The sequence below is a fragment of the Anolis sagrei genome, chromosome 1 (genome assembly GCF_037176765.1).
Source record: "Anolis sagrei isolate rAnoSag1 chromosome 1, rAnoSag1.mat, whole genome shotgun sequence".
Classification (NCBI taxonomy): Eukaryota; Metazoa; Chordata; class Lepidosauria; order Squamata; family Dactyloidae; genus Anolis; species Anolis sagrei.
In genome coordinates this window covers 190,770,554-190,842,642 of record NC_090021.1, presented here as the reverse complement: position 1 = coordinate 190,842,642, position 72,089 = coordinate 190,770,554, and positions in this window count along the sequence as shown.

Here is a 72,089-nt window from a genome sequence, read left to right as displayed (position 1 = left end):
GAAATTCCACATGGATGGCCCCCCACAAGGGTCTGCCTCCAGGGACAAACCAAGAATCGTCAACTTGGAAGTCCCTGAACAAACTCAGAAGTGGAGTGAGCAGATCAAAAGACAACCTGGCAAAATGGCGCTATCTAGAAGAATCCTCCACTTTGTGCAACTGTGGAGCAGAACAGATATTTCCTCATATGTATGCTTGTCCACTATGACCTGCCTTATGAACAGAGGAAGAATTGTTTAAAGCTACAGACAATGCAATCGTTGATGCCTCTTTTTGGTCAAAAATTATTTAACCACTTTACTCATTCCCCTGGCCTTCATTACTTCTATAGGAACCCTGATCAGCCCTTTCAAACTATCCTGGCCCACATATAAGTGGGGTGTTTGCACAATGGTCTATGAAATTGGTTTGTTTTAATGCATATGATTTTGTTTAACAGGTTATGTTTATATTTTAATGGCTACTCTGTATGTTTCATGTTTGTCTGTTGGAAACCGCTCTGAGTCCCCTAGGGATATTATTATTATGTGTGTTCTCCCCATTATTTACAATTTTACACTTCTTTATACAATGCTTTTGACACGAAATAAATAAGTTTCACCGAACACATTGATAGAGGACCAAGAGACATTACAGTCTGGCCTTGGTTTGCCTCCAGGACAACTCACCCCCCCCCCCCCGCCCCCCAAGCTCCAATGGATACCTAAATCTATGGGTGCTCTTCCCATTAGAATAGTGAAATGTGGTGTTCCTTATATCAAATGACAAAATCAACATATTCTTCTCAGAATATATTTTAAACAATATTTTCAATCCATGGATCTGGAAGGCTGACTGTACAAACAAATATTTGACTGGTACCATTAAAACCGTGCACCAAATGACCTCTAGAAAATTTCTCCTTTATTTGTTAGCACATAATTAGGGAAGAGGTGATCACTGAATTTGGGTACAAAGGAGGAATGTTCACAGGTGGGACTAGGTTTGTGAAGGGGGTTTGAATAAATAATAGCGATGTCCCATGCTCATCACCCTTCTAGTTTTTCTTGTTTTTTTAATCAGAAACAGAAAGTAGCAGAAATGATTAAAAATGTTTTTAATTAATGAATGCAACTTGACTTTCATTCCTCAATTTATTTTATAGAGTATATTTTAGACATCTGAATTTATGGTAATTTGACATATTTAAGTAAGCCTCACTGGTAGCAGTGTCAATAAGAGCCCCTGGTGGTGCAATGGGTTAAAACCTTGTGCCAGCAGGACTGCTGACCGAAAGGTTGGAGGTTTGAATCCGGGGAACGGGGTGAGCTTCTGTCTGTCAGCTCCAGCTTCTCATGCGGGGACATGAGAGAAGCCTCCCACAAGGATGGTAAAATATCCGGCCGTCCCTCAATTCTCTCACACCAGAAGCGATTTGCAGGTTTTAAGTTGCTCCTGACATTAAAAAAAACCAGTGTCAACAATACAGATGTTTCCACCCACTACCCTCCAAATTGTTTTTCCTGCTGCCTGTTAGATTGAGCAGCAACAACTGTGTTGGCAAGCTAGCCATGATTTTGCATCTTCCACAGTGCCTTTCTTCTATGGCGTCACTGCAAAGAAATGGTGGCTGCCACAAAATGATGGAGAATATTTGGAGACCTTTCTTTGACAATTGTAAGAGGAAAGTGGAGGAGGAGAAAAATATTCCAGGGTTTTTTTTTCTTATACATATGTATTCTGGAAAAAAAAATCAGCTTGGCTCCTGGTACAAAACACCTGTTCCCAATTTCCATACAAATGAATGCTCTTGCGATTTCTTTCAGCGGAACAAGTATTGTTGAAATTGTGGAGTCTTTCCAGTGCTGAAAGACACAAATCTTTCTTTGCACTATACACACATGCTTCGCCTGTAAGAAATTGATTTTATTCATGTTTACACAATATGCACTGCTCTTTATTCTGCTGAAAAATGAAAACCATAAAAAGGGAGTAAGAAAACCATATGACAGCTTATGTCGATGAATAAAAATACATTCCATAATAGTCGTAATCTAGCCAAAGTTAAGGAATTTTAAGTTTCATAAATTCCAATGGAAGATAATTAAGCAGGTGCTTAGTTCTCTCACGTAAATCAATGCAACTTCACTGGTAATCAATATATTTAGTGCAAGTGCCTGGAATAATGCTGCAATATACGAGTTTTGAATGAGACCAGATTTTCTGAGATATTATAGCTTCTCCCTCAAAACGATGGGTGAACCTTATTTTACCAATTTCCATGTAATTTTATGTAGTAGTAAAGTCTGAAGGAGGTGTAGAATCTCAGCAGGCATCAAATTTAGCTCCAATGAAAACTTTCTCTGCTCCTGGAAACATCTGGTTCAATTAACCTTTTCCTGCCTGAACCTAAGTCTTATTTATTTATTTAAGATATTTCTATCCCGCCTTTCTAAAGCCCAAAGGTGACTCAAGGCGACTTAATAATTGGCAGCAATTCGATGTCATAAAAATCCACAACATACAATTAGAACATTTAAAACAGCATTACAAAATCAATATAAAATCAATACAATACAAAAACCATTAAAAACATATAATAACCTATGTCTTCCTGTATAAGCCGTTCCATGTTTCAAACTTACATAATTCTGTGTTTGTCTACTGCACTGCATTTCCAAAGGCTTGTTCATAGAGTCAGGTTTTTACTTTTTTTTTGGAAGGTCAGGAGGGAGGGGACCAATCTTATATCCCTAGGGAGGGAGTTCCACAGCCAAGGGGCCACCACTGAGAAGGCCCTGACTCTCGTCCCCGCCAGACGCGCCTACAAAGAAGGCAGGATCAAGAGCAGGGCCTCCCCAGACGATCTTAGATTCCTAGATGGTTCACAGGGAGAGTTACGTTTGGACAGGCAAGCTGGGCCGGAACCTTTTAAAGCCTGCACTTTGAATTGTGCCCAGTAGCAAATTGACAGCCAGTGGAATTGACGCAACAGAGGAGTTGTGTGCTCCTTGAGCGCTGCTCCAGTTAGCAACCTGGCTGCTGCCCACTGGACCATTCGAAGCTTCCAAACAGTCTTCAAAGGGTTGTTGTAGGTTTTGTTGTAGGTTGTTGTAGGTTGTAGGATTGTTGTAGTCTTCAAAGACATCCCCACGTAGAGTGCATTGCAGTAGTCTATACAGCATGTAACTACCATGGCCAAGAGAGTAAAGATAAAATTGACTTTAAAAGGGGTAAACGTGCAAATTCGTACAGAGCATTTGTTGTTTCCCCACTGTCAAATACAGATTGCAGTCTTCCTGGGGCAGAGACCTGGCTTTTTAAAAAACCTTATGGCATAACATGGTGCAGATGAATGGCATATGTTGACAAATTATACATTGAGTAGCACTTATCTGAAATATTTGGGACCAGAAGTGGGTTTTTTGGATGTTGGAATACCTGTATTTGCATATATACATACATAATAGGATATCTTGGAGATGGGGCCCACATCTAAACACAAAATACATGTATGCTTAATGCATTCCTTATATAATATTTGAATAATTTTGTGCATGAAACCATGTTTATGTATACTGAATGTAAACCATTTTGGATTTTGGAGTATTTTGGAATTCTGAATAAGGGATGCTCCGTTTGTAGTAGAATACAGTTAGAGGAATGCGTATTACAGCCAGTGTTCACATTACTAGGATTATGAACCTGCTCAAGATTTAACAGAATGATCCAATATGTTCAACTCAATTTCAAAATCACGGGATACATCTACAAAGTAGAATGAGTGTATTTTGACACCATTTTAACTGCCATGATTCAATGCTATGGAATTATGAGGTTGTAATTGGATGCGGCAGTAGCACTCTTTGGCAGAGAAGGCTGAAGCTCTTGTAGAAGTACAACTCCCATGGTTTCATTGCATTGAGCTATGGCAGTGTAGACGTCCCCTTGGATGGCTCAAAGTCCCACCTGACTGACATGGAAGCCAACAGCTGCCACTGTCTAGCAAATGATCCAATGTCCAGCACTTTCAGCATTGGCTTGTACACAATGTACCAACAATGTGCCTTAACTGTAGGACTCAGCCAGTTCTCAAAGCACAAGCTGACTGTGCAGAGCTCTCTTGGGATCTCTAGCATGTTGTTTTATCAATAGTACAGAACTCAGTGATCACTACAAAGTAATTCTTCCCAGAGCAGAAGATCTCATTTCAACTGGGTTTTTCATCAGAATGGTAAGCATTCCCTAAAGCTTCAAGCTGCATTTACTCAAGGTAAAAATAAAAGTTTCTCTTGATATTAAGTCTAGTTGTGTCCAACTCTGGGGGGTGGTGCTCATCTCCATTTCTAAGCTGAAGAGTCAGCGTTGTCTGTAGACACCTCCAAGGTCATCTGGTCAGCATGACTGCATGGAGCGCCACTACCTTCCTGCAGAAGTGGTACCTATTGACCTACTCACATTTGCATGTTTTCAAACTGCTAGATTGGCAGAAGCTGGGGCTAACAGCGGGAGCTCACCCCACTCCTCAGATTCAAACCATCAACGTTTCAGCAAGTTCAGCAGCTCAGCGGTTTAACCTGCTGCACCACCAGAGGGACTGCAGTTACTCATCAGAATTGTAAATACTAAACAAGCGTATCTCATCAGTGAGAGTCTATCACAGGCAATGTTGGATTAGTGTTCCTGTGTAGAGGCAGTAGTCATATTTCTCTGAGCACTGTACAATCATAAGGCAAAAAGATGATTGCCGGTGGACTCAGAATAAGTTTAGGGAGCATCTGGGATCAAAATGTGTGAGAAACCTTGGTTCCATCAGTAGGCTCTGCAGTTCTAGGCAGTGGTGAAATGTAAGCATTTTTGTCAGCTCTCCACATTTACTGGGATTTAGTGGCACAGGACTCCTATGAAAATGAAAAACCATGAATAAAAAGGTGTATTAAAAAAAACCAAGATGGCATCTCTCTAAGAATGTCTAGGTCCTCCAGCATGGCTCTATGGTCAACTTCTGCTGGTAGCTGTCCACAGAATTCCACTGGAGGACCTAGAGATTTCTAGAGAACTGTTCTCAGCACTGGAAGACCTAGATATTCCTAGAAATAACATGTTAATCTAATCTGTGTATAATCAGATCTGAATAGTCAAAGACACATATGGGTAGGCCAACTGTACATTGGGTTGGTGTAGGTTTTTTGGGCATCCTACTTGCCACAGATGCAGGCAAAACGTTAAGAGTGAATACTTCTAGAAAATGACCATACAGCCTGAAAAACCTACAACAACCCAGTGATTCTGGCCATGAAAGCCTTTGACAATACAACTGTACAATGCTTTTTCTTCACTATTTTTTAAATCATTTCTTAATTCATTCCCTATGTGTGCATGGACCTTTGAGTAGCCTGAATCCCATAGGATTTTATTAGGCAAGGAATATTCAGAGGTGGTTTTGCCAGTTCCTTCCTCTGAGGGGAGAGGAAATAGCATGTGAGAATTGTTTGCACCTACCTGTATGTCATGCTTGGCGTTTTTCTCCCTCCCTCTCCCCCCATTCTCTCACACAAACCCATGCCATTGATAGCTCCAGTATGGTGGTGACAAGCAATGTGCTCAGTGTTTCTTACACTCTCTTCCTCTGGCTTCATTACTGTAGGCACAGCTTTCCTGTGAGGCCCCACACATAGGGGAAGCCCGCACAAAAGCTCATTGTATTAATGGAAGTCCCAATATTCAGACACTCATGTATTTGCCAACCTGTGTTTATTTTAAAGCACAGAAATGCCACCCCCGCCCCACAAGAAAAGAGTCCTCACAAAATAATGTTAGCAAGTTGTTCCTTCAAGTGATCTTTCATTATGGAAATCTTTGCAAAAGAACTCTGTTAGGAGGAAGCCTACAATGATATGGACAATATTTTCAAGGATCCAGTCACATCGCACAAATATAGTACTATTATTCCATTTTAGGATTTGTAGTTTGGCTGGCATTAGAAAACTCCGGATGAGAATTCCAAATGCCCTTGTACAAACTGCAGATCCCAAGATTTTGTAGGATGAAATCATGGCATAGAACTACAATACAACCCCATCACTATGGAAGATGTGTTCCTGGACTTAACCTGGAAATGAGTACCTGTGGAAAATATTGAACCTTATTGAAATGGGAATTACCATAGACTGGCACTGGACCACATAGAAAAAATCCTAGACATGATATTTCTAAGAATCTTCTGGGCCCTCAAGTGACTCTGGCTCTATATCCCTGGATCTGATCCCAGATTATCTGCTTATCCCAGATTATATGTCAGTGGAGACTCAAATAATCCCATTCAAAGCAAATAATCTGGGATCAGATCCTGGGATATAGGTCAGTGTAGATCCAGCCTCTGGTGACTTCTGATGGAGGCCTTAGAATTCTAGAAAGAACATATTTTATTGATGTGGAGGTAAAATTGTGGGTACCAACCCTGCCGGTAAAGGAATAAAATTGTACAACGTCTGGTAGAACTGACATTTAAAGCTATACATTGTCCCCTGGTGGCGCAGTGGGTTAAACTGCTGAGCTGCTAAACTTGTTGACTGAAAGGTCTCAGGTTCGAATACGAGGAGCGGCGTGAGCTTCCACTGTCAGCCCCAGCTTCTGTCAACCTAGCAGTTCGAAAACATGCAAATGTGAGTAGATCAATAGGTACCGCTCCGGCAGGAAGGTAATGGCACTCCATGCAATCATGCAGGCCACATGACCTTGGAGGTATCTACGGACAACGCCAGCTCTTCGTCTTAGAAATGGAGATGAGCACCAACCACCAGAGTTGGACACAACTGGACTTAATGTCAGGGGAAAACCTTTACCTTTACTATTGTCCAAAAGATGGCAACAAGGACTGAATTCCTCAGGCAACCCCACCAGATGTTACAGTGATGGCTGTGCAACGTGTTCTAGTGAAACAGCTGACTGTTCCTTGATAAATCAATACAAAACACTCAGAAGGTTCTGAGGGTGTATTGTGCACATATCAGTAATCTATATGTAAGTATGTGAATGGCTACAATAAGTTCGCAGTCTGCTCTTATGTCAAGTTCTATGTCTTTCTTTAAAGCGTGGCAGTTGTTTCAGATACAAATTGCAGTCATAGTGTTGACTGCATTCATTCTACAATGTAGATCCACCCTTAGAGAGGAAGCTTGCATCAGGAGTTGATTGTGAATCCCTGCATGATACTGGGTTGGATAGGGTGGTACTTGGGGTCTTTTCCAGCTCTATGATTCAATCTGCCTCCCAAGAGTACCTCACTCTTTTGATGTGACTGCTACGGTTCTGTGGTTGAACACACTGATGCTTGCACTCCAGTTTTGTTCCAAAGTGTCCTTTCTCCACTCAATCAAACTTCTACCAGTTCAAAGAATGTACTCCTACCTTATGGATGCAATGCAGCACCCATTGGCTTTATTGAGAAACTCTCACACATGTATGCCTGGAATCCTTCATACAAATACCATTACCTATTGGAGTCTACTATGGACTTGTTCTTCCAAATTGCATAATCAGTTATGTTGGCTTTTGGAAGGCTATGAAGACATATCTGTTCCAACTGTTTTTTCTACTTCTTATTGTGATAAATTTATTGTCGAATAGCTTAAATCTGTTTTTGGCAACTTTTCTTTGCCATTTTGAATGATATTAGTGGAAAGGTCAATTAGTAGATATCCCTGATTTGTTAATTAATAAAGAAAATTAAAAAAATCCTGAATTGCCTGGGAACACAACAGTTCACATCCCATCGGTTTGATATCTTCTCTATATTATGAGAAGTGCAATTGGTGTTTCATGCATGATTTCTTACATTTGGAAACAAATGGTTAAACAACTTCCACCCGTGGAGCATTGGCATCCTGTTTGTGTGTCTTAGGATATCCTGTATAGAGTCTAGGTTGAAACATACTACTGTTATTTTTCTCCCTTCTAAGATTTTTAAATTTTTTTCCTATCTCATTAATGCACAGATATGGGTAAAGTTCATATTAAAAAGAAACAGCATGAAATTTTCAAAAATAATAAGAACAGCTCTTCCCAGTATGGAGGGGACCATATTGCTTTTTGTGTGTTAAAGATGAGGCTTTCAGGGGGGGAAAGGCAGTGCAAGAAAAGTCTAATTTTGTTTTAGAAACATGGTTTTAATACACCAAGATTCAGAGTTAAACTTTTAAGAGCCAAGAGTTTACCTGGATGAAGAGATCTCTCAGGTTCATGTTTCCGCCATCAGCACATATAGTAAAATGCAGGGCAGCTACAGAACCTATATCCACAGTTTCACTTATCCACAGCCTAGGGGGAAATGATCTGCTTGATCCTGCAGGGGATTCTAAAGCTGGATCTACACTGCCCTATATCCCAGGATCTGATCCTAGATCAATAATAATAATAATAATAATAATAATAATAATAATAATGGATTTTTGCGACATGGATTCTCCCGGCTTGGTTGGTTTTACTGGCACGTTAATCTATTAATTTATTGTTAAATTTTATTGATGATGTACAATGTTTTAAAATGATTTTATTGTAAGTTGTAGTTTTTACGGCATTCATGTGTTAGCATCCTCTGATGCTCATGTGAGGCCGCACTGAGTCTTCCTTGTGGGGAGAAGGGCGGGATATAAATATATGAAATAAATAAATAAATAAATAAAATTTTCTTCATACCCTGCCACCTCAAGGTGAAACACGTAAAATACAATAAGTGCACGGCCAATATCACAATAACAATATCAATAAATAAACCACATAAAATCCCACTAGATAAAAATATCAATAAAAAGCAACAGTAGCTGCAGATATAAATAAATTACAATAAGTATTAATCCATAAAGTGCTAAGTGAAATAATCACTAGTCCTCAAGTATAATCAGTAAGGATTCCTAAACAAGGTCACAGGCCTGTTTGAAGAACCAAGTCTTTAAATTGGTTTGAAACTCTTGGAGAGTGGGGGCTGCCTAATTTCCTGGGGGGCCACCACTGAGAAGGCCCTTTCTCTCATCCCCCACCAACTGCGCTTGAGACAGAGATGGGATTGAAAGAAGGACCTCCCTGGCAGATCTCAAAGTCCACACCAGTTCATAGAAGGAGATGCAGTCTCAAAGATAGGCTGGACATGAAGTATATAGGGCTTTATAGGTGATGACCTACTCTTTGAACTGAGTCTAGCATCATATGCTCCCTATAATTGGCCCCAGTTAGTAATCTGGCAGCCAATCTTTGCAATAATTGCAGTGTCCGGGCGATCTTCAAAGACAGCCCCACGTAGAGTGCATTACAGCAGTCTAATCTAGATGTAACTAAGGTGTGGACAACCATGGCCAAGTCAGGATTTTCGAGGTATGGTCGCAGCTGGTGCACCAGTTTTAACGGTGCAAAGGCCCACCCAGCCACCACCGACACCTGAGCTTCAAGCATCAGCGCTAAGCCCAGGAGGACACGCAGACTGCGAACCTGTGTCCTCAGGGGGAGTGTCATCAGGGGGAGATTATTTGCTTACCCCAGATTATCTGCAAGACTCATACAATCCTCTTCAAAGCAGATAATCTGGGAATGTACTAGTGTATGCATGAGTTTTACTGGATCAAAAAGAAACACCTTGGGCACCTTGTTTTGGATTAGATTATATGGCAGAATAAACACATATAATCCAGTTCAAAGCAGATAATGTGGATTATCTGCTTTGATAATCTGGATTATATGGCAGTGTAGAAGGGGCCTATGCCCCCTATATGTTAGATATAAAGTATGTGGTTTAATCTTGAATAAATTCTGTAGTGGGTACAGGTTACATGTACCCAATTGAGAACATTATTATCTCACAGTTTGCTTAGCTAACACCTATTGAAATGATTGCAGCTAATATTCCATCATTAGATAGTGAGGGGCCCTTCCACACAGCCATATAACCCAGAATATCAAGGCAGAAAATCCCACAATATCTGCTTTAAACTGGGTTAACTGAGTTTACACTGCCATATATTCCAGTTCAAAGCAGAAAATGTGGGATTTTTTTTCAGCAGTATGGAAGGAGCTGGAGTCAATACGACCTGGAAATAGCACCCCTTGATAGGGAAAACTTTCATTCAAAATAGCAGGGCTATATATAGCTAAATATATACTACAAGTGACACTAAGTCTGTTATAGCCTCTACAGAATAATTGTCTGCCTCCGCTTTAGTGGTCTTTCATTCCCTTTGTTAGGAACTGACAAAAACAGATATTTAACACCTGTTATTCTGGGACTGTGCCATTGAAATGTCCATTCCTGCCCTAAAAGAAAAGCCCTAAGGAAAGTTAAAGACTGAGTAGTATAGCTGTCTTAGGGCATTAATGTTTAGATTTCATACACTCAAACTATGTGGAATAATATTGACTACAGACGGCCCTCCATATCCATGGATTCTGCATCCACAAATTCAACCATCCATGGCTTGAAAATATTTTTTTAGCAAATTCCAAAAGGGAAACCTTGATTTTTCCCCCCATTTTATATAAGGGATGCCATTTTAATGTACAATTGTTTATAACGGGACTTGAGCATCCCTGGATTTTAGTATCCATGGGAGCCTTGGAAGCATACCCCAGTGGATACCAAGGACTCATTGTAATTTTATTTAACTGGCTGTGCTAAATGACTGTTTAATAGATGCTAAGACAGACATTGAACATAGGTCCAAAGTACTTGTTAGAACTGCAAAGTGTGCACATGTACGTGTGTGTGTGTGTGTGTGACATGCTTTTCTACCAGAAAACAAATGCAGTGCAAAAGACTGACGCAAATCATCCCAGCCTGGGCCAATTCAGTGGGATTAATTTAATAGGCTAAATGCCTTAGAGACGGAGTGCATTGAACTTCACAATCTAAACACATGCACAGAAGTCTTACTTCTTTATGAGATGAAATGGGGTGAGTGGGAGAGATGCCACACACATGGCATTTTTGGGCTTTCTTCACTATCTTTTCCTGGGGTAATTAAAAGAGGGTTGGGGAAAGAATTGGGAACGGGCCGTGGGTGCTGGGAAGGGCCAGCTCCAGTGTTTAAAATCTCTATCAGCCCCCAAATAGGCCCCCATTTTGATTTGTGGTGTTGTTGTTTATCTAACGTATCTGTCACTTGGAGGCACTGTTTAGAATCCAAGGGGCCTTAAAAGATCCATTTACAATCTCTGGGTCGGTTTGTTCCACCAGACAGGGCAGGCATCTGGCTGTCACTTATAATTGCATCCTGCACCAAGATTGTTGTTGTTGCTTTTTTGGAAATACCCTCCATTCTCTTTGAACATGATGCACAACACTTCCAAGCCATTACTGCGAGAGGGAGAAAGAGAGGCAGAGCCCACAGTTTGAGCCTAGTTTGAAGCAGAGATTTATGAGATATGGCAGTCCATAGGGTACTCATTTTACAAAAGGGTGTCTGTTTGAGGCAGCCTGGGTTTTTTAATGGTGCAACAGTTTCCTCTCTGCTCTTTGTGATATCGTCTTTGTTTTTTTTTTTTTTTTTTTAATTATTTTTATTGCATTTATTCAATTTAACATAAACATTAAGTAAACATACCTTTATCACTAAATTATTCCTATACTCTATAACTATTACAAATTCTTAACTAACTATAAGTCAATTCAGACTTTTCTCAATTTACAAAACAAAATAATAATAATTAGAATCTGACCAATCCTTATAATCAAGTCACTCATTCACTCTCCAAATACAATATGATAGTAACATATATGCAACTTGCACATTCTAGACATGTCCCATCATTCAATCTTATTTTGTTTTGGAAACATAATGATGAGCGCTCTTTGGATATTGACCATGGTCCACTCCTGTTATTTCTCTTTAATACTTTCCCCTCCCCCTCTTCCCCTTCCCCTTAGTTTGTGCCCCCTCCACCAGGACCAGCCAACTCATGTTGTTTCACAATTCCAGAATATCATTGTTTCTCTTGCTGGCTTATACCCCTTTCCCTCATTAAACACATACTCAATAAATTTTCCCCATATTTTCCAAAAATCTGTTTGTTTACATATACCCCTTTTAATTTTAATATTGCAAGTTAGCTTATCATTAATCGCTATATTCCAAATTTCCCTATACCATTCTTCTAATTGAATTTCTTTTTTTTCCTTCCAATTTTTTGCTATTAACAATTTAGCTGCTGTTATCAGATTAGAAACCAATTCCTTTTCTTCTTGTACGGGAATTATATTATCATGTATAAGTAATAAAGCTAATTTTGGTGTAATCTCAGTCTCTATTTTTATTATTGCTCTTATTTCTTTAAATATGCTTTTCCAAAATTTTTGTATAATATAACATGACCACCACATATGTAGATACGTCCCTATTTCCTGACAACCTCTCCAACACTGATTCGAATATTTTTTATCAATCTGATTTAATCTAATAGGGGTTAGATACCACCTCCATATCATTTTGTAATAATTTTCTTTAATTCTGATAGACATATTTTTTAGTATCCTCATATTCCATATGTTTGCCCATTCTTGATTATTCATTTTCCCCCCCAAGTCTGTTTCCCATACTTCCTTCAAATAATCTTGTTCCTGTTCATTCATTAATAACAGTTTATAGATCTGACTTACTGTGCCTTTTAATGTTATATTCTCTTCTTTAGTCTCCCTTTGAGTTATCATCTTTTCTATTTTTGTGTATTCCCTACCTCCATTATACTTTTTCCTTATATCACTTGACCATTTACCCAATTGTAAATACTTATACCAATCTAAGTCTCCTAATTCCTCTTTTATTCTTTCCATATTTACCATTTTCAGATCCCAGTCTTTTATTTTCATTAAACCTCTTCCATTAAGTTCTACTTCAAGTTCTTTTTTTAAATTTTCTGGGAAGTTTTCTGTCATTAAAACTGGCATGATAGGAGAAATACCTGGCATTAGGGTTTTTTTATATCTTCCCCAAATCTCTAAAATATTTTTTAGAAAGGGATTGCTTAAATTGTTATACCATTTCTTTTTACCCTTTTCTCTATTACCCCTATAAAAAATGTATTCTAATTTCAGTTCTAATTTTTTATCATCTTCTTCTAACCACTCCAAGTTTTTTTGTTTTGCTAAACTTTCCACTATATATCTAATTTGATTTGATTGATAATATAACTTGAGGTTTGGTAATCCAAGACCTCCCTCCTTCTGTGACTTATACCATAAACTTTTATTTATTCTAGCTTTTTTGTTCCCATTACAGTACAGATTTAACATGTTTTGCCAGATTTTTATTTCTTGATCTGAAATTTTTACAGGTAGCATTCTAAATAGAAAATTTAGTTTGGGTAATATCTTCATTTTAATTAATGCTATCCTACCGAACCATGATAATTTGAGCTTATTGTATTCCAGCAATTTCTTATCAATTTCCTTTCTTAATTTGGTTAGATTATTTATTTCTAAATTTTTTAAATCTTTAGTTATATTTATTCCTAAATATTTAATTGTTTCTTTGATTTTAATTTTAATGTTCCCTTCCTGTTTTATATTTTTTATCTCTTCTTCTCGATAATTAAATATCATCATTTCTGATTTGTTCCAATTAATTTGTAACCCTGTCATTAATCCAAATTCTGTTAAATGAGCCTCAATTTTCTCCCATTGTTTTATTGGATGTTCCATTGATAAAAGGGTGTCATCTGCAAACAAATTTATTTTATATTTCTGTTTTATTCCTATTCCTTTTATACTACTATCATCTCTAATTACATTAGCTAATAGTTCCATTACAATGGCAAATAGAATTGGGGAAAGAGGACATCCCTGTCGCGTGCCTCGTGTTATATCTATTTTCCCTGTTAATCCATCATTCACCATTACTTGGGCACAATTTTTGGAATATAATTTATCAATTAGGTTTCTAAATTTTTCTCCAAATCCAAATTTAGCTAATATTAATTTCATTGTCTGCCAGGATACACTATCAAATGCCTTATAAATATCCAGAGCTAATACTCCTGCCACTAAATTTCTTTTTTTAATACTATGAATTACGTTTAATACCCTACCCATTAAATTGGACATTTGCCTTCCTCCTATAAATCCACACTGATCTTCTTTGATATATTTATATATAAATTTATTCATCCTTTTAGCCAGTATGGCAGTTAATATTTTTGCGTCTTGGTTTATTAATGAGATAGGTCTGTACGATCCTGGGTCTGTAGGGTCTTTATTGGGTTTTAATATCAAAGTGATCAATGACTGTTCCCATGATGGTGGAATTTTTTCTCCTTTTATTATTTTATTATATAGATCTTTTAATTTAGGTATCAATAATGTTTTGAATTTTTTGTAATATTCTGGTCCCAACCCATCCAGCCCTGGAGTCTTTCCAGGTTTTAAATTGTCTATAATTTCCTCAATCTCTTTCTCTGATATTGCTTGTTCCATAATTAATTTATCTCTTTCTTGGATCTTTATTTTACAATGTTTATCTATATACTCTTCAACTTTCTTTCTAGGGGCTTCATTTGCTGTATATAACTCCTGATAGAATTCCTGAAAAATTAATATTTTATCCTCCATTCTCATGCACTGTTTTCCATCTTTATCTTTAATCACAGTTATCAATTTCTTTTGTTTCCTAATTTGTGCTGCATTAGCTAATAACTTAGAGTTTTTATTACTATACTCAAAATACTCTCTGTTTAAATAAATCAAATCTCTCTGTGCTTTTTCAATCCCTCTTTTTTCAAGTTCTTGCCTCTTTGCTATTAATTTTGTATAACTCATTCTATTTTGTTCTGTCATATATCTTCTCTCTAATTCCTTGATTTCTGCCTCTAGTTTTTTTTCTTCTACCTCCTGTTGTTTTTTTAAACTATTATATTCTTTAATAAAGAGTCCTCTGGCCACTGCCTTCATTGTATCCCATACTATTGCGTCAGAACATTGATTATTGTCGTTTATCTCCCAAATTTCCTCTAGTTCTTTTGCTATTTTTCCTGATATTTTGTTATCTTCTAGTACTCTATTATCAATTCTCCATCTTTTAGCTAGCCTATAATTTTTTTTAATTTGTATTATGATACTAATGGGTGCATGATCTGAAATTTTTATAATCTCTATTTCAGCATCTTGAGTTTTGGAAATTAAGTCCTTTGAAACAAAGAAATAATCTATTCTCGAATAATTTTTATGCACTGAGGAATGGAAAGTAAATCTTTTTTCATTACCCTTTATCGTTCTCCAAACATCTATCAATCCCTCTCTAGTTATTACTTTATTAAGTTCTGTTATATTCCTTTCCCCCTTTTCTTTTTTTGTGGGGTGAGATTTATCCAGTTTTCTATCCATAACTCCATTGAAGTCCCCTCCTAAAATTACATACCCCTTTTTAATTTCTTCTAACTCTTTAAAAATCAATTCATAAAATTCCTTCTGTTTTGTATTTGGTGCATAAATATTAACCAAAGTATAATCCTCCCCTCCCATAGACCCCTGAATCATCACATATCTTCCCATTTCATCTTTTTTTGTTTGTACCATGCTAAATCCACTACTATTCTTAATTATAATTGCTACTCCTTTTGCTTTCGAAGTGCCCATAGCTTTTTCATATATTATAGTCCCCTTTAATTTCAGTTGATTTAAACCTTCTTGTGATTGATGCGTTTCTTGCAAGAAAAATATGTCCCCCTTAGCTTTAAGAATCTGATTTGTAATCCTCCTCCTTTTTTGACATGATCCAAGCCCGCGACAGTTCCATGAAATCAGTTTAACTCGATCCAGCATTTGTTCTCATTTTTCTATTTTTTGGTTGGTCCTTGTTAAGAGAATCACCCCAATGTGCTAACCCCCTCCCCTCCCGCCCTTTCTCTCCCCTCCATCCCAAATATCCCTCCCCCTCCTTTCTTCCCCAAACTTCCCCTCTCCCACCGAGCCTTGGAACTTTTTGTCCAAGGTGTGGCTTAATCATAGCCTTTCGGTGGGGGGAGGGGTGGATCCACCCACTCCCGACCAGCAGCCAAACCATAACCTCCTAAGGATTCTATATTTAAATTTTATTCTTCTCTCCAATATATTTATTTTTGTTTCAAAAATATACCTTATTCAGTATAAAGGGTGAAAAAAAAATTATCTATCTCCATATCTATATCCATATCCCCATCCATATATGCATTCACACACATTCACATTTTTACATCTCAAATTCCCCTCCTTTTTATCACATTAATTCAATATATGTGTATATATACATACAAGCATACACACCCATATGCAAAAACATACACAGCTACTTTTATACATATTCCCAATTATCTTCCTTATCATTTTTACATCTCAAATTCCCCTCCTTTTTATCACATTAATTCAATTATCCCTTTATAATGCTTATTGTTATTATTACAATTTCTTCGTATTTATTAATTAGGATCACTGTCCATACAATACTTATTTCTTATTGTCTTGTTATTTCTTCTTTCTTCTTTTCTTCTTAACTTCATATTTCTTTACTTTGTCCTTTTAGTTCTCACTCTTCTTTCCCTCTGCATCTCCTGCTTCTCTTTCTTTCACGTTGCTCGGTTTTGCATCCAGAGCGCCTTGTGGTAATTCAAATAGTTCTTCCAATAGTCTCATTCCTTGATCCACCGATGTTATATTGTAGTTTTTCCCCGCGTGTCTGAATTTCAGATAAATAGGGTACCCCCATTTATACAATATACCCTTATTGCGGAGTAATGTGGTACAAGGGCGCATTGTCCTTCTCCAGCTCACTGTCTCTGGGCATAAGTCCTGAAAAATTTGGATTTTACTTTCTTGAATTGTTTGTGTGGTGGATTGCTTTCTGATGGCTTGCATGAATTGATCTTTATAGTAATAACTTGAAAATCTTATTATAATATCCCTGGGTTTGGATATTGTTTTCCTGGCTCCAACTCGATGAATGCGATCAAACTGTGAGTGCTGCCAATCCTCCTTCGTTATTTCCTGGATCCAATTTATTATTGTTTCTCTTAAATTTTTGAAAGTCTCTGTTTGAGTTTCTGTAAAATTCCTGATCCTAATATTCACTCTTCTATCTCTGTCTGCCATTGAGATAAAGTTCAAATCATGTCTGTGAGAGACAATTTGTAGCTGATGCAAATCTTTGGTGTTGGTTACCAACTTCTGTTCCACTATTTCCATCTTTGTCCCCAATGAGTTAGTCTTTCTTTCTAAAGAAGTTGTTTTTTCAGCCTGCTCTGCAACTTGTACTTCCAAATTCTTAATACTGGATGTGATCTTTAAGGTACTTTCCAAAATCATATTTTTTAATTCTTCAATTTGTGTCTTAAATTGTCCTGAAAGTTCTAAGTTTGTTGGTTCATGGGGTTCCTGAGGTTGTTTGGGAGTTGCTCCCTGCTTTTCCCCCAGTGGTCCTTTGTCATGCTTTGACGCCATTAGAGCTTCTCCTCCTTCTCCTTCTTGTCTCTCTGCCTCTGAAGCTGTTCGCATAGACAGTCTCTCTAAACTTCTATCCGAAGGTTTTTTGGACCTTAAGAAGTATTCTGTACCTTTTGCACCAATTAGTTTAGATTTACGGTCTTTATCTCTCCTGTGAGACATTAATTCATGAGTTATTTTCTTGCCGGGAGCGTCCTGAGCGGAGCGGTTTGAAAGTGAAAGTAACTATTTTTAGCTTTTTAACTCTCACTTTTTAATCAATTCATAATGCTCACTTGTGCTGCATTTCTTAGTCCATCTGAAGAAGTTGATTACTCACTGTGACCCTGTTGTATTTTGGAGTTTTAGCTCATTATATTTTCCTCCTTCAGGAGCTCGGGATTCTAGCTGCCGTTCATCAAGACGTGGCTCCGCCCCCCGTGATATCGTCTTTGAACGCCCCGAAAGAAACAGTGGATCAGAAAATTATTTGCATGGTGTTGCTACGTTTACTGTTTCCTGTTGTCTTTTTTTCTTAGCAAACGCACACTGCGGGATGAAAGGGCTTACGTTTTAAGACTTCCTTTTCTCTCCCATCGAACATGGAAAAGGGCTGTGATTTAAATTCAACAGACTCTGGACAGGATATGCCACCAATTAAAAACACGAAGCCTAATTTTGGTACCAAATAATGACAATAATCCCCTTTTTGTTATCTGGCTTAAACCGTTACTGACACCACATTAATTTCTTGCCCAGATTCCTTGATAAATCAACCAGGCCAAGTCTTGCTGTTTGGAGTATGAGGTGTGACAAATATTTTCCACAATCAAGGCAGTGAATCGCTTTCTGTAGTATGAGAAAACTTCCTTTTGCAACACAGAAATACAATTTGAGCTCCTGAAGCAGAATACCTTTGAAAAATATATCATGAATGTGTTTCACAAAGACATTCTCAAGTATAAGGATTTATCAAAGCACACAAAACATTACCAACAACACACAACATTACAGACATTATTGAAGCCTGTGGATTTTAATGAAAGCTCGTATTGCAGTCTCTCCCAGTAAAATGATTAGCATCTTAACTTTTGCAACTTTTGTTTAACTATTCATTTTATATCAGCCAGTAATTGAACACCATATTATAGTGAATGACTAAATTAAACTATATTATAGCGAATGATCAAAATATGGTAACAGTTTATTGTCAAAGGTAATATTGTTGAAGTGAATGACCAAAATATGGTAACAGTTATTTGCATGCAGTTGCTCAATAACAAAATTTATCTGCTTTTTAGAAGCATATTTTTGAATGTCGATGGTCAGATTGTGCTTTCTTGTTAATACTCATTAGGCTCAACATGATGGTCTAGTTTTGAAGCTCTCCACCTGAATTTTGACATTCACCAATTCTGAAACATTCATTTTAAAGCGCATGTGTTTACAAAATTGCTTTCTGTGGATAGACACAAATATTTACTCCACATCTTTGCTCATATTAGAGATTTCTTCCAATCAAATAACCTAGCTGTATTTCAGGTTTCATTTGGTCTTCCATACATAATTTTAAAAAGATTTTTCCAGACCTACATTGCACTTGTGTTCCAATACAGTTTATTCCCAAGGAAAGCAAATTAGATTTGAGCCCTACCTACGAAATGCATCTCTTAATCTGTTCCTTTGAAAGCAAACAGAATTTCAAACAGAGCTTTAATATTGAAGGCAATCAATAGGAGAGAAAAGGACTGGAGGTTTCTTATCCAGACGGCTATACTACCATTTTAGGCAATAACACTCTTTTTAACATCACCATCTTTTGGGGTAAAAAAAATAAATCATTAGGACTTTTTCAAAACTGACAATTCTGGTGTTTTTTGTTTTCATATTTCTGTCATGCAGTATGAAATATAGACATCTCAACTCGAATGACTGTCAATTCATTTCAAACGTTTCAACAAGACCATAGCAACATAATGTCAGGCCAGTATAGACTTATCCTAATATCATATCTATGGGTGATAACAAAGAAAAGGCATGCCAATGCCAAAGTAACAAATCCTATGTGTGGCAGTTTTGCTTTTCTTCAAACGACTTCATTGCTGGTTTAGAAGATCTTTGTATTCGACTTTAGGGTATGCCCATACAACTTCTGATAGATGTGTTTGTGAATTTAAGACCTTCCAAAGCATATTTATTTCAGGTGTATTTCCTACTATACTGTCTTTGACAATAGTATGAATAGAGAAGCACAGAGCCAAAAAGTGCTGATACTATATACACACACACATGCACAATACTAACTCCTCCATTTCTGACGAAAATATCTCCCATCAATCTATAATTAGCTCCTCCTTGCAACCAACGAAAGTGCTACACCACAATAAAATGCTAAAATAGCCACATTTCAGATTTGCAGACTTGTCCCATGGAAATTCCTTCCTTCAAACATTCAAAACAGCTTGGTACACGAGTTGCCAGGATGAATACTATTTTTGTGTGTGATGCTCGTTCTGCCAAACCAGTGTTTTTGAGAAAGAGGCAGGGAAGAGAAGGCTTTCTCACTTCAGCAGCCTTGCAAGGTCACAGTCTGTCTTGGGCGTCTGCATCTCCTCAATGCTGTGTGTTGTTAGAGTGGGATTCTGTAATTGTGGTTCCCTGAAGTATTTCACAGGAGGGCTGTTTAGAGCTGAATGGCCATTTCACAGGAGGGCCCTTTACAGCCGAATCCCCTCAATTTCAAGGTTAATTTTTAGCCAGCGAATGTCCCAATGTCCACCTGAATTGTGTCCTCATTTCCTTCTCTTTTGTGCGGGTGTGTGGTGTGTGCGTGCGTGTGTGCTGAATCTCAATTTCATTACCATTTAATGCCGAGATGCTACCATTGCCCCCAAACAACGCCACTGACAACAAAACGCTTTGCACAGTCTCCCTGTGCAATTTCAGGCAGGACGTGCGATGTCGGAAGTCTCCCCGTCTTTACCACCATTTTATTGCTTCCCTTCGCAGATGGTAAAATGGTGGTTATGAAGGCGCTCACAAAGCATGAGCTGCGTCGCGCCCAGGCTGCAGATTCCCTGATTCCTTTTTCGCCTCCCCTAACCCTTCCTGGCCCTCCTTTGTGAATTGGTCCAAGTCAGCAGACTGAAAAAAGAAGAATATTTGTGTCTCCATGTGTGCATTATTCCAATAAGTGTGTGTGAACATATGGTTTTATTAAAGCTCTAAAATGTCTCATAGCTTTTGCAGTAGGAAAGACCGTAACTGAGATGTGTTGCCAATTCTTCTTCAACTTTGCCCCTCAACAAAATCAAAATAGTGAGATTTGGATGATTGTATTGTATGGGAGGATGTGGGGAGGGGGAATCATTCTCAAATTTGTTCTGCACGTCTTAATCCTACTGGTATTTTAACCCATCCTATCTTCTTCTCGGGATTTTGTTTTTCATTCCTGTGTAGAATTTTGTATGCAGTTTTCCTGCAGAATTTTGAAGAAAATTACCTTCATCAACTAAAGCATATTTCAATTGCATTAATAGTAGCCAGTCACATTTTTATTTTTTTTAAAGGTGTACATGAATATACAGTAGATTTTCAGTTAACCAGGATTCAAGGAACTGGAATAATAATAATAATAATAATAATAATAATAACAACTTTATTTCTATATTTCCCTATCTCCCTTAGGGGACTCAGAGAGGTTTCCACATATGCAAATAATACAAGAGATATACAATGTGAAACATAAAACATAAGCATAAACTATTAACACAACATATATATTAAGCAATTTAAAAACCAGTTCCGCTGGAACTCTCAAGTAATCAGCAAAAAACAGTTACATCAAGTTAAGTTTGCCTTGATTTGTCCTAATTTTCTTTTAATTATTGTTTTTCAATATCAATATCAAGTCAATACTGAGTTTATAGTATGGTATGAAATTGTATGATGTGGTATAGTATGGGGTATGGTATTAGGTCTACTTTTAATAGTAGGTCTCCAGGAACCAGATACTGCACTTATCTGGCATCTACTAATCACCATTGGTGCTGGTTAACTGAGAGTATACTGTATCTATATTTTAATTTTTTGTGCAAGTCTCCGAGGCAAAGATACACTTTGTTAAACTCTATAACATTGAGAGTCTCAAAGCCAGCAAAATGTGTTTCCATATGTGCATAATAATGTCGTAAGAACATCAGAAATTTTTGAGTATGCACAACCTAAAAATGCATGAAATTGATCCCTGGGTACAGTGGAATGGCTCAGGAGCCCACTCTCCTTAAAGACACCCTCTAAATAGCCCTAATGAAGTCAGTTCACTCTTTTTTCCATTTTGTGAACAGAAGATTCATACATGAGATGCCAGCTTTCTCATGGTCATTCGGTAATAACTCCAAAGAGGAGCTTGGCTTTGAACCACAGTGCCATCTTCTCTCTCCGCACCCTGATGCAAGTCCAAAATGCTATGTGTTGGTCCACCCTGTTCCTTGTGTCTTTAGTGGCTGTGTCTAGCATGGATGCTTCACTATAATAGTAAGGGACACTGGATTACTCTGGGAAGCATATTAAAAAGGAAATGAAATGGGAATTAATGCTCGTAGCCAACGGCAAAACGCACTTACTTCTAGCGTTAGAAAGAGCAGCCACACCCCAAGCTGGCGGTGCCCCATGACAGTGAAGGATGCTACAAGATGAAAGCCAGTGCCATTTCTACTGTGTAAAATAGATCTGCTGGAGTGCTATTTATAGCCCAAACAACAATATTATGTTCTGGTCTTTGGTGTGTAAGGGTTGTAAAAAAAATATGTGTACGCCATTAAATCTAGCAGTAACAAGGCTCTTAAAGCCCAGTTTATTATACCAGTGCAGGTGAATGCTTTATCTTTTTTTATCTCTGTGTGTTAAATCCCTTGGCTGAAACAGGGATCTGGGTGCAATATTATTTATCTCCCCTCTGAGCCTTGCAAAAGGAGACAATGGACAGGCGTCCATTACCAAAGGGTGCCACCTGGTGGCCAGCCAACAGACTGTGGGGCTGCTGACTCATAAAGCTGACCGAATCCAGTCCTTTGGAAGTCCACGTTGCGCACAGCTTTAAATATCATGTTGAGATAGATTTATATTTCAAGGCAAATAAAATGGAACAATCCCCTGGAGTTTAGATTTCACCGACTTGCCGGGTCTCCAGCCAAGTATTATCCAATTTTCGCTTGCAATCTGTTTTGTGAGCCGGCTGTGCATTTTAAAATGGTTTATTTTGATGGCATGGTCATATTTCTAAATAATTTGATTTTCAAATATATGCATCATATTGTGGTCCTGCCAGGAAAATAGCAAGAAAGGGGGGGGGGCTCTCAATAGAAATTGCACTGCCTTTCTTAATGTGTAATCACAACAGAAAAGAACCAGCTTCGAAGGGGTTTGGTGATGGGGAGGCTGACCCGGGGGACAAGAGGCGATGGTAACTGTTTCACAAAAGAACAGAGCCTTTTGTAGATCACATATCTCACAAAATTGCCCTGTTGATGAAAAAAAAGGTACACATTATGTAAACTATATATGTATACACAACGTGCTGCAGTATTTATTGTGAAAACTCATTGGCAGAAACAGAACAATTTCCTACTTTCTTTCATAGCAATGCTACTGTAAACATGCATCAAATATATGCACCCTTCCAATAACATATACCACTCACACGGGTGACTATTAATTTTAATATCATGCAGTCGGGCCCTGTGTGTGTTTACTCAGAGTACAATCCTTTTATGTGTTCAAGGGTGCATTTGCCCTAGTGCTGACATTTAGCAGTGTTGCCTAGTTGTAATTTACCAGATCCACCATGTGTATGTGTTTCTATACATATACATATTATTCACAGAACTCCTATTTTTCCCATGCAGTCTACTGTACCAAACAACAAGTAAAATTGCACTTCACTTTCATCCCATGCCCTTGATTCTTAGCTAAGATTTGCACTATCCCATTCTCTTGTGTTGTTTACAGTCTGGCCATGCCCTATGATAGTTGTCACCATAGGTTTTGGGCATTGTTCTGAACTTTAAATTGTTGTTTTATATGCGATATGTTTTAATTTATTATATTGTACTGTGTGTTTATTTTATGCTCTGTTTTAGGCACTTTGTGCCATATGTAAGCCGTCTCAAGTCCCTTTGGGGAGATGGAGGCAGGGTAGAAGAATAAAGTTATTATTATTATTATTATTCTGACACAAAAACATGGTATGACACAGCAAAAGAGATCTATATGCTGGATTTCGTATCACAAAATCACAAGTCGAACACTTCCCAAGCATCTAGGACTGTGTGATGTATTTTTGAATGATTCGTGCAGATCCAAGTAAGGTGGCCTTTTGCAGTTGACAGATCATGATGTTGTCAATGTTTATTGTTTCCAAATGCCGGCTGAGATCTTTTGGCACGGCACCCAGTGTGCCAGTGACCACTGGGACCACCTGTACTGGTTTATGCAAGAACAGTTGCAGTTTGATTTTGAGGTCCTGATAATGGCTGAGTTATTATTATTATTATTATTATTATTATTTCTCCTTACATAATGTATTATCTTTTTTCTTCTAACATAAACTCACACCCATTAATTCATCAATTGACACAGTCCAAAGCAAAGAATGTCCAAGGAATTTTGGCTCTAAAATGCTTCAATAGCTTTAAATGTAGAGATGTATTTGCATTTCAAATAGATGCAAACATACAGTTGTCTATAAGGTGGTATCTAGACCTTCATCCTTCAGTGAAGTTATAATTGCTGTGCCTTGCCATCAGAGGACAGTGAACCCCAAATCATCAACACAGCTTCCCATTTATTCTACTATCATGAACAAAAGGCATTGCAAGAGTGAGCAAGAAGAGCATATTGACCAACTCCTACCACCGATACTGCTGCAGTGACACCCAGACAACCCCTGAAAACTGTAATTTTCTCTGCGTCTTGACTCTTCATCTGCAAGAAAGATTTCATAACTACAGCATGACATTTTACATTTATTTCTACATACACTGTGCTTGTTTCTCTATACTATTTTCAGGAAGATAGACTGATAATGTACGTAATCTGAGGAGGGGACAAGATTACTCTGATAGTAACTTATTTTAATACCAAATTTCCTTTTGAATATTGAAAAACACAGTGTCATATAACTAGCAACAGCTGGTGTGTTCCTGCTCACAGCCTACGCTGCTTTTTTGATGCAGTATATAAAAACAGGGCTCCTTATTCAGAATATGTTTTGGGGATTTGGGTTTTATTTAAGCACCTAAATTAAGGAGGGTTTTGTTTTTGTTTTGTTTTTTTTGCTCTTGCAACAGTGGACATTTGATCATTTCAATTCCATATGGCTGATGTTGTTTTTAATAGTGCTCTCCTTTAAGATGGCACTTTCCCATTTTAATTATAACAAAGGTAATGACTAAAGTGGGTTGTTGTAGGTTTTTCAGGCTATGTGGCCATGTTCTAGAAGCATTCTCTCATGACGTTTCACCTGCATTTGTGGCAGGCATCCTCAGAGGTTGTGAGGTCTGTTGGAAACTAGGAAAATTGGGTTTATATATCTGTGGAAAGTCCAGGATGAGAGGTACGTGTGAATGTTTCAATTGGCCACCTTGATTAGCATTTGATGGTCTGACAGTTTTTAGGAGTGGCTTGTTACTGTCTGGGGGAATCCTTTGTTGAGAGGTGGTTAGCTGTCCCTGATTGTTTCTTGTCTGGAATTCCCCTGTGTTTGAGTGTTGTTCTTTATTTGCTGTTAAACTCAGATATTTTATTTCATTTGGTATATAAAGTTGGATATGTAATTTTGTTAAAAATAGAGGAAAGGAAAGAGAAAGAGTGACATTGCTTTTCTTACTTTTTGCTTCCTTCATATCTGTCACTTTCTGCCAAACCCACAAAAATGGAAGAACTTGTTTTGTTGTGGATTTTTTAGTGGCATCTTGCAGCATATAAAAGAGGAAGGAAGGGGGAAAAGGAGGGCACCTGGAAGCACTTTGAAGACTAGTTGTTTCTGTTTTTGCTTCCTACATGGGTTTATATCCATGAAAGCTCATGCAAAAATACATACCTGTTAATCTTAAAGGTGCTGCCACATTTCTGTTGTCTCTCCCCTGTCCCCACTTCCTTGCTTCCTCCCTTGAATTATTTTAAATCTTCTTGAGATGATCTGGAAGGGGGCTACCCTCTAGTGGACTACAGGTGAATTTTACTCTGATGTCCCCATCATGGTCTTTTAAACACAATATAAATCTAATCCCCATTAATGAAGTATATCAGAGGTAATAGCAATCACAGATCAAGTATGATACTATGTTATAACAGGTAAGTATTAATGGAAGAATCTTGCATTTTGTGAGAGAAGTATTGTTGTTGTCTTGTTTATTGTTGTATTGGGCCTCGGCCTGTTGTAAGCTGCACCGTGTCCTTCGGGAGATGGTAGCAGGTTATAAATAAAGGTATTATTATTATTATTATTATTATTATTATTATTATTAAAGTCTGTAAATCTAAGATAGACAGCATGCTTTGCATGTAAAAGGTCTTAGGCTTAGTGGAAAAGAGTGAAACCCTGGACAGAGACCACCAGTTAAATCAAACAAAACTCAGCGATGAGAACCCATGGTCTAGTTCACTACAACGTGGTTTCCTATGTTCATCAGTTATACCAGGGTCCTCAAACTAAGGCCTGGGGGCCGGATACGGCCCTCCAAGGTCATTTACCCGGCCCTCACTCAGGGTCAACCTAAATCTGAAACAACTTGAAAGCACACAATAACAACAATCAGCCAAAAGCAAGCCCAGACTTCCCATTGAAATACTAATAAGTTTATATTTGTTAAAATTGTTCTTCATTTTAATTATTGTATTGTTTTTAAGTGTTTCTGCACTACAAATAAAATATGTGCAGTGTGTATGGGAATTCATTCATGTGTTTTTCACATTATAATCTGGCCCTCCAACAGTTTGCGGGACTGTGACCTGACCCTCTGTTTAAAAACGTTTGAGGACACCTGAGTTATACCATCAATCAAAGAAAAACTGGTTTTTGGAAAACACTAGGGTAGCGAAGTGCTGCTCAAATAACTATGCATAAATAGGTTCTAACCAGTATCAATGCTGCAACAGTATGTAACAGTATGACAATCTCAATAATTTATTTATTTATTTATTTATTTATTTATTTTGGACATTTATATCCTGTCCTATCTCATCCTCCGCAGAGGGACTCAGGTTGGCCAACAACCGGCACAGCATGGTGCCACAACAAAAGCATAAATATACAGATTAAATAAAAACAATATAAAAGAGTATAAAAACATTCAGACAATCTCCAATTTAAGTCATCATCCTAAAAGCAGTCTGTCCAGTCCATTAAAGCCATAGCTTCTCCAGCATGCCAGCCTAGGCCCCAAAGGCCTGATCCTACAGCAGGGATTTCACTTGTTTCACTTGTTTCCATCTTCCACCTGGAAACCAATGCCCTCACTGCAGGAGAACATGCAAGTCAAGAATAGGGCTCCACAGTCACCTACGGACCCACCGCCAGGACACCGCACTTGGAGGACAATCTTACTCAGACAACGAGGGATCGCCTAAGTAAGTAAGTAGTACTGTATATAGGCTAGGTTTGAGAGTTAACCCAAGAAAGGACATAGAGACCATGATAGTACAGCAGTTGCCAACAAAGTGGAACACTGCCTGGCCATTGTGGGCATTAGACAAGCTTTTGGTCTCAGAGCTCAGAAGTCTTAGCCAATGTGAGCTCATCCACAATACTCCAGACTGGCCCCAGGCTCCATTGTCCATGTCTGATCCATATTAGAAGCAGGGCAGAATCCCTGCTAGTAGAGCTAAAAGTAGTTTGGAGTGTTAATTTATCTTTGCTATCCCCATTGCCACTGCAATCCCCCTCTTCTCCTTGGTTGCACAGGCACCTTTACTGATGTCAGCAATAACACTCAGTGATCTTGTGGAGCTCCATGCAGTCTATCACAAAAGCAGCAAGGCAACACAAGCCCCATTTGTCCCCTTATATGAAAAGGGGATGACATTGCTGTCCTGTGTGGACAGTGGACCAGTTTGGATTAGAGCTTTGCGTAACATGGAGGTGAAAATGAGTTAATCCATTTTCCAGCATGGTTCAACTTCTGGTTCAATGCAGAGTATGGAGCTAATGTAGACAAGCCCTCATTTAGTAGGGCTTCTCTTACATTCTAATGTAGACTCATTTGGGTTTTTGCAAGGGCAGACTTATGGGTTAAAAAGATTGACATATACTGGACGGATCCATGGAAGACATTGAAGAACATGCACCTCCCATTCTATAAGCTCACATAGACATTTAAGGATTATCAGTGTAAGAGTAAATTACTTTCTTGGATGTTGCAGTATATAATTTTGTTGTTACTGTTTAAAAACCCATTTGCATGTTTTGGCCTTGGCTTTGCTTCTATGCATCTAATAGAACGGGAATATTTGTCTGCTTCTTTTCACTGAACAATGTGAAGTATTTATCCCTTGGGATAAAGGATTTGGAAGTACAGATGGCTTTGATACACTCTGCTAAGAATGTAAACAAGAAAATATCTTTGTTGACTTATTCATCAGCAATCAGTAATAGTTAGTTACTGTCAAGGGATAAATTACATTTCACATTCCACAAACCATGAATAAAGCTCCATGAAACAAGAAGCCGGGGAAGTGAGTGTAAACTATATTAGTTAATCTTATTCGCTGTATTTCAGAATCCCTTGAGTTTCTTCTTTTCAAAGATTTTTTTAACAAGCAGTATTATCCAAACATACAACAGGGCCTGAATCCTATTGTTAGCCACGACAATAGTTCACATTATCAAATCACTTCAAACAAAACGGAACTATACACCTTATGCTAAAGCAAAATGGTCTATGCAAGTCAGTCTGGCACATGCATTTTGTCATCAAATCTTCTTAAAACCAACATCCAATATTAACTAAGAAATTTGTAATGTAATCTAGTTCAGTAATCTTGGCCCTAACTGAAAGCCAATTAAGGAGATTAGTTAGAGTTGGAAGGAAGTGCTTTACAAGCAGGCGCGTCTTGTGGAGACAAGAGACAGGGCCTTCTTGGTGGTGGCCCCTCAGCTATGGAACTCCTTCCTCAGCGAAATTAGAGCAGCCCCCTCCCTCCTGACCTTCAGGAAGAAAGTTAAAACCTGGTTATGGGACCAAGTTTTGGCTAATAAGCTAGTGCAATATGAGTGCACAGAATTGTGAAATGACTAATGGAATGGCCTTGGATTTGACTCTAGATAACATGATTTTAATAATCGTTTTAATGCTGCTGTAGTTTTTTGAGTTTTAATGCATATGTATATTTTGATTGTATTTATGTATATGTATGGCATCAAATTTCTGCCTTTTGTGAGCTTCTCTGAAGAAGGGTGAGATATAAATGTAGAAAATGAATAAATAAATAAAGCCCAGAGCCCCATTGTATTAGACCATCCTCATTAATCTTCTTTCATCCCACTTTTTTCAGCTGCTTTTAAAATACCTGAGGATGCATGTATGCTGGAGAATTAATACAGGAGGGATAAGAATCTCAGGGTGCATCTGTACTGCTGAAATAATGTAGCTTGACACCAGTTTAATTGCCATGGTTCAATACTATGGAATCCTGGGAGTTATAGTTTGCTGAGGCACTAGTATTATTTGGTAGAAAAGGCTGAAGAACACCTAAATATAAGAGCCCCATGATTCCACAGCATTGAGTCAGTTAAACTGGTTTCAGACTGCATTAATTCAACAGTGCAAATGCATGCAGAGTTTATCTCTCTTTCTTCCTGCACATTTCCATCTGAACATTAGGAAGAACTTTCAAACTGTGAGAGCCGTTTAGCAGTGGAACTCTCTACTCTGGAGTGTGGTGGAGGCTCTTTCTTTGGAGGCTTTTAAACAGAGGCTGGATGGCCATCTGTCGGGGGTGCTTTGAATGCAATTTTCCTGCTTCTTGGCAGGGGGTTGGACTGGATGGCCCACAAGGTTTCTTCCAACTCTATGATTCCCCTATGTCCTCAGCTTCCTTCAGTTGCTGGAAATTGGGTTCAAAGTGCAAAAGTACTTAGTTTGCACCCACTTTATTAAGTAGGGGTGAGAGGAGATGGTGAGATTCTTGCTTCCAGCCCAGGAGACTCCGGACCCTTCCACACAGGCATATAACCCAGAATATCAAGGCAGTAAATATGAGCTTTGAATTGGGTTATCTGAGTCCACACTGCCATATATTCCAGTTCAAAGCAGAAAATGTGGGATTTTATCCAGCTGTGTGAAGGAACCTCTAGCAAAAGGAAACTGCTGCAGCATCTCCAAGCTTGACTTTTCTTCCTTATTAATAACTTTGCCCCTGGACCATATTCACATGTTGCTTTGCCACACTTGTCCTGATTTTCATCTGTAAAATATGGAAGTGTTTATTGAAATATTTATTCCAGAGGGTTAACAAACCCATCTTGAGGGTTTCTTATATGTTTCTGACAAGCTCCACAAATGAAGGAATATTACTGGCAGAGTCCCTGCCACTGGGAGAAGCCAAAATGGAGCATTCGAGGCTTATTCCAAATGCTATCATGGATCTGCCACCTACCTATCCTGATTCAGTCCTTTATTTTACCTGGGGATTAAAAAATAGATTAAAATTCAGGGGAAAACAATATAACTTCCTTGGTTTTGCAGAAAACTGACACATTTTGGAAACAGCTTAATTTGCAACCCTGTGACCCCCCGACCCCCCGAATTGTGATTTCAAATAATCTGTGAGATTTCACGTAGTATTCTGGTCAATCACTATGAGAAAAGAATGAACTTTAGGGATGAAAATAAATGGGAACAAAGACATTTGATAAACCTATCAATACGAGTTAAAGAAAATGATTACAAATTGATATGGAAATGGTATCTAACACCAATAAAATAGCAAATATAAATAAATAAATAATAATAAATAATCTTTGTAAATAATTTTTGGGGAAAGGTATTTCACAATATAGAGGATATAATGAATATTAAGATAGAAAGAAGCCCTAGTATAGCTTTCTTTTCATTATACAATAATAATCTGCTGGGGGGAAACAGAAAAATATGTTTTATCAAATTTATAGACAATAGCAAGATTGTTCATAGCAAGGAATTGGAAAAAGGAAATAAATATACAAATTGAAGCGTGGTATAAGGAATTATGGAAAATGGCAATAAATGATAAGTTGACATGTAAGTTAAAAATTAAAAGAGGAAAATGGAAACAAATTTATTTATTTATTTATTTATTTCGAGGTTTTATATACTGACCCTCTCACCTTCAAAGAGGGATTCGGACCGGTTCACAACATGTGTTAACATACAAAGAATATACAATAATAACACAATGCCACCTCATAACACGATTAAAATATCAGCACTGATGATGTTTGGAGAAAATTTATTGAAAGAGGATTTAAAAAGAAAGATGAAACGTTACCGCAACAAGAGGAAATGCAATTTTGGACAGATAATATATAAAAGAAGTGGCTTAGGGGGAGAGGAGCATGGGGTAAGGGACAGAAATATATGTATAAGTGTGAAAGCAACAGTGGCTACAATAAGACTTATGAGGTGTACTGTATATTGTATTGAATATTGTGTCAGCTGTATAACAAATGTATTGAATAGTGTTAAAATAAATAAAAATAAAAATAGAATGCACTTGAGCTCTAATTCAAAATTTGAGTTCTTGTGACCTCCTAATCAAACAAATGTTGGAAGAAAAGGACATTAGATGTTGTGAAGTTTTAGCTCTGCCTTTTCCTCTCCTTTGCTTTAGTTAATAGATTTTCCCAATAGTGTAGATATCTTCCTTTGTATTAGTTTTTGGGTGGAACATAACACCCCCAGAGGACCGCCTTATTTGGGCTATTCCATTTCTCTGTATAGAGCTCTTTGCTGGACTCCTCTCTTTTTTCTACAGCAGAGCTACTGTGGCTTGGGATTGTCTGATAACCCTAGGCCTAGCAATTCAAACAGGCATCCTTAGCAACTGCATTCAGCAGGTTTTTTTTATACCAGCAGTCCAAAGGACAACAGAAGCTTATGGCCAATGTATGCTTCACAAGAAAGAAAATTAAGACAGTTTATAACCATCACTTTGCACCAGATGCATAACACTCCTGAGAGATGACTGCAGCCAGAAAAGGCTCCTTTTGTAATGTTTTGTTTTAAGTTCCCTTATGATAATCCTGGGTAGAGTTAACCCTTTATTCAACTTGTTTGCAGTAAACTCATTTTGGCTATCTTTTCACCTTGCCTAAAGTGCCTCTGTCTGCTAAAGGTCTTAATCTTAACAAAGGGTATACAGATAGCCCCCGAGTAAAGCCAGACACTATAGTTTTCCCATAGGCTTGGGCGTGCCATCACAGATGTACACACATCTGTTTATTGATGGGAAGGAAGATTGATCAAATAGATAGTCCCTGAGATTTTATCATGTGATTTTTTCCTATGGATAGATTGCTGCACTTGTGCCTTTTGTATCAACCCATTATGCAAAGTAAGCATTTGCAGTATAGTTGATTTTGCCCAGGGGCGCTCTTGGGGGAAAATAGACCTTGACATATGCGAGTTGTAGTTACTGGGATGTACAGTTCACCTACAATCAAAGAGCATTCTGAACTCCACCAATGATGGAGTTGAACCAAATATGGCACACAGAACTCCCACAACGAACAGAAAATATATATCAGTGATTGGTTGGGGGGGGGGGGGGGGACGCAAAAATACTGTTTGCTTACCGTTGAAAATTACCTAGGGCCGCCTCTGTTTGGTATCCTTCGATGGTCAATCTCTTTGCTTGCTTTGTCTGAGAAGGGAGCAGCCAAGTGGGATGTAATAGATGCCAGTTGATCCCTATGCATCTCCTATAACCAAGTTTAATTTATTCCTTTGGCTTGTCATCTTTCCTATCTTTAGATTTTTTGAAAGAATAAATATACTTTTATTCTCATTACCTAACTGCAAAAATATAGAATAATTACTTAATTTTTGCTTTCTTAACAGAATCTCCCATTTCACTAGCCTATTTCCCTCTCTGACATAAATACCAAATATTTTTACACAAGACTGCTCCATCAAAAAGAAGTATATTGTACAACAGAGGCCATCTTGTTAGATACTTTATCCATCAAAAGAGAACGGAATCCCTTGTTACATATCTGTACCCCAAATAATCCCAGTTTCCATAGCTACTTCACACAAAACAGAAATATGTCACGTATATTGCCTGTTGCCGCCTAGATAAATAATAGTTATAGATTTTATAAGCTCACTTGGGCTATGAATACAGTTAGGGTGATCATTATACATTCGGTAATAATGAATGCAATAATCATGCTGCAACAAGCAAAAAGCGATTAAAAGGATGTTAACATGAAAATGTTGAATGGAAATCTTTATTGAAGATAACTAGCAATATTTCTTCAAAGCAGGCACATCTGTATCGCAGACGTTGTTTGACGCTGCCCGCTAGATTTCCAATCAGATGCATACTTCTTGGAAATAACAACAGCAACCCTGACCTATCAATCCCATGGATCGGTATCTGCTTTACACAATGGACTAATTATCAATGTGTGTGCAAGTGAACAGGGGAAATGCCACCCTATCAGTGCCATGGCAATTAAAGTAGAATGATAGTGTAATAGTGGTGTAACATGACATGTACACAAAATGAAACAAACTTTGCTTCTGGACTCTATGGCTGCCACTGCAACTGTTCTCAACCGGCTCATAATTTTCTCTTTCTTTTTTTCTTTCCTTTCTTTCCCTTCCTTCCTTCCTTCCTTCCTTCCTTCCTTCCTTCCTTCCTTTCTCTGTGCTCTTCACCATCTTGCTGCTACCACAATAACTTTTTCTCCACCCACCCCATTGTGAACTCACACTTCAACTCATGAGAATGTAGAAAAGTATAAAAGGGTTGTTACAACTATCATTGTCACCAATGTTGTTGTTTTTATTGTTGTTATTATCACCATCAACTTCTGTTTGATTCCTGGGGTTGAGAGAGATTATAGGACTGCTGCCTCAAATGCCCAGAATAACTTTTCTGGCTTTAGGTATTATGTGCCTTGACAAAACAGGTGAGAGGGACAGCACATGTCTTTTTCTTTCTTCATGGGATGCAATCTTTAATTCACTATCTCTGAAGTGAGAACTCAGTTGGACTTACGGTATATACTCATGTCAGTGCACAACTGATCAACACACAATCTTCACAGAGTGAGATTCCATTGGTGGCATAGTTAACACGACCGTGGCATCTCAATCTGTTGCAGCCTTCTTCCGCCTTCACAGCTGTTGTAACATGTACCATGTTATCCTCTGCCTGCTCTGCCGTTGAGGTCTTTGAGTCTTCGAACTGTGCTTGGTCTGCCCCCCCCCCCCCCCCCCCCGCGGCCACTCCTGGGAGTGCACGACTCCAGTAGTTGTGCCTGCAGATTCATTGGAACATGCAAGCCCCCTCACCACGACAAGGTGAGAACTGAGAGTGCTCAAGCTGGAGGTCAGCTGTGATCAGCAGTGCTGTAGAATTTGAAGAGGCACGAATGGAGGGCGAAAGAGTAAACTATGCCAAGAGGAAGGTGCGTCAAGCCAACCCTGACCGGGACCACCTTCTACTTGGAAACCAATGCCCTCGCTGTGGGAGAAGATGCAAATCAAGAATAGGGCTCCACGGTTACCTACGTATCCGCCCCCAGCACACTGATCTTGGAAGGCAATCCTACTCAGACAAAGAGGGATCGCCTAAGTAAGTAAGTAAATATACTCATGTATAAGTTAGCCTTGTGTTGAAGTTAAGAGCAGGCCTTGGGGCCAAAATTAGATATTTTGATATGACCAATGGATAGGCTGAGAGTCATTTGGCAGAGAGGGGTAAAAGTGAGCACTGCCTTAGGAGGCCTGCTGCCAAAACTGGCTTGCTGATGAGGTGCTTTCCTAAGACTGTGTAGCCCTCTTTGTGCACAAATGGAAGCTTTAAGGAATGCCTTTCAGCTGCCTCTCTTATTGTGGGCAGTTGCACCTACGAACCCACTGCCGGGACACTACACTTGGAGGACCATCATCCTCGGAATACGAGGGATCGCCTAAGTAAGTAAGTATTGTGGGTAATCCTTCGCAGCTACAATTGTGTTACTTTTAGCATTAACAAATTGAGAAAATGTTCACAGAGTAAGGTCACAGAAAAGTTAAGCACTATGTGAGGTTCACTTCCAACAATAACAGAGAACTTGCTTGATGCCCTCTCTGTTGTGGTAGGAAAAAATACCCTTCATGTTTCCCCCCTTTTCTTTTTTGGTCAAGCGTGCATACTCCGTCCATCTTTTGACAACATATGATTAGTGCTGTCCAGTAACCCTTCATACATCTGTGACTGTTTCCAATTTCTTCTTAAAGGAGTTGGCAATAAATATGTGCAAGCTAATTGTGCCATACTATGTAATTTTCTGTATCCCTTTTCCTGTTCTACTTCTATCCACAATCTAATATTGTCATAAGACTTATGTGGTGACATGTAAGCAGTGACACAGGTAAACCTGGCAAGAAAATAAAGACTTTGATCTCTACCCTTAAAAAAAAGGAGACCTGCTGCCTTTGGCCATTGTTATAATTTCCCTACTCAGGGATTCGGAAAGGCCAGAAGTGGTAAGGCCAGAAAGTAACGGTTGTTGGTGCTTCTTAAGGTTGGTTCTCCCAGATTAAGCTCTTGAGATGGTCCTTTTCCCCTCCATAAAAGTTAAGGTACACTGTTTACATCAACCCATGGATACTGCAATCTAGATTTATTGGCTTGATTTTTTAAACTAAAATCTCTAGTTTTAAACATGAGTATCTATATAAATTCAAAAACATGCAAATGTGAGTAGATCAATAGGTACCGCTCCGGCAGGAAGGTAACAGTGCTCCATGCACATGACCTTGGAGGTGTCTATGAACAACGCCGGCTCTTCGGCTTAAAAATGGAAATGAGCACCACACCCCAGAGTCTGACAAGACTGGACTTAATGTCAGGGGAAAACATTGCCACATTACCTATATAAATAAAAATGTAATGTTCATTTGTGGGATTAACATAACTCAAAAACCACTGGATGAATTGACACCAAATTTGGACACCATACACCGATCAGGCCAACGAGTGACCATCACTCATAAAAACACTGAAAAAACAGAGCAGAAGAGACTTTAAAAGCCAAAAAATAAAAATTACACTACAATGCATGCACAAACACACATATATACGCCTATACACAAACCACATATACACAGAATGGGCCACAGCAATGTGTGGCAAGGAACGGCTAGTATACAATAATTCTGAGCACATATGTATAGGACTGTACTGTAACAAACTTGAGACTGTAGTGAAACAAGCCATGGGTCATCCCTTCAACATCTTTTTTTCTGAAACAGGGCCTGTGGAAAAATACTTGGGGGCTATAGCTCTTCTTGTTGTGGTAGCCATTGTAGAAAAAGAAAATAATGTTTCTAAATTCTGAGTTTCAGAGCAAAAGATGCTTTATGAAGCCAAGAAACAGATTGAGTCTGGTCTATGAACATAATGAACCTATTAGATATGGTCAGGAAGGATGCTTCCCATATACATTTTATTACTAACTAGGGCTAGTTATAGGGAGCATACCATGCCCTTATTAAAGCTGCTCCACTGGCTGCCGACAAGTTTCCGGGCCCAATTCAAAGTGCAGGTTATTACCTATAAAGCCCTATACGCTTAGGATCCAACCTATCTACAGGACCACATCTCCTTCTATGAACCAGCCCTTCTCTCAGTCCCACCTCCGTCTCAAGCGCGATTGGTGGGGATGTGAGAGAGGGCCTTTTCGGTGATGGCCCCTGGCTCTGGAATGACCTCCCTAGAAAGATTAGGCCCCCACCCTCCAAGATTTTCAGTCAAATCTGAAAACATGGCACTTTAAGCAGGCCTTCGGCCATGATTAGAATGTTAATGGTTAAATTTGAGGTTTTATTGATTTGTTTCACTCTGGTACTTTGGATTGATACTTGAATACAGCTTATTTTATATCTGCAGGCACCGCTCAGTTTTATGGATTTTTAAATCTTATTAATAAGGGTATATATGATGTTTTATGTAAAATTGTTGTGTAAGCTTATATTGTCATCGTTTTAATTGCTTATATCTTTGTGTATTTTATGTGTGTTGCACTGCAGAGTACTTTTGTGAGCAGCCCTGAGTCCCTTCAGGGAGATGGCAATGGGGAATAAAGTATTATTATTATTATTATTATTATTATTATTATTATTATTATTATTATGTGTTCAAGAAAGATCTGTTAATGGACAAGGTGAGTCCCACCTTTAAAAAAATCATTAGATTGTTTTCATATATCCTTCAAAAGGAAAGATCCTCTAGCCTTTATATTGGGGTAGGACATTCATTTCAACAGTTTCTAACTTCTCCTTGTAATAAAAAAACCCTGAAAACTTGCAATTGTGCTGCCATAAGTATAAGTAAATATATATCCCTAAAAAGCTGTGGATTGCATTGTCCAAGTGCATTACGGCAACTCAGCTTAACCACAGCATTCCTCTCATTAGAGTTCAATTAATTCCTGCTTTATAAGCTAAATTAAAAACACTTTACCATTCATGAGAAATTTCAAGCAAATGAAGATCATCCAAATTCCTAAAAATAGAATATTCTTGAGCTGTTGAGTGGGGTGATAATAAAAATGCCAGCTTAGATTTCCACTTTTTCTAGAAACTGTCATTAAAAGAATTTATAGTTTACACCAATCCCCAATTATCAAAATGAAGCTGTCATAAATTATGGCTCTTACTTTGTATAATAAGAACAGGACTATGTCACTTTTGGAAGCCAAGGGAATCATAGTAATAATGAACAAAATTATATTTAAAGTATAGGGATTTTTTAAGTGGCTTTCTATTGACCATGATGAAATATTAGGTTTTTAAAAGTAAGAAGCCAAAATAACACTACACTGATATTAATCACCTGCAAGGTTGAATTAGCAATAGAGAATTAAAAAAAAAAACCAGATAAAGCAATGCTAATTCCATAGAAGCCTTCCCAATACTTAGGTGCAATTTATTATAATTTTACTGGCATTTCCTCCCATTGTGGAATGTAAAAAAATAGTTATAACACTTTACTACTAATAATGGAAATATTGGTTCTAGAGTTGTCACAGAGTGGAATAATTGAAATTAATGGTATTTAAGCTATCCATAATAACTAACTGTAACTTTCATGTATTTCAAAGGGATCCAACCCAAGGTTTTAAAGGGAAGTCTCGGTTTGGAGAACAAACCCTATGAGGAGCAGCTTAACAACCTGGACATGTTTAGTCTGCAGAAGAGAAGGCTGAGAGGAGACATGATGGCCATGTATAAATAATATGTGAGGGGAAATCATAGGTAGGAGGGAGCAGGCTTGTTCTCTGCTGCCCTGGAGACTAGGAGGCAGAATAATGGCTTCAACACATATTTGCACACATGGGCTACACAGCATGCATATTGGGGATGGACTGGGTTGATAAATTAACCTTTTCTTTAAAAAATGCCAGCCTAGCAATGCAGTCAATGCAATCTGACAAATATAGAAACATTTAAATAGTTGAAAAATGTTCGCCGCTCACCCCATCATTCAAATGAAAACTTCAGAAAGGGAAAACCTGGAACAGATCTTTTTGTAAGCCAAGAGCTATGTGTGAACGTTCTTGCCCATCCTTGTTTTCACAACACATCATTTTTTCCCCAAAATTTACACTTTAAAAATCTATCTGTTCCAACTTACAAACTAACACAATTTGCATAATCCTTGGGGAACACAGGTCACGGTCAGGGTCCCTCCGGATCAGTGGTTCTCAACCTGTGGGTCCCCAGGTGTTTTGGCCTACAACTCCCAGAAATCTCAGCCAGTTTACCAGCTGTTAGGATTTCTGGGAGTTGTAGGCCAAAACACCTGGGGACCCACAGGTTGAGAACCACTGCTCCAGATATTTCACAAGTCAGATGATATCAGGACCTTTGTGTGTGCATGTAAAGCAGATGATTCCCTTCATCATCAAGATGAGCTCAGGATGTTTGTCCATTTAACTGTAGCTGAAAGCTTGCCACTCCCAAGGAAGAGAAGGCTCAACAAACATGAATTTATTAATTTCCTAAATGGACAGCCAAGCCCCTGATTATTTGGAACTGTCACCTTGGTCCTCTTGAGTCTTGCACCCTTTGTTCCAACAGAACTGGACAATTAACTTAATAAGTCATCTGCATACCCATGTCATCACTTCCCCCAGTTTGTGCCCTCCCAGGGGGCATCCCTACAATGGAGTGGACCAACTGTCCAACCACCTACTGTTTTTCTTCCTAATATGGGGATCTCTTCCTTCTGCCTGTGATGTCAGGGGAAACTCTGGCCAATCACTGCACAGATCGAAGTTGGTCCCACTTTTCAACCAATCAGAGGAGGGAGTCAAACGTCTGAATAGCTGCCAGATCTGCATAAAATGTTATGTATTTTTCTGTGAATTTGTATATTTTGGAGCATATTGCTTGTACTTGCATCGTATTTGGCCAATAAATGTCTGTAGCTTTGCCTTCAACCCAGAGTGCTTGTCCTCAATCTTGGCTGATCTTGTTTAGAAGAAGCTCACTGGGCACGGACCTCCTTATCCACAATCCTTGCTAAAATCTCTACCAGGCTGAGAGCGTGTGATTTGCCCAAGCTCACTCAGCAGAGCAGGGGATTTGAACCCTGGTGTCAGAATCCTAGTCCAAAGCTCAGATCACTACAGCACACTTGCGCTCTATTATAGACCTACTAAATGTTTATACACAATGCATAGCTATAATGCCATGGTTTAAAATGGTTGGTTGTCACTACCCAGCAAGAGGAAGAAAGCAATACTCTTTCCCTGTGAGGTGTAGAGTCACTGTCTTATCCATTTCCTTGATTTGTCTTTATTTTGCTAACATACAAAAGTCGCCGGGAGGGGAGAGGGAAGGAAATCAAATACATTTAAGCTGACGCATCACCTTCCCAGAAGATCCTGTCAGTTAATAATTTCACTAGCAGAGAGGATAATTTATGGACCTAACAGAAAATTCAATACAATACATTTAATTCACCTATTCATTTATTTTAATTAGAGCACTTCTGCTTACACTAAGTAAGCTTGAATTCCAGGATTCATGCCTGCTGTTCTTTATTGTTTGTTGGCTTCAAATGTTCTTGGACAGTTCAATCAAAACACAGGCAATTGCCTGACATTGTTTGTGAACTTTTTCATGAATTATCATCATTGCCAGGCCACTACCAGAGATGAACAAATCTTTCAATTTCAGTCCATCTCCACCAGTGCTTAGAAATGTTATTTTTTTTTAAACACATCACTCAGAATATGCCACAAAACAGAATACAGTTTATCTTCTTTTTTATTTCAATCTTAAATTGAAATTGTAAACTTTATAATAAATTGAGGATTTCCCCCACCTTAAATTTGGTTTGACTTGATTTTGTAGTTTGAGTGTGTGTGTGTGTGTGTGTATATATATATATGTGTGTGTGTGTGTGTGTACACACATATACATGCGCACTCCTATATAGATATGTATTTCTTCTTATTTGCATATTTTTCTATGTACATATTTTTGCAGGAAGTTTTCAATTTCCTCCTAATATGTGCTGTTTTGACTCATGTTTAAATTAGATAATTGCATTGCAAAATTGGAAGAAGTTCAACTTACTAGGATAACCAAATTAGGCCTGGCAGTATTAGTTCCATAGTTTGTATTAAAGGGCGAATTTACCTAATTTCTCTACAACCCTAGTTACCACTTCCACTTTGGGAATCCTATGCCCACATGTAATTTGAGTGCTGCTGGAATGAGCTGTTAGTCATTTGGCTGAAGCATCTGTAGACAAGATGATGGATCGTTTTGACAACTCATTAAATTAGATATCACTAAACTATGACAAACTTTGTTTGTGCAAAGGCAACACAAATGTACACCAATCAGTAGAAGCAACTGATCTGATCAAGTTTTCTCATTTCACTAAGGACTTCACACTTTCTGCTTGTTGCTCAATTGCACTTAGTTCAGTGTTTCATCTTTTCTTATCATCTGACATCATGATTCTCTGATTGTTGCATTACATTTCCATCATTATTGGATTCCATGTTTTCCATGACATGAAAAAAAAATTAATAATGACATGAATATCACTGCTGTTTGTGTATTATTTCTGATGGAAATGTTTCATTCTGCTGCAGTTCCGAAATATCCCAGCAGTCCTATGGTATGATTAGGCATGGGTTTCCTCTTTTCTCTCTCCCTAAACCTAAGCAGGATGAAAGCCAGCATACACCTGCGTCAGCGGCTGGAACAATCCAGTGGACTCCATGGCAATGCAGCTTGCTGCTCCTCCTACCTGCACCCTCCCTCCCTCCCTCCTTCCTTCCTTTCCTCCTCCTCCTCCTCCTTCTCCTCTTCCTCCTGCCACAACTTTGACTCAAGTACAAGCCGAGGGGGGCTTTTTCAGCCTAAAAAATGGTTGAAAAACTCGACTTATACTCGAGTATATATGGTACTTGGAATATTTTTTCTTCCAATTAGAATCAATAGGCTCATTTTCTGTCATTTGGAGCAACAGGAAACAGATTTGCTCCGTGTTATAAATGCTGTGAATATCTAACATTTCAAATGACTGTTTGAAATTGTCAGTAGACTAATTAATAAAATTGGAACTGAATTATTTGAGATGGAAAGTGCTAGAAATGGCTTTTCCTTTAAAACATGTCAACACAGCTATTGACATTTGAAGGCCTTCCATGTTGGTGCTGCTACCAGGAGAGTCATGCTTTTTTTTTGACAATACACCTAAAAAATAGCCATGACACCACCACCTGAGATTTGTGTGGCTCAACAATTGTCCCCCAGTGCCATCCTTGCCCTTGCATGTCTACTTGGAACAACACCCTATTGAAGAGAATGTTATTTCCTCCCGAATAAACGTGCTTTGGTGAAACTCTTCTGCAGCTGTCTTCCCTTCCAGGCGGTATCTTGTCCCCTGACTCTTGGAATGAATGTAATTAGGGTAATAAATCTAAAAGATACCAATACTTAGCAGCATGTCAACAAAGTACTTTTGAATGTCACTGAAAACCCTGAAGGCTTTTGTACTACAATTTGCAAAGCCTGTTTGCTAAACTGGAGCAAATTTTCCACGCAGACAGAAGAAAACAGAGGGTGTTTTCATCTTTGTTTCAAAAATCTTGTGCAGAAAAAAATGACAATCAGAATTGAGGTTGCCCATGATATGAAGTGTTGCGTCCATTGACACACAAACAGGAATTCACTCACACAATGAGGCTTTCCTGTTTTTTTCTCTTGACCCCCAGTCCTCTTTACTCAGGGCAGAGCTTATAGGAGGCCAGTGAACTCACAAGAAAAAGCCCAAGGCAGGATGCAATGGGCTTTATAATGGGGGGGGGGGGGACTGAGGCTAGAAGAAGGTGTACATCTTGGCTATAGCTTCCAGAATAATGTTTCTAAGCACTGCAGGGAATTACAGGAATCCGAAAACTGCCTTGCTGTCTTCTTTGTATTGGGATAGAACCTCACATTTCTTCAATTCCCAATTATGCATCACTGTAATTAACATTAGCTCATTATTGTGGTTGTTATCTGTGGATTCCATCACCATTGGCTCATGAATGAAAAGTACTAAACACCCAAAGAGGTGTTTGCATTCCGAAAATGACTTCATTGCAACCCACCCCACATATGGCAGCATACCATGATCTCATTTAATTGCCTGTGTTTGCTATAGGAAAAAAATCTTCTGTCTTAACCCTAACAGCATCCTTTGCTGCTATAGAATTTGTCAAGCATGTAGATAGGCAGTGTTGGGGTTGATAGGGCCTGGTCATCTTAACTGATCATATTGCAGTGTGCACAATGTGAGACAAAAAATACACAGAAAGCATACCTAGTGCAAAATGTGGCAACCAGGCTATTGAGCTATATTACCAGTCTTGAAGCAATCATAATACAGGGTTAGTCAAAATGCATAGGCCAATAAGCCATTCAATTGAATGGCTTATTGGCCTATGCATTTTGACTAACCCTGTATCTTCCAATTTATTTTCAAGCTCAATTGTAAAGTCATCCATCCAGTTCTGTTTCTAATTCCAGTCCTACTGTTAGATGCTGGAGAATGACACAATAACACGACCCATCTTTTCCCCTTGAACCTGTTGGGTTTCATCCCTGACTGCACAAGTCTCCAGCTCTCAATAAGTAGTTAGCCTAGATAGCCGGAGGGATTCCTCCCAATTTCCTCTAGCAAGCTCATTTTAAGAAGGGGTTAAAAGGGGGGGTTGGGTTGTCTTCCTCATTTTTGCATGCCACTGTCTCCTCCGCTTTCATAGAATCAAAGAGTTGGAAGAGACCTCATGGGCCATCCAGTCCAACCCCCTGCCAAGAAGCAGGAATATTGGTATTCAAAGCACCCCTGACAGATGGCCATCCAGCCTCTGTATAAAAGCTTCCAAAGAAGGAGCCTCCACCACACTCTGGGGCAGAAAGTTCCACTGCTGAACAGCTGTCACAGTCAGGAAGTTTTTCCTAATGTTCAGATGGAATCTCCTTTCTTGTAGTTTGAAGCCATTGTTCCACGTCCTAGTCTCCAGGGCAGCAGAAAACAAGCTTGCTCCCTCCTCCCTGTGACTTCCTCTCACATATTTATACATGGCTATCATGTCTCCTCTCATCTAGACACTATACTCCTATTGATGCAGAGGAATAAGAACAACTTTATTTTTCTACCCCGCCTCCATCTCCCCGAAGGGACTCGCGGCAGCTTACATGGGGGCCAAGCCCAGGCAGAATACAATTAAAATAAAGCAATAACAATTAAAACAGAATAAAAACAGCATAAAACAACATAACAGAAATAGCTAGCAGGCCAAAATGCCATTGGCTTTTTTTGCCGCCACATCACATTGTTGACTCATGTTTAACATGTTGTCCACAAGAACCCCAAGATCTTTTTCACACATACTGCTCTCGAGCCACGCATCCCCCATTCTGTATTTTTGTATTTTTTTTCTGCCTAAGTGGAGCATCTTGCATTTGTCATTTTTTTAGTTTTGGCCCATCTCTTTAATCTGTCAAGATCATTTTGAATTCTTTTCCTGTCCTCTGGAGTATTGGCTATCCCTCCCAATTTGGTGTCGTCTGCAAACTTGATGATCCTGCCTTCTAGCCCTTCATCTAAGTCATTAATAAAGATGTTGAACAGGAACCGGGCCCATGACGGAACCCTGCGGCACTCCACTCGTCACTTTTTTCCAGGATGATGAAGAAGCATTGGTGAGCACCCTCTGGGTTCGTCCACTTAACCAATTATAGATCCACCTAACCATAGTTTTTCCTAGCCCACATTTGACTAGTTTGAATACTTAGGAATGTGATCTCTTCAGGGAAAAGTAACTTCCTGTTTTTTAAAAGGTATTTTTATTGCCCTGGGCTGGCCATGTGGTCTGTCTCCATTTTTGGCCTCTTCTCCTTTGTCTTCTCTAGAGCGAGGAAATGTAGTAGATATAGTTACTTTTATTATTTTTCATTTTTCCTTTCCTTAGACGATAGCTCAGTGAAACTAGTTAGCTCCAAGAACCTTTCCTATCTAGAATGGATTTATTTTATCTTTAATAAACATATTATTTTTGATCCTATGAGGTTGTGGATCTGCAATCCTGCTCCATCCTGTTGAATGGAAGCCAATCTTTGCTCATTACATGTAAGTTTCTGCTACTTATGAACTGTGCATCCAGCACTCTGCTATATTTTTGGTGGAATCACCCCCAGAGAGGGTTATTTTGAGCCCAACAGCTCCTGATTCCCAACAGAACCTCCTGGCAATTCATCTCTCTTGGAGGATAACATTGAGTCCTCCACACAGCTTAGGCGTCACACAGTGCCATCTAAACTTGTCATTTTGCACTGGACTCTGTCTTATTGCCAGTCTGATGGAAAGCCCAGCTACTGGTCTAATCAACATCTGTGTTCAACAAGTGGGAAGAGATGCCATCTTGCCCTTTGCTTTAGATAACAGAATGCCCCTAGGCCACGTGGGGCTGATTTTAAGTGGTTATAGCTAGGGATAATAGAAGCTGTAGTCCTATGCATCTGGAACATCCCAAATTGAAGGATGTTGTGAGCAAGAATGATCTGTCAGTTTAGGGCCAACAGTGTTGGAGAATGATATAGAGAATGGGAAGGTTGACATCGGTGGACAGTGACTATCATGACAGGGGTAAGGTGAACTCACTCAGGTTTCTACTGCAGTTGAAGGAGCTGCCCAAGTTTCTGAATCTCTTTTAGGAAGAGGTCAAAACACCTTGGATAGATTAAAACCCAGATTAGTGCTTCCTAACCTGTGACATATGACCACTTCACATGGCCCTTTCAGGCTGTGAGAAAGGGAAGGCACATGGGGCAGATAGTGGCACCCTGTGCACCCTCCTTCCTTCCCCATCATTTGGTGGGGACAGGACAGGGTGCCTATCCCTGTACCCATCAGATGGGAGAAAGGGCAGCAACGCGCACTGCCCCACTGCCCTTATCCCCATCATACAGGGAAATTGTAGGAATTTCAAAACCCACTTATGTTGGTAGAGGGAAGTGCCTTCTGGTGCTTTTTCTCTACTTTGGGAGGAACATGGGTAGGGCCTGTCGAGCATCATCTGATGACGCTCTGCAGGCCCCATTCAGGACTGGCCAAAAGGAGCAAAACAGGGCTGGTTTAGCCCCATGTGAAGAGGCCCATAGAAGCTACCAGCCAATGTTAATAGCTTAAGGGTTGGGGTTATATCACTGATTTTCCACTTCCCCTTACATGTACAGTTGTAATTCAGATTTTCTAGTTGACGGCATACCACTTCCTGATATTTCGAGTCAAAAAATTAAACAGGATGTGGGTTCTTGTAATGGAAAAGCCCTGCAGAGGATACCTAGTGATCTTAACTGTAGTGCAGATCCAAACAAGAGGACTAACAATTAGAGAATAATTAAAAGAAGCATCATTTGAGTTCCTACTTGCTAATCAAATATTTGCACACTTGAATGAAATATGCCAGGTTTCAAACAGTTCCTCTGTTCACAAAGAAGAAAGATGGTTTATGCCTTGCTCTAGGCGAAACTCATTTTCCATCAGATCAATCCAAGGCATAGAGCCAAATGGAAGTTCATTCTAAGGGTATGAAGTTTGCATTTCTCTCATGCTAATGCAGAAAAGCCCAATTTCTCTGAAACTATCACACCCAGTATTTGCTGTTTTTCTCTGCTGTCCAGTATTAGCCACCTTGGATCTGTTTTATAGTATACTCTTTCTTCTTTTAAATGTTTAACACAGAGTCACACAATATTTTTGTTTTTTGAAAAGACAAAAGGATAAAGCTTCCAGCTAGCTTTTGTTAATCATGTTCAACAGAATATGTGCTTTTTTATTACATTGCAGGAGGGCATGCGGGGAGCAAAGGTATAGTTATAATACCTCTCCTTGATTTTAATGATCTTTCTCTGGTAATATATCTCATTGATTTCCAAGTCAATCCTGGGATTGCACTTTTAGGCTGCAATTCTGCATGCATGTCTCTGGAGGCAGCACCACTACTGGGAGTTACTTATGAGTAAGTATGCTTGGGATTGTGAAATACTGAATAGCCAGAGAATTACATTAAATGGACACAGTGACGTTTAAGACTGCCAGCTCATTATTAGTGTGTGTAACCAAAAACTAACTTCAGTAACTTAAATCTTGTTATTTTCCAATTGCACTTAGAATTACATCTCACTGTCCCCAAAATAAAACTAAATACAGTAACTAGATACCGTTAAATACATATACAGTGCTTCCCTGCTACTTCACGGTTCGCTTATTGTGGACTCGCTGTTTCGTGGGTTTTTCCTTCCCCCTGGGAGCTGTGGGGGAGGGAGGAGGAGAAGCAAGAGGAGGAAGAGGGGAGTCAGGCGCTGGGCCTTACCCCTGGGGCTTGTCTCCAGGCTGGGGTAAGGCCCAGTGCCTGGCTCCCCTCTTCCTCCTCTTCCCCTTCCTCGGAGGCCTGGGGCTTCGTCATCCTTCATCTTGGCCAAGCATTGCCCTCATCCTCCTCCTTGCCAAGTATGGCAGCCGGACATGGGTGAGCAAGCCAACAACAAAGGACCACGAAGGACAATGATGCCACTCCTCCCTCTTCAGTGGAGGCCTCCTGGAGAAAGCCCCAGGCCTCCAAGGAATAGGAGGAGAAGGAGGAGGAGGAGGGGAGCCAGGTGCTGGGCCTTACCCCAGCCCGGAGATAAGCCCCAGGGTAAGGCCCAGAGACTGGCTCCCCCTCCTCTCCTCCTCCTCCTCCTCCTCCTCCTCCTCCTCCTCCTCCTCCTCTTCCTCATCCCTACATTGCGGTTTTTCACTTATCGTGGGGGTTCCTGGAACAGAACCCCCACAATAAGCGAGGGAACACTGTATAATACATATCTATTCAGAAGCCCTGCTGAGAAAGGGGACACCAATGATTGCAACAACCATCAAAACATTATATTTATTTCTTATGCAAAACTATATTATATAGAGAGCAAGAAATTCCAGATGTTGGAGATAGTCTCAGAAAAGGCAAAGGCAAAAGGAATTATGCTGCAAACATAAGTTGGATAATGTAGCACACCAATAACTTCCACAAGAAAACCAGCTTGTGTTGTGAAAATTATAGCAAAGCATTTGATTGTGTAGATCATTAAAACTGGACCATTTTAAAGAAATGCGTGTGTCGCAACATTTCAATTGTTCTGATGTGTAACTTGTATTCAGGGCAAGAGGCCATGGTGAAGGCAGAACACGGAGAAAAAGAATGGTTTCCAAATGGCAAAGGGGTCTTGAAAAAATGCATTTTATCAACCTCCCTATTTAACTTGTATGCTGAATTTATCATCTGTAAATCTGGATTAGATTTGGAGAAAAGAGTGGTAGAAATTGGAGGAAGGAATATCAATTATATAAAGATATGTAGATGACACTACTTTACTAACAGAAAAAGACTTGAGATAACTAATGAAGGGAGTCAAGGAAGAAAGTGCAAAAGTGGTTTCACAGTTTAGCATTACGAAAACAAAAATAATAACCATAGATGTTTTATATAACTTGAAAGCAGATAATGAAGACATTGAAATAGTTTAAGATTTTTCCATACCTTGACTCAGTCATTAATCAGAATCGAGACTGCAATTAAGAAAGCAGAAGAAACCTAGGACTTGGAAGGGCAGGTATGAAGATATTAGACAAGATCCTGAAGTGTAAAGATACATTGTTGAGTCAGGATGGTTCATATCATCATATTTCTTATTTCAATATTATGGTGGTGAAAGTTTGACAGTTAAAAAACTGAAAGAAAATCAATTCATTTGAAATGTGCTGCTGGAGAAGAGTCCTATGAATAATGTGGGCTGTTAAAAGGAATCCAAATAAATAGATATTAGAGTAAATAAAACCAGAAGTTTCCATAGAAAGTGAATATATTGAACCTGAGGCTGTTGTACTTTGGACATACCATGAGACAAAATGGCTCTCTAGCAAAGCTAATGATGCTTGATAAAGTAGAAGGCAGGAGGAAAAGAGGGAAATTGCAATACAGACTGAATAGCCATGCTCTTGAGTTTGCAAGACCTAAGCAGGGCAGTTGGTGATTTTGGAGTCCTCTCCTTCACAGGCCTCTATAAATTGAAATTGACAACATCAAATAACAACAAATACCATTAATAGCCAGTGACTCCCAGAATTTCAGAGCCAGGATGGCTGCATAAATAAATTGCTCAGTCATTTCCATGGACACAGTACAGCAGAGAGCGAGGAAACTATGTTCCTCTAGATTGGTGGTTGTCAACCTGTGGGTTCCCAGGTGTTTGGGGCCTACAACTCCCAGAAATCCCAGCCAGTTTACCAGCTGTCAGGATTTTTGGGAGTTGGAGGCCACAACATCTGGGGATCTACAGTTGAGAACCACTGCTGCGGATGCTCTTGGTCTATAATCCTCATCACCCATCACTCACAACCATTACGCATGCTGGGTGGGACTGATAGTTGTAGTCTAAAACATCCATAAGAAGCCACCCTAGCTGCCTAATCCTTAGCCTTCAGACACACTGTTGCTGTTATCTAGCATCCGCTTACAAGCCAATAACACTTATATAATCCACAGACTGTTGATTATCATTGAGGAGCTTAATGCTTTGAAAGAATATGATACAATTGCTTTTTATATTACATTTTAAATGTTGAATTGTTTTTATAATTATTTTAACTGTATTTTGATATTTGTTATGGCATCAAATTGCTGCCGACTGTGAACCGCCTTGAGTCACCTCCGGCTGAGAAAGGCGGTATACAAATACAGTAAATAAATAAATATGCACACTGCACAGCAATGACAAAAAGCAGCACAGATTTACAGCATCTATAGTGCAATAATAACCTCAAAAATGTGCAATTGATCTTTGGAACGGCCCTGGATTACAACTGAGGATAGCATGATTTTAATAGTGAGTGCGGTGTTTTATATGTTTTAATGTGCTTTTAATTTTAATTTCAATTTTTAACTTAAGTGTATTCTAACTGTTTGTAGTCTAAAGGCATTGAATATTTGCCATATGTAAAGCTGCCTTGAGTCCCCATTGGAGTAAAGAAAGGCAGGGTAAAATAAATAAATAAATAAACAAACAAACAAAATATTACACTGTGATGAAGACATCTGCAACAGTTGTTGCCACTTTCTCACTGCAAAAGACTTGCACAGTGGAGGAAAACAGCAAAAAGGTCCCTGTTTCAAACTGAATTTGAACCCTCTTCGATGAAAACAAGCCCTCTTTTTTCAATCCATTGGACTTAATTGTGCCCACAATTTTCTCTTCATTCTGCAGAATCATCTGGATGTTATGTGGTGAGTAATAACATTGACATACCAGGAAGAAGCCATTCTACTTCGTCAAAAGAATATATAAAAGTAGGCATGCAACAGCACTCTTCTCAAGGCATATATATGTCTTCCCTGCTTCATTATGATGTAACTCTTATGGAATTTATGCTTCTGGTCTATAATCCTTCCAAGGGAGGGTAAATAAGGAGCTAATGCTTCTGCTTAGTAAAACAGATACTATTAAATCAAGGGAGTGTACAAACTGAAATCATGAGACATTGCTTCATTTCTGCTCTATGGTAGCTAGTGCTATCTGTATTTATCTGTTCTTAGTAATTTTTTCCGGTACTTCCATACTAAAAGCTGTCACGTACAGAGTTAGAACATTGACTATTCTGGACCAGTGCTTTCTGCTGTGGTTGCCAAAAGTTCTCTAAGATATTAGCTTTATTTCCCCCTCTTTGTGCTGGTCAGTGATCGTAATAAAAGTTTAGTATTGTATTGCATTTCCCTCTCTTAACTCCATTACTTAAAGTATTTTAACAGAATATTGTAGTGATTATTTGTGTAATTTTGTACTGTGTACCCTCAAGACACCTGTCAGTTTATGTTAGTCCCATAAATTTCAGAGGGGTTTCTTGGGCACAGAAAATTCAGAAGTGATTTTGCCAGTTCTTTCCACCAAACAACACCTGGTATTCCTTGGCAGCCTCCCATCCAAACATGAGCAATTTGTGATCTAATACTCCTGCTGCAGTCCAGTGTACAAACAGTACAGATGGAAAAGAAAATGTTATTAGCAGTTTTAAAAAAATGAATTCATTGAGTATCTAATCTGAATGAAATTAGTGACCATGAACATATCAGCAATCCAGACAGAAGGCTTTCAGAACTTTTCTCCCAAAGGCCTGGCTTCAAATCTCCGTGTATTCAACCAACTTTGTGAAGTTCTATTAGGTCATCTCTTTTATCTAAGAGGTTCCTTGTTTAACAGGTTCACCATAGCTAGATATAACCCACTACATACTAAAAATTATGGCGTGGATTGAATTTGGTTGGAAACAGAGTTGACAATTTTATATTTTATTTGGAGTTTTGTCTCCTTTCTTTTGTCCAGGGCAATTTCTTTTGTGGTATAAACTTTTCATATTCACAATTTTCTTCATAAATCAGATGAAAAGAATATGGCATTCTAAATTGAAACATGGAACAAAGCGAAACTAGTGGGTTCAGCTCTCTCTATTCTCTCGGCTACTTTTATCCCCCAGAGCACTCTTGGATGTGAATATATCACACTTAGCAAAAGCAACATGTGTAAAGTGACATGTTTTTATGATTAGAGAAACAAGACTCAGAAATCAATCTAGACAATGTGCAAAACTCAAGCATAAAAATAAAGCTGGCTTAGAATTACACATTCGCAACTGGTTTGTATTCATGATCCCTCTGCCAACAATAGTGTAGGGAATATATAAATGTTAGTCTGATCAGCAGTGCTTCTAATCCTGCTAACCTTTATACTGTTGTATATCAGCCTGTTCAGCCTGTGATTGTGTCTGATGATCATGTTGATTTTCATGATGGGAATGGGGATGATGTGCATGTTGATGTTCCTGAAGGGAATAGGGTTGTTGATTCAGCTTCTGGGCCAGGGTTTGGGGATGAGAGACTAGAGAGACCTGAGTTGCTGCACTGCCTTTTAAACTCCTGAATGGAGTTTAAAAGACAGGTAATAGAGGACTGAGTAGCTGCAAGAAGATTCTCAAGGCCCCGAGCTTGGGAAAGGATTTCTGCCACAGTTACCTGATCAGTTATTTGAGAATCAAGTTGATTTCGAGGCCCCATGTGCAGGAGTTAATGAGGGGAGTGAGACCTTGAATAGGAAAAGATGTTTCAGTAAAAAGAGACAGTCCATACAGCAATTAAGATGCTCGGCTAGACTCCAACAGAAGTTGGATGTGAAACTGAAACTAAGAAAGCATCCGTTCCTAGCTGTTTTGGAATCAGGGCAGGGTTTATAAGTGATTTGTGAGAGACATTGTTTTAGTTGAGGCAACGTAGGATTAACGTCAAGTTCTAGCGTCAAGGTCTACCTAACTCATGTATGGAATAGAATGAGACATGCTCTCCATACTATGGAATATGCCTCTGTTCTGTTAATGGATTCAAGTGCCTATGCTTCTGTTTTGTTCATGAATTCAAGTGCCTAGTTTCATGGATTTCTTGGGACTCTTTGTTCCTGTTTCCTTTTATACCAATTGGATTACTTTTTACTGTGGATTAGCATTTACTGCTTTGGCTTTTTATAATCTTAAATAAACTGCTTGCTGATTTTACCGAGCTGGTGTGATGTTTGAAGCCAGAGGGGATTCTGCTCTGGAGTACGACATATACATGGAATAGGGAGGGGAGCCTCTTCTTATCCATCTCAAGAAGAAAAATATCTTGTAGCATGGAATTCTGCCCCCCTCCCAAAAATTTCCTTCAGTTTCAAAATTCTTGGCATTGGACAGAGTGAGACATGAAAACCATGCATACACAGAACTCTTACATTTGCTCTTGGCTCTGTTCACATTCCTCTGGCTTCTTTACCAGTCCGTTTTCTCTGGGTGACTAAATTCTATCCCTAAATACTCAACTATTACACCACTAGAAACTTAAGCTATTTGATCATCATAATTGCCAAAGAAATAACACATTTCCCTGCAAACTAATAGAAAAGTCATTCCTCAAGCAACATAATTCCTGTGGTGTTTGATGACAGTAAACTAGGCAGCATATGGTCTAACGTATGGAGAGCATGTCTCATTTCTTTAGGCTGAAAATCGAGTTAATGCAATGTGGATGTGTGTGTGTGTGTTTATAATGGCAGTCTCCAACTTACAAACAGGTTAAGTTCTATAGGTTTGTTCTTAAGCTGAATTTGTATGTAAGTCAGAACAGGTACATTTTTCAAGTGTAACCAGCCAAATATATATATTTCTTAGCTTTGAATCACACAGGGAAGGATTGTATAGGGAAAGATTAACACCCCTGTGGTGTTTGTTTTGCTGTCTCTGCCTCTGTTCAGAAGATTTCACCTCCCTTTCAGTTCCTGTGATAATTGAAAACTTTGATTTGTTATGGAAACAAGGATTGGTGAGAAAGCTTAAGTTGAGATATCTTTTCCCATGATAACTCTTTCAGGAGTGAATTTCCCTTCTCTCATTCTTAACTATAAGTCGTTTGTAACTTGGTCTCTCTCTCTCTTTTCAGAATAGTCTTCAAAATCTAATTTTGGGTGGCATTGATTGAGTGGCACCGCAGAATTTCCAACGCTGCCTACCCACCACTTCATGCGGCAATGCAAATTTAGTGTGGCTGACTTAACCAACTTAACCAACACAGAGGTCAAGAGGAAAATGAGAGCAAGTTCCTCTCGACTGATCTGACAGGAAATGACAGAGTGCTAGCCTTCTATAACCATATTCTGGGAGAGACCGAGAAGGAGGGAGAAGTTCTTCCTAACCACACAGCAATGCCAGATCTCTGTAGGTGAGGATGATGAAATAATAAAGCATTTCCCGTGTGTGTTTTTCATTACCCCTATTTAGTTTTTCCTGCCAAGTGCTGTGGAAAGAGAACAGAAGCCCCATGTTTCAGTCAAGGGGTGTGATGGACTCCTCCCAATGGAATAACAGCTGCGTAAATAGGAGGGAAACCTCAGTGGGATTGATCCCGACACCTTCTTAATGGAAATAATGAATTGCTAAGCCCGTTTTCTACCACTGGCATGTAATTAGTAGCCAAGAGGGCTAGGGTTTAAAGACCACACTGTCCTTTGAATCTAGGCCAGGATGAAAATGTTTCCATTCTGTCTTCCAAACAAATAGCCAAGAAGATGAAATTGCTTAATAGAAGAGCCATGGCTAGTTGCGTCATCCTTCAGACTCGCGACCACAGGATTGTATGGAAATTAACCTTTTTAATGTCAACACATGGCCATTGCTTATGGTCTATGTTGTCTTGAATTCCAGAAATACCAATAAATTAATCTGGCTAAGAACCAACTAGCATGATTCTTTAAAATGATTCTGTAAAACAGTCAACCACTTAAAAACCTTTGATGAGATGCGCATTGTGGGAAATCTATAAAAAAACAGTATCTCTTTAATTTTATTGGTCTATATGGAATAAAGTTTTTTTTCAGCATTTCTGTGTTCTCAAATAATAATCTGTGCCCAGTTTGGTTCATCAAGTGCTCTGCTAAAGCTAAATTATCTGTTTGTATTGGTCTGCAGTACCTTGCATGTTCTTTGATATGTGAAGCCATTGAAATCCATAATAATAATAATAATAATAATAATAATAATAATAATAATAATAATAATCTTTATTTAGACCCTGCCACCATCTCCCCAATGGGGACTTGGAGCGACTTACATGGGGCCAAGCCCAGACAACATGTTACAGCAAAATAAAACCAGAACATAAACAACAAGCAACATCAACAAAATTACATAGAAAAAAGTAGAAACACAGTAACAAAATAACATTCCAATAAACACAATCCTGATAACAGGGCCACATGTACAGGATAAAATTATTTAAAAAACACTAATGAGATAAAAAATAGGAACAGGTTATTTGCAGGGAGCTCATAAAAACACACAGGGTTGTGGAACTAAACTTCCCATTTGGAGGGTGTGTACTCCAGTGGCAGAAGCATTGAGGAGAGCAATAGTGTCATGTTGTGCACCTACTCACCAAAGGCGCAGTGGAAGAGCCAGGTTTTAAGGCTCTCTGCCCTTGTGCCCACAAGACGAGCTTGTGAGATTGGTAGGGGCGAAAGGAGGGCCTCCCCCAAGGATCGAAGGGCCCGGGTTGGTACGTGGAGAAAGATACGGTCACGAAGGTAGGCGGATCCCAAACCATTTAGGGCTTTGTAGGTGATAACCTGTACCTTGAACTGGGACTGGAAAATAAACGACAACCATGTGGACAATTTGAACAGAAAGGAGGAAATCATGAAAATGAACAAAATCTGGTTCGCAGTATTTTAAATCACCAGAATCAAGACAGTAAATAAAGAACACCAGTCAGAAACGGGAATTCCAGACAGCAAACAACCAAGTGCCAGTTAACATCTCCCAGACAAAGGATGCCTCCAGGCACAACAGCCAAGCTAACTCTATGCAAATACCCTCACTGATTGCTTTGCAGCTGCAAGGCTACTCAATGCTAATCAAGCTTGCTAATTGCAACATTAACACTTGCTTCAAACAGACAAGAGTTCTTTCTCCCACCCTGGACATTTCATACACCCCACTTGCCTCACTAACAACAGGACCTCTGAAGATGCCAGCCACAGATGCAGGTGAAACATCAGGAGAGAATGCTACTGGAACATGGCCTGAAAAATCTGCAGCAACCCACTGAAATAATTATTGTTTGTTATTTTATTATTAATAATACATTGATTATGGTTATTGGGATTTCATGTGAATGCACTGAACCAGAAACTAATCTAATCTAATTTCAGCCTCTTTCTACTCCCAAGTTGTGCATGCCTGATTTAAACTGTGTTACTCCTGAATTTTCTATTACCGATAACTTGGATTACAGATATTACTGGCAACATGAATAATCTAGTTCCATCTTTAGATTGTGATTATATCCAAATGTATTTAGTACTGGCCTGCCCTGCCCTGTATTAAAATAACAGAAGAGCTCAGAGGTAATGCATTATAAATGATGGTGTTATCGATAACATATTACATTTGGGGGCAACGCAGACATAATTCCATAACTTAAGTTTGCAACTGGCATTGCCACTAGATTTCCTTGTGTAATGAGGAATTTTAAGAATTGTTTTCCTTATTACTTTTTGGAGAGTCAAAACACTTTGGATGGACATTGAGAAAGTACTTCCCCGTAATTTTCTACTTTCTTAATTTTTAAGGTGATTTTTTTCTTTCCCTTTCTGATCCTTTTTAGTGTTTTTTTTAAAAAAAAACTAACAAAAAGATCAATGACTAAATGTAATAAGAAATATAACATGATACTGTGTTTTTTTCTTTCATTGTTAACAGTAACATGTTTCTTGGAAGGGTGATTATGAGTTATGCAATTAACTATGTCTTAAAAAAACAATTTTCCGAATTATGATGAGAATAAGCTATAAGCCGAAAAATCACTTTGACCATGAATTCACCTTTGACATCCTTCCAGTTCAGTTTTCCTCCTCCATATGAATCTGGGAAGGAATAATTTTTCACTACATTATTAGAATATGAGAAGAAGTACATGAGCTGTTTTAATGCTTGTAAAGGCAATCTGTAAATCCAACAATATTTGAATATTTCTTATTTTAATATCACATTGCCACCCTAAAGGCAACTCTGTTTATATGTATACTCTGTAGCCAACCAATAAAAATCAAAGAACTGCTCTAGAGATTTGTGTTTAATAAAGACTGGTGTTGCATTGTGCCCTTTATGTAAGTGCATAAAAATTGCTGAGATATTTTAAATCCATACCAATATTCTTCTGGTTTATTGTTTATTCTATAAACAGGCATTAAATGAGAGATTCCCGGTAGTGCAGTGTTACTCTACCAGAGGCTGACGAATGCGGTGCCACTGTCAAAACGTTATGTCTTTTCTTTCATACTGATAGCAGTTCTGTAACCCATATGATCAATGCCATTCATCACAAGATTCAAGTAGTGACAGCACTTACTTGAGAGCAGACTGATAAAGTTGCAATTATCTTCTCTGGAGGCTGTTGGTCATCCAAGCTTCTCTGTTATCTCTTGTAAGGATGGAGTCTGAGCACAATGTTCCCTTTGGCATGATACTATTTACATATAATCATCATCCCACTAGATTCACGGAGTCACCAAACTCTTGGAGGAATGGCGCAAAACTACTGCACATTCAAAAGCAACTATTCATTTAAAAAAAATAAATCTGAAAAGTGGCATTTAACACAGCAAATGTTAACTGAGCATAGTAGTCAAGTTGTATTCAAACAGATTTACTCCCTTGTAGGCTGTTTGAGATTGCAAGTGAAGGAAATGCCTACTCATCATGGCATTACTTTTCTGCATTGGTGGAATGGTATATTCCTACAGGGCAAGAGATTATAATGGAGGGAGAAGGGCTACTCGTAGACAGGCTTTTGCTCTGGAGCCAGACTAAATGTGCCAAACAGCTGTTGGGCAGTGGCAATAGTGGGCAGGTGACACTGGTAGAGAACAAGAAGAATATTGGAAAAGTATTATCCAAGGCTTTCATGACTGGAATCATTGGGTTGCTGTGGGTTTTTTGGGCTGCGTGGCCATGTTCTAGAAGCATTTTCTCCTGATGTTTCACCTGCATCTGTGGCAGGCATCGCAACCTCCGAGGATGCCTGCTACAGAAATAGGTGAAACATCAGGAGAGAATGCTTCTAGAACATGGCCACACTGTCTGAAAAACCTACAACAACCCAATATTGGAAAATATTCAAAAATATTTTTAAAACTTGTTTATTGATGTCATGAGACCTTTATGAGAAAAATCTTGAACTGAAGAAAATCTCTGCGGTTCAAAACATAGGCCCCATCTACATTGCCATTATAATGCACTGTATGGTCAGTGTAGACTCATATCAGTGGTTCCCAACCTGTGGACTGTAGACCATCAATGGTCTGCAAGAACGAAAATATGGTCCACAGCCTCACCATTACTATACCGTTGCCTCAAAACCATGCGGCAATGAGAGGAACTGGTCTCGCAAAATTCTCTTATAGTGCTGAGGCAACAGGGATGTCAGGAGGGGAGAGGTTCACTGCTCACAAAAGATTACTACTACCACATCAGTTCTAGATTATTAACAATGGTTTTCTGTGGGCGAGCAGATGGTGACTACTGGAAGGCATATATTCTGTATCAGAAAATGAAGCTGATGTGGTCTATCCAATGTAATTTTCTGAATCCCGAATAGCGCCCCAAATAGCCAAACCAAATCTAAAGTTGACCAAAAACTGATTTGTAACCCTTTTGGAACTGATGTTGGAGAGTGGTCCCTGGTCAAAGTGATCTCTGGTAAAGTGGTCCCTGGTCAAAGTGGTCCCTTGTAAAAAAAAAAAAAAAGGTTGGGAACCACTGACTCATATAATGCAGTTCAACTGCATTGAACTGGATTATTATAATGGCAGTATAAATGAGGCCTTATTGTACACAAAATTCACCCAAGTCATCCAAAACCACCTTCTTGAGGTACATCTGCTCTTCCTATGATTGCTGATAATTGGTTGAGCCAAATTCTGTGCAAACCACTTAGGTTCATGCAGGTCACACGAGGCCTGCCATTCCTGTTATAAGGCTCTTAGAAATTCTTCTGCAGATGATGGAGAATTATATCCCCCAGCGATGTTACCCAGAGGTACCACTTATTAATAGTTTATAAAGGACTGATTAATGGTTAATAAAGAGTTTGAAAAATAGCTAATCAATTGTTGTAGATCACTATTGAGTCCATCCCTTCAATAGGATGCTTATAACCATGGTTTATAACCTTTTAATGTCTGCTACATTTGTCATTATAATCGTGTATCTGTTACACACATTTTTGCACACAGGTGGTGAATAATTTACCTGTGGTCCCAGCTGTCTCTGATGGTTCACCAAATGCCTTGAGACTTGTCTCATATTCCAGTCTGACAATGCTAAACAATAAGAAATGTGACTTATTATTCATTTTATTTTTCCTATGGTCCTTAATTATAGCCCAATGTAACTTAAATAATTAAAGCACATGTGGATGGATAAGCAGTTAACACAGTACAGGACAACCAGTTCAGGTTGCAAAGCAAATAATAACTTCAGTGCAAATACATTAGAGGACCTATGTAAAAGCAAAGACCTTCAGGGGAAAGAACTCTAGGTCAGATGGACCTTTCTCGTCGGCCATATTTGGTCGTTCACTAAGGTAGAACTAATACTTTCCCCTGTCCATGGAAAGTATTAGTTCAACGTATACTTCAACGTATAATTATGGATTATATCAAAATCCAAATTTGGGCTCCAAAAGTTGCTTTCAACTTATACATGAGTATATAAGATATGGTCGTTTCTTATTCTAGCAATTCAAGAAATTGCGGACAATAGGTAGTCCTTTGATACCACTTGAATAGTCATGGCTTTGTCCTATGTATCCTGGGATTTCTATCTTGGTCAACAAAGTCCTTCATTTTTTTCTGCTAAAAAGCTCAAATGTCATGAAGATGTGAGCTTTTTAGCAGAAAAAAAACTCTAAAAGAGATATGACGTATTGAACCTGCATGGTTCCACATCCAATGTAGAGACTTTGTGACGGAGATGCAGTTCTACGCCTACAATAAAGTTAAACAGAGATAACAAATTGTGAAATACAAAAATGTGAGTTATTTCTTATATATATATCCCTTCTCACTTCTAAACACTTATCCCTTTAAAAAAAAAAACCCCACAATCTTCATTTGCCAAAGCAACCATTCCATCAAGTGACACAGAGTCACATAATTTTCCTCTGAAAAATTCAATACACATTGTAGCTCAAGGCTACCTTTTCCTTTCAAGCAAATGATGTGTATGATTTCTCACCACAGGAGAAACAGCATTCCCTGAGTTCGTATTCATAATTGTTGATTATTAGCTATGGATTTAAAAAAAATGTAAACATGAGAACTGAAATCTACTGGATGAAAATGCTTCTCTCCACTACCAGCAACTCACTTTATCAGCAATATTGCCTTCATAATTCATCTTGGGGAAAACGGTTTATTTGCTTTAATAATAGGAAGCAAAAAATACCATCCCCTCTATCTACCTAGAACAAACTGCTTGTGGTGATCACGGGATTTTTTTGTGGAAGGACTGTGAATTCCATTCAGATCAGTAACTTATAGGAGAAAGAACATTCTGGATGATGCTAGAAATCCAAGGGTACTCTAGCATATGTATAAGGAATTTTCTTGGAACTTCCATGTGCTTTCTCTGGAAAGTGATTCAAGCTGAGATACTGGGCTATGATAAAACAACATTTGTTGGCAAGTAAGTGTTTGGAGATAACCTGAGGTCTCCCTTCCTTTGCATTAGAGACAATTGAATAGATGACCTTGTGTGATTTTATTTTAAAATTCTTTTTAACTTTGATTGTTAAGGTTTTTTTCACAGAATCTCTATGATGTTTTTGCAGAACACAGTTTGGGAACCGCTGCTCTAGGAATATCTAGTTTCTATAATATGACAATATGGTCAATTTCTATTGCACTCTACTGTAGGACCACAGATTCCTAGAGTTATAACTTTCAGCAGAAATTGGTGCTAGAGTTATGCACATGTGGAAGATCAATGGCATATTTCTATTTGAATTATAGTAATTATTTCTAGATTTGTAAATTGGGTTCCTCTATGTTGGTGATAGATTAAATTTTTTGTGTATGCAGATGATACCACTTTAATGGCTGAAAGTGAGGAGAAGCTGAGAAGCTTTCTAACCAAGGTGAAAGAAGAAATTGCAAAACGTGGGTTGCAGTTAAACATAAAAAAACAAGATTATAGCAACCAGATTGATTGATTGATAACTGGAAAATAGAGGGAGGAAACACGGAGGCAGTGGCAGACTTTGTATTTCTAGCCACAAAGATTACTGCAGATGCAGACTGCAGCCAGGAAATCAGAAGACATTTTACATCTTGGGAGGAGAGCAATGACCAATCTTGATAAAATAGCGAAGAGTAGAGACATCACACTGGCAACAAAGATCCGCATAGTTAAAGCAATGGTATTCCCCATAGTAACCTATGGATGCAAGAGCTGAGCGAAGGAAGATCGATGCTTTTGAACTGTGGTGCTGGAGGAAGATTCTGAGAGTGCCTTGGACCACAAGAAGATCCAACCAGTCCATACTTCAGGAAATAAAGCCCGACTGATCACTGGAGGGAAGGATATTAGAGGCAAAAATGAAGTAATGGGAAGACAGGAAAGCTTGGAGAAGATGACGCTGGGGAAAATGTAAGGAAAAAGGAAGAAGGGCAAGATGGATGGATGTCATCCTTGAAGTGACTGGCATGACCTTGAAGAAGCTGGGAGGTGGCAATAGCCAACAGGAAGCTTTGGAGTGGGCTCGTCCATGAGGTCAGGAAGAGTCAGAAGCAACTGAACAAATAAACAAAAAAAATCAGCAGCTGTCCCACATTTGGTCTGTAGAGTCCAAACATATAGAATCACCCCCTGTATTTTGTGCAAGTGACCTTATCTCAAATGTTTCACCTTGCTGGGTTATATAATATGGTAAGGAATGAGATACCACCCTTCTACCTAAAAGCTTGATTAACTACTTCTACTTGGCTTTGCTTCCCTCCAGGCAGACTCTATGGCTGGGGAGAGATCAAAGCGAATTGTCCATGATAAAATATCGGCATTCTGCAGACTGTTTATATTAACATTTGAACCATGAACTTGTGCTCCTTTGTACAAAGAAGCATCCCCTCCACACAATAAGAATGTATGGTTGTTACCAGAGTTTTCACACTTAGGTCACACTTAGTTCTGATCTATGGAAGTCGTCTTTAAAGGTGTTTTAGCATTTAGGAAATTCTGTTAAAGTTACTTGTCTGCAATACCTGGCCAATTTTTTTTCATAGACTTCAGGAACAGAATGAAGTTTCCCAGTTGTAATAAGCAAATAAAACATTATGAAACACACTGAAGGGAAGGCAAACACCAGAACAACGAAATGGAAAATGGCTGGTGCTCAGTAGGTTGCAGCATTCCTCTTTATTTAAAAAAAAAGGGACTGGAAAGTATGCCTTTTGCTCTCTGTAGCTCACTGATAGAAACCATGCAATATCTCTCGGTTTGCTCGGTAGCCTGCTAGCAAGCATTTTCTTGTTAATCAATCAGTCAAAATCTCTAACCACATAAAAGTCCATTGGGGACAAGTTATTTATTTATTTATTTATCTGCTGTGGCGTCCAGCCCAGGAAGGCTCAAAAACAACAACATGCGTCATTATTTATCGGCATACAGTAGACACCGCTTTTTATCTTCCTTGAAAGTTCCCAAATACCTCCTGATACATAAATCAATTATATAAAATACTATGAACATGAAGTGAAACAATGAAGAAAGGAAAAGGCCATAACAGCAACAGACGTGGTGAGTAACAGCAGTAGGCATTGGCCAAAGGCCGATGCAGGGAAGGAATCAAAGGAGCAAAGAGAGCTATTTCTCAAGAACCATTTGGAAAGGGATCAGAGGGCCAATTGGGTCTTTCCCCTCTTTTCTGGGTTTGGTTTAATATTTCATTGTGCAGCCTTCATTATTTTAAAAGTTGCTGGTAATTCAATATTATGAAATGTCCTTCATCAGCACAGAACTATATTCTTTACAGATTGTTTTGCATCTAAAAACTGGCAATACTTCCAGACAGGACTTTAATTCACGCCCAATCAGGTTTAAAGTCCACACATGCCCCAGAAAACTTGTGCTTTTCTGGGGGGCGGGGGCGGTCTAGATGGCCAGCCGGACCTTCCACTAGGGCACCCAGACACCAACCAAAAAACCCAGAAAAACCTTTAAAAGAAAAAAAACTTACCCGGCCCGCAATTCCCTGCTACTGGGAATACTCTTCTGGTGCATAGAAATGATGCAACAGGAGAAAAAGAGGAGGGCCAGGGGGCCAAAGGGTATCCACCCATCAGAACGCCCATGGGCATTACTTTGCCTATACCTGATGCAGATGCACCCAGATTTCCCCATCGGCTGTCCTCCTTCAAAGCCCACAAAAGCTGCACAGATTTCTGCAAAAGAGAAGACCTACTTAGTGGTTCCCCCTCCCCCCCCCCCCAAAACCATACCACAACCCACATATAAGCTTTTCTGTTGATTCAGGGACCTTGCTTTCTGCACTTCTTTTTTACAGCATGGAAAAGCCTGACAAGAGCAAGTATTTAACACGGCCCTAATTAAATCAGTTCATAATCTAATTCCCCACACCGGCATCTGCAATGAGATCTACATCATGATATATCTCCATTACAATCCATTTTCATAAAAGCAAACTTTCCCCTGAATATGGGTTCTGAGGGATTCTGACATTTTAAAATATGTCCTATTGTCCTTTCCTGTGCAGCAGACCCAACACGGGGATGTTCGGTCCTATATCACTGTCAGGGAGATATTAGACCAGATGGCTGCTTCTGCAGTGCCTCAGAGTGGGAGATAATTTATGCCATTCACTCATATTAAAATGGAGGAATGGAGGATATTTGCAACACACGCACATGAAAAGAGGCGCTCAGGTCCCTCCGTGGCACTTTGCTGACTTGTTAGAGCAGCCACGGTCATGCAAATTCTTTTACATCAACCTTGGCGGGTGTTCAAATTAAAGAGATTCGATTTTACGTACAGCACCTTCCAAATTGAAGCCCCCCCCCCCAAATACAGTGTCCCCTTGTTTTCTCCTAAACTGTCTTTTTTTAAGAAAAGAAAAGCCTACTTCCCTCTAAAATGAGATATGAAAACATGCAGCCTGTATGGCACATGCATCTTAACTTCCCAAAAGCCCTTTGAATACCCCAAAAGCTTCCTCCACACAACCCACAAAATATATTTTTCAAAAAATTGCTGCTGTATTTTAAAGAGAAAAATTAAATAGCCCAAACCATCAGTAATCCACCAAGAAATATGGTAGTTGTACTTATCCACCCACCAGAAGCCTTCACTAGTCCATACAACATGAAGAAATGATCAGCATTGGCTGAAAAGGTGCAAAATGGTGACAGGAAGTGACACCAAGTCACAAATAGGAAATCTGGGAATTATTTATATGTGTGAATATGTATATATGTATGTATTATTTTATTTATTTCTCGCATTTCTATCCCGTCCTTCTCAACCCCCAAAAGGGGGACTCAGAACATCTTACAATGGGCCCCGTTATGAAGCCATTACCTAACAATTACAGTAATTACAAATACAAATTCCAACCTGTGCTGGTTTGGCAATGTGAAGTAGATGTCTCCCTTGTGAAATACACAAACAGTGAAAGGATAGTAGTAGCAAAATGAATATAGTGTTTAAAGGGACAGTGCGTGTGCACATGTGGAAGAAATTAATTGACAAACTCCAGTCTCGTGAGATTTTGAACTCATCAACTTGCACAATTCTTTCTGATTGGGAAGAGACAAGTCCCAGCAGCTGCAAGCTTCTTTGAAAACATGAGGGATTGGTTGGTGCCATGAGAAGAGTGGCTATCCTGGCATCAGGCCCGTAGCCAGGATTTCAATTCGGGGGGGGGGGGGGGGCTGAGTCCGAGTGAAAGAGGGTCTACCCTAGCAAACCTTTTGTATCGTTACCCCAATACCCCCATGCATATGGGATATATTGAGTAGGGTGATCGGATCATGATATGAATAAACAGAACAGTTTAAATAATGCACCAGAAAGACCTTTTCACAAACCACCATGAGAATTGGGGGGGGGGCTGAAGCCCCCCCCCAAGCCCCCCACCCCCCCCAGCTACATGCCTGCCTGGCATATTCCAGTTCAAAACAAGATGGATTTGCAATAGCAGGGCCCATTGCAATAGTACCCTGGGAATGTCCTTCAGGTTTTTCTTCTGATGTCATCCAAGATGGTCTATAACATCTAAGAAAAAAATCTAGTGGCTCTATCATTGTCACTTTTCTTTTCCCATATGAGTTTTAATATTTTTGTCTGATGAAGAAGCCAATGAAGTTCATGTGATGTAATTGGTGCATTCTTTGTCAGTCAATAAATATATTGTTGAAGGCTTTCATGGCTGGAATCATTGGGGTGTTGTAGGTTTTTCGGGCTATATTGGCCAGGGTGCTTGCCATAGATGCAGATGAAACGTCAGGAGAGAATACTTCTAGAACATGGCCATATAGTCCGAAAAACCTACAACAACCCAATTAATATATTGCTGCTTTTTGGATTTTAGTATATTTTGCTCCGTGGCCAACATGACTACTCCTGAATATGTTTCAATGCATTAAGATTCTTTAAAAAGTACTGCATCACACAGTGCATCAGTATTGTAATTGCTGGCCATTTTTGGCAACCCAATTTGATATGGTCCTTCTCTGTGGGAATTCCATCTGACAGAACAGAAGGGCTGAGTTAGCGAAGGGTTAACGATAATTTTATTAGCCACCATGGCAAGTATATTAGACAATTTCTGCTCTCTTTCTAGGTTTGTACTGAGATTAATGACAATAACACGACCATCAATAGTTGGAAATATTACCAATGGCCGGAGGAAGTTTTATTGGCCGCTCCAGTTCATTGAGATTTAATTGATATGGCATACTTTACTCCCTGAGAACTTGGTAAAGTAGATCATTGCCTGAATGATTTAATTCTTTTAAAACTAATTTCAAATCATGCCATGGCACATTATTAAGAACAGATTTGTTTCTAATCCTTTTGCAAATGCATAATTTGTACTTATGGCAAACAGCGAAAGCCCTGTGACTTGGAATGACTGGCAAGCACACCCTCTGAAAGATGTTATTTCTGTATCAGAACCAACGTCTGTAAATCATGGAATGTATTCTTAAACTAAACAGGACAGCAGGAGGTAGCTAACAAGATCACTTATCTTTATTGTGCCATTTAAGCTATGTTGCAACAGGGAATTTATTATTATTTTTAAAATAGTTGTTAATCATTTCCACTCAACAAACATCGTTTTTGGAAAGTGTTCAGCAAATTTGAAAAGTCAGAGAGAGGTAGATTAAGCCCAAAAGAAGAGGACAGCAAAGGATTGTTTTAGAACTAAAATAATAAATTGTTGATGGATGTTTAAATGCCATACATTTATTAATTTATTTACTTCATTTATACATCCCAGGAGAAATTCACGGCAAAAATCCATTGCCTTACAACATATAAAAAAACCTAGTGTAAAAGCAACTGTAACAAATAACTCTAAATTAAATGAAACCATATTAAATAGAGAAACAACAACATCTGGACATTTAAACATGGATTTAAAATGTATTAATATAAAACATTAAAATTACATAATTCAGAATCAGAAGTCCGTGGTCTTTCCAAGACTCAATTGCACATAATCCTGTACATTTGGCTTGGTCCCACATGCATGTCTTTACTTTCTTTCTGAAGGCCAAAAAGGAGGATGCTGATCTAATTTTAATAGGGAGGGAGTTCCACAGGTGAGGGGCCACCACTAAGAAGATCCTGTTTCTCGTCTCAAACAGTTGCACTCGTGAAAAAGGTGGGACCGAAAGCTGGGCTTCCCCAGATGATCTTAACCTCTGTGATAGTTCATAGAGGTAGATATGTTTGGACAGGTAAGCTGGGTCAGAACCATTTATGGCTTTATAGGGTAAAGCCAGCACTTTGAATTGTGCTTGATAGCAGACTGGCAGCCAGTGGAACTGGCATAACAGGAGAATTGTATGCTCCCTGTACCGCGCTCCAGTGAGCAATCTAGCTGCCACCCGTTGGACCAATTGGAGCTTCTGAACAGTCTTCAAGGGCAACCCCACAGAGAGCGTGCTGCAGTAGTCTATTCTTATATTATTAGAAATAATATAAGAATAATATAAGAATAATATAAGAATAATATAAGAATATAAGAAATAATAATAATAATAATAATAATAATAATAATTTATTTATTTATTTATTTATATCCCACCCTATCCTCCTGTGGGGGCTCAGTGTGGTTTATAGCAAGCAATGGCAAACATTCAATATCATAAAGTGCATTTTATCTTTTATTCCATTTCTTTTATTTATCTGAAATCTCTTTTATTCCATTTCCTGCCCAATATAATAATAAGCAGAGGATCTAAAAAGGACATATTTTGTTAGATGTTGATATATGAAACCGGAGATGCTTCGACTCATGAATTCTACAGTTGCAATGTGTTCCCCTAGTGTTCCTTCCCTAGATCTTCAATTTCTCCCACTTTGGATAAAATCTAACCTTTTTTTTTTCCAGCATAATGAACTCCATCAAAATGAAAGATCGTTGTTATGCAGGAGAAGTAACAAACAGAAGGAAAAATATTTCTTTTTTTCTTTTCTTTTCTCAAGTGTTTGCTGCTCCACTGGTTCTAATAGCAACATGGAGCCCAATTTCCTTCTCAAGAACATAGCATTTTATCTAGGATGTCAATTATTAACACCCACTGTCCCGTATCTGACTTTCAGGAGGTGAACTCATTCGTAAAATTTGCTAATTTATGCAAATAATCTTTAACCCATTCACTGCCTAGTATAGATTTCTTGATCAGGGAGGTTTCTTGAAGCCACTTGAGAATCCGGGGAGAGAAATAACTGCACAAACAGTACTTTATGCTAACCATTTAGTAGTCAAATCAATTACATTTTATTACAACAGCTATTAGCAAACAGAGAGCCATGAAACTAAAGATAACAGAGGAAGAACTGCTTGCAATGCGAAAATATCTCACTGGTTTATACTCAGTGGACCTTTTTAGGTGAAATATTCTTGCCATTATAAACCATCATTTATTAAATGATGAACAAGCCTGCACACACCCTTCTCACCCCTGAATGAGCTGGAAATGCTGCCTTTTGGAAAACAATTCCCAGAATCCCCCAGGCAGTCTGGCTAATAGCTCTGCAGGCTGTGGAGTTTGGAAAATGCCTTCAAGCACTTTGATGCTTGCCTTTTTTTTAATATCAGCATTTCTCAACCTGGCGGTTGGAACCCCTGGGAGCATCAGAGTGGGCGTCAGAGGGGTCGCCAAAGACCACCAGGTAACACAGTATTTTCTGTTGGTCATGAAGGTTCTGTGTGGGAAGTTTGGCCCAATTCTATCATCGGTGGGGTTCGGAATGCTCTTTGACTGATGGTGAACTATAAATCCCAGTAGCTACAACTCCCAAATGTCAAAGTCTATTTTCCACGAACTTCACCAGTGTTCACATTGCAGCATATTGAGTATTTGTGCCAAGTTTGGTCCAGATCCATCATTGTTTCCGTCTCTGGATGCAGGTGAACTACAACTCCAAAACTCAAAGCCTACCAGTATTTTCTGTTGGTCATTGGAGTCCTGTGTGCCAAGTTTGGTTCAATTTCATCATTGGTGGAGTTCAAATGGTCTTTGATTGCAGGTGAACTATAAATCCCAGCAACTACAACTCCCAAATGACAAAATCAACCCCCCTCCACTACACACACACCACCACCAGTATTCAAATTTGGACATATTGGGTATTTCTGCCAAATTTGGTCCAGTGAATGAAAATGCATCCTGCATATCACAAATTTACATGAGTATTCATGTCATGTTTTGAAGTAGCAACAAAAATAATTTTATGGTTGGGGGTCACCACAACATGAGGAACTGTATTAAGGGGTCATGGCATTAGGAAGGTTGAGAAACACTCTTGTACTTTGGTTTTATATAAACTAACTGCACCATAATCCAGAGGAGCATGGACTTCAAATAAATTGATTCTTCTTAATGTATTTGTTCAGGAAGTACATATCCTCCAACATGTTGCAGCCGAAAAAGCTAAATACTGTATACTCTATATGGGGAGACAAAATGACAACCATAGCTAAGGATAAAGAGCACAAAATAAGAGTTTCTTAGCACCTCATTTGCAAAAGTCTACACTACCATATAATCCAACTCTCCAGGCCTCCCTCACCACACATACAGTGATACTGTACTTCTAAAGTTAAGGAAGAAATGCAACAGCAATATGAGAGTAAGAAGGATCCCCCAAAATTACCTGAAATATGGGAGTTCCTGGAGATACGGGAGAGTTGGTCACTCTAGAAGTGGTCAAAGGGAATCCCCTGGTCCACATACAGTCCTTCCTCAGAAAAAGGGCAGAAAAGAGAAGGAAGATCTAAATGCCCTTTAGAGAGTGTGGGGATATTTTCACCACATGTTAGGAGCAAAAAGCATTTTTACAGGTGTGAAATATAGCCTTCCAAGATCTTCTTGGCAACTGTGGGGCATCCTAGCCAACAGTTGCTTGCCCCCTATCCTAAGCAATCCTTAAGACTTGCTGCCCTCTTTTTTCCAGGCTAAGGTGGGTTGATATATTAAAAAAATTAACTTAGATATGAAAAAAATAATTATGATGATATGATATGGAAAAAGCTATTATTGTATAATGAACATTTCTACATTTCTCATGTTCAAATAACAGTAGAATTTCAAAGAAATGACAAAGTCAACATTTTCATTTTTGGGTTTTGCAGCAACTATATGTTACAGAACAATGTCTCTTTAAATCTGCCCAGGAAAATTTTCCTTCTGGTTCACAGGATGCCAAAAATGACTTGATGATTTATTTATGTGGAGCTTGGCAGACTACAATCCAGATTGTGGGTGAAACTGAATTTTATGAGCTTCCCCCCCAAGTGAGTATATTGCCATTTTTTTTAAAAAAAGAAGAAAGTATATTAAAAGGCCTTTGTAGGGTTTGGCATAAGTTTCACATAAATATTATCAGGAAAAGCTATGGGTGAAAGCAGAAAGTCTTGTAAAATGACTGAAAAATGTTAATCTATTAGTCTAATTCTGTATTTAGGAGGTGAAGATTTTCCCATTTGAAATGGGAAACTTCCTTTTAACAAATAATAATATTTTTATTGGCCTGATCTGGCTGTTTCTGACTTGACATTTCCTGAAGCGAAATGGAAAATGTTTCTGCCCCTTGAAAGATGAATGTCTTGTTGTCATTCCAGTGAAAACACAAAGCATCACACTGGTGCAATGATGTAAGGAAACAATTTTCTGGCCGATCTTTGTATTATTTGAATTTTTTTGTATGAGTGATGAAACAAAACATGAGAAAAAAAGGGACTGTGTGATGGACTGCACTGCCAAGAAGAACAATCCAATGTTTTTCTGCAATGCAAGCTGGGGGTGGAGAGGAATAAGACTTTCTTTGAGAGAGGCTGCAACTGGTGGTAGAACAAGAACACTACCGTAAGTATCATTCAACCAGTTCAAACAACAACAACAACAACAGCAGCAGTTCATACTGGTTTCACAAAATTGGTTGTTAAAACCATTAAGAGACACAGGGACTGGGTAGATTAAAAGGAAGAGGGGAAGGAGAAAGAGACAAGAAATGGCAGGAGGGATTAGGACCAAAAGGGGTTAAAGCCAGGACTGGAACCTCCAGAGCCAGGAGGAAAAGTTGGGTATTGGGAACTCATTGTTAATTGTTTTGAATGACACCACTGACCATAAAATTAACAATATCTTAATTCATTCTGTATTGAGATTGCCCATTGGTTACTCTAGAGGCCACTATGGGAGGTGGCCCAGCGCTGTCAAGATCTGGTTGATACTTACAAGGCATCTACATGATAAAATTAATGCAGTTTGACACCACATTAATTGCCTTTTATGTAGTGTCAGGAGCGAACTGAGAAACTGCAAGTCGCTTCTGGTGTGAGAGAATTGGCTGTCTGCAAGGACATTGCCCAGAGGACACCTGGATGTTTTGATGTTTTACCATCCTTGTGGGAGGCTTCTCTCATGTCCCTGCATTGGAAGCTGGAGCTGACAGAGGGAGCTCATCCTGTTGGTCACCAGTCCTGTTGGCACAAGGTTTTAACCCATTGCACCATCGGGGGCTCCTATTAATTACCATGACTCAATGCTATAGAATCATGGATGTCATAGTTTAGTGATGCATCGGCATTATTTGGCTGAGGGTCCTTCCAGACAGGCCCAAAGCCCATGATGGGTTTTAAATCCCAGTTCCTTTGCAATTTGAGCCTGTCTGGAAGAGCCCAGAGAAGACTAATAATTTCGTAAAACTATAACTTCCCACCATTCCATAGCATTAAGCCATGGCAGTTAAAGTGGTGATTTGTGTGTCTCTCCTTGTGTATATTACTTCTAATTTAAATGCCTTTCTGTAATAACTCTGGAGGTGTTGAGTCTTATTTAATTAACTTTCTAGACACTTTTGAAGGCTGCAGTCTTCCAAGAGAACTAATATTCTAAGGCATGTGGTATCAAGGCAACAATTTCATTAAACCACGAAGCAGCTTGAAACAATTTAAAAGAGGGCTAATTAAAAGTAAGATAAATCTAAAATTTGAACAACAAAAGCAAGAGTTAAAATGTAATGATAACATTCACTTAAAAGCCAGTCTCTCTTTTTATTCTGCTGGACCTTTCAGCAAATTTCAGTACCATTAACTATGGTATAATTCTGAGCTGCCGTCCTGGGATAGGACTTGAGAGTTCGGTTTTACAGTGTTTCCAGAAATTTTTGGAAGGATGAATTCAAAAGGGGGTACATGAGTATTCCAGTTCAGCTCCATAGTCATGATGTCTCTCGGGGCTCAATTTTGTCATCCATGCTATTTAATATCCACATGGGAAGAGGTTATCTGGAGTTTTGGAGTTGGATGTCACTGGTATGCTGATGCCATCTAACTGTTGTCATGTCTTCCTTGCCATAGTTTAACTGTATTGGACTGCATTCTATGAGTCTGCATTGACATATAATGCAGTCTAAATACATTATGAAACTGCATTATATGGCAGGATAGATGGGGTCTCTATCTCTTCTGCTAATACCAAGGAAGATGCCTCTCCACTAAGCCAGTGTCTGACTTCAGTAATGGACTGGATGGATTCGATAATGATGATGGTGATGGTGATGTCTATTTAAACCCACCCCCTGGTGGCACAATGGGTTAAATCCCTGAGCTGCTGAACTTGCTGACCAGAAGGTTGGCAGTTCGAATCTAGGGAGCAGGGTGAGCTCCCGTTGTTAGGCCCAGTTTCTGCTAACCTAGCAGTTCGAAAACATGCAAATGTGAATAGAACAATAGCTACCACTTCTGTGGCAAGGTAATGGTGCTCCATGCAGTCATATTGGCCACATGTCTGTAGATGTGTCTACAGACACCAGCTCTTGGGCTTAGAAATGGAGATGAGCACCACCACCCAGAGTTGGACATGACTAGACTCAATGTCAGGGGAAATCTTTACTTTTTCTGTCCACAAGGAATTTCAAAGCATCTGTTAGATGGAGTTACACTCACTTTGTCATCTCAGGCTTGCAGCTTGGGTGTGCTCCTGGCCTAAGACATCAGCCTGCATATATCCAGGTTTCAGCAGTGGCCGGGAGTATATCTGCACAGCTAAAATTGGTGCACCAACTGTGCCTGTTCCTTACAACATCAGTTCTGGTTATGGTGGCATTTGCCTTGGATGCATCCAACTTGGCTTACTACTGTATGAGAAACACCACATTTGGCTCACCTTTCAAAACTGTTCAGAAACTCCAGCAGCTCCAAAATGCTGCAGCAGGGTTACTGGCAATGCAGGATATAGCAGTGTTTCTCAACCTGTGGGTCAGGACCCCTGAGGGGTTGTGAGGGGGTGTCAGAGGGGTCACCAAAGACCACCAGAAAATACTCAATTTTCTGTTGGTCATGGGGGTTGTGTATGAGAAGTTTGGCCCAATTCTATTGTTGGTGGGGTTCAGAATGCTCTTTGATTGTAGGTGAACTATAAATCCCAGCAAGTGCATCCCCCAAATGACAAAATCAATCCCCACAGCCCCACTAGTATTTAAATTTGGGCA